Source organism: Arachis stenosperma, chromosome 1, assembly GCF_014773155.1.
Source record: "Arachis stenosperma cultivar V10309 chromosome 1, arast.V10309.gnm1.PFL2, whole genome shotgun sequence".
Classification (NCBI taxonomy): Eukaryota; Viridiplantae; Streptophyta; class Magnoliopsida; order Fabales; family Fabaceae; genus Arachis; species Arachis stenosperma.
This window is the reverse complement of record NC_080377.1, coordinates 4,142,258-4,214,169: the sequence shown is the minus strand read 5'-3', so window position 1 is coordinate 4,214,169 and position 71,912 is coordinate 4,142,258. Positions and strand designations below refer to the sequence as shown.

General features: G+C 35.6%; 3 protein-coding genes, 2 long non-coding RNA genes and 1 other non-coding gene across 12 annotated transcripts in view; 4 read left to right on the top strand and 2 right to left on the bottom strand.

The window, feature by feature from the left end:
- LOC130970554 (cellulose synthase-like protein E1) overlaps positions 1-3,170 on the top strand; it is a 10,981-nt gene extending 7,811 nt beyond the window's left edge. Inside the window, exons 7-8 of one of the 2 annotated variants that reach the window (XM_057896673.1) lie at positions 1,204-1,551; positions 2,526-3,170. In XM_057896673.1, coding sequence (XP_057752656.1) covers positions 1,204-1,551; positions 2,526-3,077 — 900 coding nt within the window. In that variant the 3' untranslated portion in view covers positions 3,078-3,170. The remainder of the gene's footprint in view (positions 1-1,203; positions 1,552-2,525) is intronic. The other variant, XM_057896681.1, reaches the window with a different exon arrangement.
- Positions 3,171-20,697: 17,527 nt separating this feature from the next.
- Positions 20,698-20,804, top strand: LOC130956504 (small nucleolar RNA R71). The gene has a single exon (XR_009077136.1). It is a non-coding gene; the product is annotated as a small nucleolar RNA R71 (small nucleolar RNA).
- An 18,476-nt stretch (positions 20,805-39,280) lies between these two features.
- Positions 39,281-45,597, top strand: LOC130939515 (poly(A)-specific ribonuclease PARN). 2 transcript variants are annotated; one of them, XM_057867622.1, is made up of 7 exons: positions 39,281-39,768; positions 41,300-41,430; positions 41,873-42,198; positions 42,397-42,510; positions 42,990-43,116; positions 43,224-43,464; positions 43,987-45,597. In XM_057867622.1, the coding sequence occupies exons 1-7, from the start codon at positions 39,401-39,403 to the stop codon at positions 44,816-44,818; spliced, it is 2,139 nt and encodes a 712-aa protein (XP_057723605.1). In that variant the 5' UTR covers positions 39,281-39,400; the 3' UTR covers positions 44,819-45,597. The 2 variants fall into 2 exon arrangements, with proteins under 2 accessions (XP_057723605.1, XP_057723600.1); XM_057867617.1 differs by having other exon boundaries at positions 43,194-43,464.
- On the bottom strand, positions 45,514-68,380 carry LOC130939489 ((-)-kolavenyl diphosphate synthase TPS28, chloroplastic-like). 2 transcript variants are annotated; one of them, XM_057867593.1, is made up of 13 exons: positions 68,230-68,380; positions 58,668-58,765; positions 54,526-54,829; positions 54,241-54,424; positions 53,375-53,592; positions 48,617-48,737; positions 48,436-48,548; positions 47,755-47,981; positions 47,570-47,685; positions 47,384-47,482; positions 47,066-47,302; positions 46,244-46,367; positions 45,514-46,010 (listed from the first exon to the last, which is right to left on the bottom strand). In XM_057867593.1, the coding sequence occupies exons 1-13, from the start codon at positions 68,360-68,362 to the stop codon at positions 45,603-45,605; spliced, it is 2,382 nt and encodes a 793-aa protein (XP_057723576.1). In that variant the 5' UTR covers positions 68,363-68,380; the 3' UTR covers positions 45,514-45,602. The 2 variants fall into 2 exon arrangements, with proteins under 2 accessions (XP_057723576.1, XP_057723581.1); XM_057867598.1 differs by lacking the exon at positions 45,514-46,010 and having other exon boundaries at positions 46,307-46,442.
- On the top strand, positions 61,484-66,937 carry LOC130939531 (uncharacterized). Of its 2 annotated transcripts, none has more exons than XR_009070214.1 (4): positions 61,484-61,841; positions 62,371-62,425; positions 62,503-62,676; positions 66,447-66,937. It is a non-coding gene; the product is annotated as an uncharacterized LOC130939531 (long non-coding RNA). The 2 variants fall into 2 exon arrangements; XR_009070213.1 differs by lacking the exon at positions 61,484-61,841 and adding an exon at positions 61,884-62,272.
- A 1,815-nt stretch (positions 68,381-70,195) lies between the features above and the next one.
- The window catches only part of LOC130939524 (uncharacterized), a 2,440-nt gene continuing 723 nt past the window's right edge, over positions 70,196-71,912 (bottom strand). Inside the window, exons 2-4 of one of the 3 annotated variants that reach the window (XR_009070211.1) lie at positions 71,752-71,819; positions 70,977-71,423; positions 70,196-70,641 (exon numbers count right to left, since the gene is read on the bottom strand). This is a non-coding gene — a long non-coding RNA (uncharacterized LOC130939524). Of the gene's footprint in view, positions 70,642-70,976; positions 71,424-71,522; positions 71,718-71,751; positions 71,820-71,912 lie in introns of those variants that run through there. The other 2 variants (XR_009070212.1, XR_009070210.1) reach the window with 2 other exon arrangements.

Genomic DNA, 71,912 nt, shown 5'->3' with positions numbered 1-71,912 from the left:
CAATTACTCTTAAACATTACTATAGAAGACAATAGTTTAACCTAAATTTGGTTATTTAAAACTAAACTTTTCTTCAAAGGGTACATGTGAATAAATGATTTTAGTACTAATAATAATAAAATAAGAGTAAATTACATTAACATCATCGGTAATTAAATGATATTACACATGTCATATTTTGATTTTTCATATCTATAAGAATAAATATTTTTTTTATTCCTAACTATTTGTTGAAAGGTCAAAGTATCTTTTCATAATTTAAAAATTTTTTAATCAATTTCCAACTATTTAAGTAATGGTCTAAACAGTTTCGATAAACAGTAACCTGTTGATGTGTTATGCTGCTTAGACCAATAATAAAAGTCATTTAGACCAATAATTTAAATAATTGTAGATCGATTAAAAGTTTTTTAATTTGAGAAAGTACTTTGTCTTTTGAAAAAATAGTAAGACACCAAAAAGACATTTACTTAATCTATAATAATCAAACTTATATTTATGAAAGAAGATAATGCCATATTTTATAAACTATAGATATACCAAGTTTCATATAATCAAAACGGCAAAACATATAAGTGTATTCTCTCTATAAATATAAGGGCAGATGTCATGTACAAGGTAAATGATTAAATTAGTTTTTAAAAAATTATTTATTTTTTAAATTAGTTTTTAAAATTTTTTTTAATTAAATTCGTTCTTCAAAAGATTTTAAATTAGTCATTTTAGTTTTTCTGTTACTTTTTTTGCCAACAGTATCAAAATTTGTTGACGTGACACGTTAAATGTCACTACAATACATACTAGTAATCCTAATTAGTAGTTAACATGATAAGTCTATGAAATTAGATAAGATCAATTCCAAATTGAGAAATTCTAATGCCTCAAATTCTTTTCTTAATTAGGTTTTGATTTGATCTAATTTTTAAGTTTATCATGCTAATAGTCAATTAAGACTTCTATGTGTATATTGAGTATCACTTAACATGCCACATTAATAAATTTTGGCACCGTCAACAAAGAAAATAACAGAAGGGCCAATTTAAAATCTTTGAAAGATGAATTTAATTAAAAAAAATTGAAAACTAATTTAAAAAACGAGTGATCTTTCAGGACAAATTTGACTATTTAGTCTGGATAATATTGCTTAATATAGTTGTATAGTACTAAAAATAATTTATGTTATGATGATATATGATTGGATAGATGGGACTACTATATGGTTGTGCAGTGGAGGATGTTATAACTGGTTTAGCTATACAATGTAGAGGGTGGAAATCAGTGTACTATAATCCAAAAAGGAAAGCTTTCTTAGGAGTATCTCCAACCACATTGCCAGAAGCATTAGTTCAACATAAGAGATGGTCTGAAGGAGGATTCCAAATTCTGCTCTCTAAGTATAGTGCTGCATGGTGTGCTTATGGATTAATCAGCCCAGGACTTCAAATCACATATTGTTTTTACAATCTTTGGGTCCTTAATTGCTTGCCAACTCTTTATTACTCAATTTTCCCTTCACTTTGTCTCCTCAAAGGGATTTCCTTGTTTCCACAGGTAGCAATCATCATCATCATCATGTTTTAATATATAAATATGATCACAGGTTAAAATTGAAGGGTAAAAATATATAAAGGTTAACATTTATGTTTCATTGACATTCAATTTAACTATGATCTCAATTTAAGAATTTGATCCATCCATCCATCCATATTCACTCTTTTACCTAGTGTTATATGCTTTACCAAACACATCCTTGGGACTATCTTCTTTATTTATTTTTAAATAATACCAAAAAATAGTCTCTAAGAATTTTTTAGTCAGACATTTTAGTTTTTAACAAATTTGAACCACTATATCAATTCTCAAAGTTTTATTTTGTTAGAAAATTTAGTCTCTATATTAGATTGTTTGTTTATATGAAAGAAATGATACGAGAATTTTAAAAAAGTTTAATTACTCTGTTGGTCCTTATAGTTTCACAAAATTTTCAATTAGGTTCTTATAGTTTTTTTATTTTTAATTGAGTCCCTGTACCAATGTTTTTTTTTTAATTAGGTCCCTCTTGACAGTAATTAGCTTAATTTTATAGGAACCCAACTAAAAAAAATTGTGGTGTAGAGACCCAAATAAAAAGAAAAAAAAAGTGTAGGGATCCAATTAAAAAAAAGTTAATGCAAGGACTCAATTAAAAGAAAAATACAAGGACTTAATTAAAAATTTTGCGAAACTATAGAGATTAACAGAATAATTAAACCTTTTAAAAATAGTTAGAGTCTCTTATGTCTTTAGTAAATAATGAAAGAGATTGATTTGTCCAATTTTTTGCCCAAATTTAATACAAGGATTGATCTGTCTAATAAAATCAAAGGTTAAAAATTGATTTGGTGATTAAATTTTGTTGAGAATTAATTTGTCGGACTAAAAATTCTTTGCAAATTGATCTAGGATATTACAATATATTTTTTGTTCAAATTTCAAGCAAAGATGTACTTTCTAACTAAATGTGTTTTGTTTTCATGGATCATCAGATGTCAAGTCCATGGTTGATACCATATGCATATGTCACACTTGGTGAAAATACTCAATGCTTGTTGGAATTTTTGTGGTCAGAAGGCACAATAAAAGGTTATTGGAATGACCTAAGGATGTGGCTTTACAAGAGAACAAGCTCATACTTATTTGCCTTGATTGATACCATCTTCAAGTCTCTAGGATTTTCAAGTTTAGCCTTTGTGATCTCAGCTAAGGTAGCTGAAGAAAATGTTTCTCAAAGGTATAAGAAGGAGATAATGGAGTTTGGAAACTCTTCCCCAATGCTCACTCTTCTTGCAACACTAGCATTGATCAATTTGTTTTGTCTTGTTGGTGCCTTATTCAAAGGTGGTCTTGGAATGTTGATGGTGTTGCCATTGCAAGTTCTACTAAGTGGGGTGTTGGTTCTCATCAATTTGCCTTTGTATGAAGGCCTCTTTCTAAGGAAGGACAAGGGAAGATTTCCAACCTCTGTTGTGTTTAAATCAATGGCAGTGGCTCTAAGTGCTTGTGTTCTATCAAATGTGAATGTCTTCACTACAATTTAGAAGACTGTTATGTTTTTTATTAAATAAATATTTTATTGTTCTGTTTTTGAGACATTGACTAGAGAGATAAGGAAACAGGAAAAAATTGAGTTATGATTTCTTTGTCATTTGAATATCATGAAAAAAGAATCAAAGATGATCTTGCCTGTGAAATAGCTTTGATTTAACTACCTAATATCCACCGAGCAATATACTCGGAGGCCGATGTCCAACTCTTGAATCCGAGCTTTTCTCCGTGTTATGTGAGAGTGCGAGCAATGAGAAAGGAGAGAGTGTACCTGCAAAGACACTCCGATGTTTAAGTCAGTATCGTATCAAGTTCAAAACTTAAATCTAAAGAGATGCTTTACCTTCCTTTATATGGAGAGTTCTTCGTCCGTTACATTCTTAGTAATAAGTTGTCGGTTTCTTGTCATGCCGTTTGAGATGTCGGTTATGATGAGAATATTGATGTTATCGAGTTATAGCTCATAAAATCCGAGCAGTAACGGATAATGACGAGTTATGGTGCTTGCCAATAACGGTTATGAGGCCGAGTTATAGCTCGTATTAATGACGACCATATCACAACCCCCAAGCTTAGCCTGAGGAAAGTTTTTTAATGAAGCAGGTTGAGCTTTTGTGTTGAGTTATAACTCGATTAAACGGATTCCTGAGTGAGCCCCCAATTCAACGTACTTCATTAAATGAACTTTGTATTGTGCCACGTTGGACATCGTGCCTGTTTGTTATTGAGGAGAGAGAATGAGTGGTGGCTTCATTAATGTTGTGTTAGTTTCCAATGTGCCGTTCGTCATTTGATGTGACTGAGGTAGGGGTGATATTTGGAACGTTTTTGTTTTTGATTAATTACTTCTACTGATTGGAATTTGGGCATTTTGGTTTTCTCCTTCTCTGTGAAGAATGAGCAAGAGAGGTATGGCTATGTGCTTGTGATTTCTTTCTTCCCTCATCTCTTTGTATTTCCTGGTTGCATGTTTGTTTTACTGTTTTTGATGGGTTTGAGAAGGAGAAGAAGGATAAAATAGATTGGTCTTATGACTGGGTTGGGGATGATGTGAGGTCTCGGGTGTCTTTATTTTGTGATGAGGCTGTTGTGAAGGAAGTGGATGTGAGTAAGGTAGTGAGGCAGAATTCTGGAGTTGGAATTGAGTACTGTCATGTAGTATTAATGATAGGGTTTATCATCGTGGTAGGGGCTTTGAATTTTTCTACATGCACAGCTGTGTTCTCGAAAAGCTGAGAGTTAGGTTACCGTTTACATATTTCGAGTGTCAGGTGTTGAAACAGTTAAACTGTGCTCCATCGCAGCTTCATCCAAATGGGTGGGCGTTCCTTCGTTCTTTTGAAATTCTAATGGAATTTCTGGAGGAGGTGCCGTCTGTTGACCTGTTCTTCTCACTATTTCAAGCCAATGGGGTGTGGAAAGGTGGTTGGATAAATTTCAACAGCACCCCTGGATTTGGCATTTTCAGGTTGTATAAATCTTCTTTCAAAGACTTTAAAGAGATGTATTTCAAAGTTAGGGGCCTGGAAAAAGATTTTTCTTTTTTCATAGATGAAAATCTGGCTGAGAAGTTTCCATTGTATTGGTGCTCGGAACCTCAGAATATACTCAGACCAGAAGTTATTTCTCCAAGAAACGTTTGTTTGATTGAGTTTCTCGTTGAAAACATCGGTCGGGGAGACCTAATTTCAATGTATGAGCTTCTGAAGTGGGAGGAGGATAAATATGCTGTTTTAAAATATTTAGGTGAGTTATAGGGTTGTTTCTGATGTATTAACTTTTCTCTTCGGATATCTGATGTTCCTTATGTGTTGCAGGGGGTAAATATCCTGGTGTTTCAGCTGCGTTCTTGAGGACACGTTTCAAAAATAAGAATTTGGAGAAGGAGGTTTCATCTTCTAATGCTGAGAAAATTGCTGGGACTGGCAAAGTTACTCAGCCTCGTCAGGGTCGGAGGAAAGTGATTGCAAAAAAGAAGAGGAAGTTCGATCTTATTGACTTGTCCGATGATTCTGATGAAAAGTCATTAGGGGTTCCTGTTGAGGAAATATAGGCTTTTATGGGCAATCAAAAAAGGCTTCATGAAATTTCTGAACAAAGTGAGGGATTTTCTGTGTGGGAAAAATAGTATCCCTATATGGTTGTGGTGGACGAGTATTGTCAATCGTCGGCTGATGTTTCGCTCACAAAGGAGGTTGGAGACATCGCGATTGGTCAGTATATGCAGGTAATGGGCGACCTTGTTTGTTTTATTTGTTTTTTTGGAAATTTTTACAAACTTCCTATATTGTTTTGTCTAGGTTGTTGGTTTGCGCCTTGCGAGTCTTGGGCGTAGCCAAGAGTTGAAGTATAAGAGAGTTGCTGCGGAAAGAGGAGAGGTTTCTGTTCTGAAGGAAGAGTTGGTTAAGAGTAAAAGTGCTGCTGCCGAGCTTCAGGCACGGTTAACCGAGGCCGAGAAGTTATTGAAGGAGACGAAAGATAGTTATGCTCGGGATGTGGAGGATTTGAAGAAAAAAGAAAATGATTTGGCGAGCGTACAATCTCGTCTAATTGAGGTAACTGCTGAATTAAAGAATGTGGAGAAGAAAAAAGCTGATGAAATTCTGGATTCTTTTGTTGAGGGGTTTGAAAGGGCGTTGTTACAGGCAAAGTTTTTGGCACCAGAAGCTGATCTGTCCGGGATAGACCCTGGAAAAGTCGTTTGTGATGGTAAGATGGTCAAAGATGATGGTGATGCTGAAGATCAGGCAGATAATGTGTAGTTTGTTATTATGTTGGATATTTTGTTGTTTTATTTTGTAATGGATAGCTATTTCAACTTTGATGTTTGTTTTTGAATTGTGGTAACGGTTTGAACGTTATTGGATGTGAGTACTTTCCTTTTAGGAAAAAGTTTTTTGTTGATTGATAGGAAATGATTCTGAGGATATTTCATTTCTGTTTTAGAATACTGCCGAGTAGTGGCAAGTTGTAAATTTAGACGAGGATTGCCATTTTCCGAGCTATATTGATAATTGATAGTGATGAAAAATATAAATCGCATAATTGAATACAACGAGATAGTTTTGATTATAAATTTTTATTTCTTTAAATACAAATTCTCAGGTAGGCTAGCCTCGTTAAAACCTCTCCAAGCAAAACCCTTTGGGACAAAAACTTGGTAGTAGGAAAAAGAGTACTAGCCTATCCCTGATTCTTAACTATAGAACTTCTTTAGGGATGAAACATTCCAGGTATTGGGTAATACTTTACCATCTATTGATTCGAGTTTGTATGCTCCATTGCCGAGTACTTCTGATATTCGGTATGGACCGTCCCAGTTTGCTGCGAGCTTTTCATGTGAGGGTGGTTTTCGAGCACTTTCTGTTCTATGAAGTACTAAGTCTCCTCTCACAAATGATCTGCTTTTAACCGATTTGTTGTACTGGCGGGCAATTGCTTGCTGTGCTGCGCGTTGCTTCAATGTGGCGATGTCTCTTACTTCTTCGATGATGTCCAGCTCGGATCTCCGAGCTTCCTCCTGATTGCCGAGGTAAGTTCGGATGGAGCTCTGGGAGATTTCCAAGGGTATCATGGCTTCAGAACCGTATACCAGCCTGAAGGGTGTTTCTCTTGTTGATGATTGTGGCGTTGTGTTATATCCCCAGAGGACTTCGGGTATGAGCTCGGCCCAGAGACCTTTGGCGTCATCTAGCTTTTTCTTAAGTGCATGTAGGATGACCTTATTTGCCGCCTCAGCTAGTCCATTTGTTTGAGGATGTTCTACTGAAGTGAAATGTTGTTTTATTTTGAGATTCTGCAAAAAAGATTGAAATTTTTGATCGGCGAACTGGCGGCCGTTGTCAGTGATGATATGGTGAAGTATTCCAAAACGATAAATAATGTTTTTCCAAACGAAAGAAATCATTTGTTGGGATGTTATTCTCGCCAAAGGTTGGGCTTCCACCCACTTTGAGAAATAATCGATACCAACGACGAGGAATTTTACCTGGCCCGGTGCTGTCGAAAACGAACCGAGTATGTCTAAACCCCATTGGTTGAAAGGCCAGCTGATATCAGAGTGATGTAGTTGCTCGGCCGGAATGTGTATTAGTGGTGCATGTTTTTGGCAGTTGTTACATGTTCGGACCTTGTGTTTGCTATCCTGGTTTAAAGTCGGCCAGAAGAAGCCAGCTTGAAGGATTTTTTATGTTAAACTTTGTGCGCCTGTGTGTGTTCCACAAATTCCCTCATGTGCCTCTGCTAGTGCAATGTCTGCTTCGGGCTTGTTGAGACACTTTAGTAATGGGCGATTGTATCCTCGTCTGTACAATGTTCCGTTGAGTATTGTGAAGGAAGATGCTTGTCTTCGGAATTTTTTGACATTGTCCACCCCTTCTGATACATTACCTGTTTGCAAATATTGTATGAAGTTGTTCCTCCAATCCCTTTCCTGTGTAACACTTAGCACATTTGTTAGAGTAACACTTGGAGATGTAAGGGTGAATTGGTGCAGTGTAGATAACTCGGATTGTGTACTACCGAGCTTAGATAAAATGTCGGCCCTATGGTTTTGTTCGCGTGGGATGTGTTGTATTTCAATTTTGGAAAATTTTGAAGTTAAATTTTTAACTAAAAGTAGATATTTAGATAGAAGAGGATCTTTGACCTGAAAAAGGTCGTTTACCTGTTGTACTATCAATAAAGAGTCACAGTATACCTTTATCGTCGATATTTGGAGATCTAGACAAAGTCGGAGTCCGGCGACTAGTGCTTCATATTCTGATTGATTGTTGCTGGCTTTGAAAGCTAGATGTAAAGAATGTTCCAATATGAAGCCATCTTCGGACTCCAGGCGTATTCCTGCTCCGCAGCCCCCATTATTTGAGGAGCCGTCAACGTACAAAGTTCATTGCTTTGTATGGTCCTCTTCTGAAGGTACTGTAAGCTCGGCAATAAAATCAGCCAAGAATTGGGACTTAATCGGTCCCCTGGGTTCATACCTGATGTCGAATTCAGATAACTCGACTGCCCATTTTATGAGTCTTTCTGCAATTTCTGGTTTGTGTAACACTTGCCTTAATGGATGATCTATTCTGACATGAATTACGTGGCTTTGGAAATAAGGTCGGAGTCTTCGTGTCGAGAATATCAGAGCTAATGCGAGCTTTTCTATCCTCGGATAGTTGAGCTCGGCATGTTGGAGTGTTTTACTCACGAAATATATTGGATGCTGAGTTTTGTTTCTCTCTGTAACAAGAACCGAGCTTATTGCCCAATCAGGAACTGATAAGTATAGAAATAAATCTTTCCCTTGTAGGGGCTTTTGCAAAATCGGCGGTTGTGAGAGAGTTGTTTTTAATTTTGAAAAAGCTCTTTCACAATCGTCGCTCCACTGAAATTTGTTTTTCTTTTTTATTGTTTGGAAAAAGGGAATAGACGTTGAAGCTAGGCAGGGAACAAATATGGATAGTGCGGCGAGTCTTCCTGTGAGGCGCTGAACTTCTTTGACCGTTTTTGGGCTGGCCATGTCCAGTACCGCTCGACATTTGTCTGGATTCGCCTCTATTCCCCTGCGTGTTAGTAGAAAACCTAAAAACTTACCCTCCTGAACGGCGAATGCACATTTCTCGGGATTGAGGCGCATGTTGTACTGCCGAATTTGGCCGAATATTTCTGTAAGGTTGCTGACGTGACTGTTTCCGATTTTTGTTTTGGCGACCATATCATCGACATAGACTTCGATATTTCTGCCGATCTGTTTGGCGAAGACCTTGTCCATAAGACGTTGGTAAGTTGCACCTGCGTTCTTTAATCCAAATGGCATAACTTTATAACAATAGTTACCGAAATCAGTAATAAATGCCGTTTTATTTTGATCGGAGGGGTGCATTAGGATCTGATTATACCCTAAGTATGCATCCATGAAACTTAAAGTAGCGTAACCTGATGCGTTATCTACTAAAGAGTCTATGGATGGTAACGGGTAGGAATCCTTAGGGCATGCTTTGTTTAAGTCAGTGAAGTCGACGCACATGCGCCACTTACCGTTTTGTTTTCTTACCATTACCACATTGGCTAACCAGGTAGTAAATCTAATTTCTTTGATAAATTCTACGTTGATGAGCTTTTGGGTTTCCTCTAGTGATGCTCTTTTCTTTTCCTCGCCGAATTTTCTTTTCTTCTGTTGTACTGGTCGGACTGCCGAGTTTATTGCTAGCTTATGACTGATGATTTGTGGATCGATGCCAGGCATGTCTGAAGGTGTCCATGCAAAAAGGTCGGCTTGATCTTGCAAAAAGGTTCTGATGGCCTCTAGGTCTGTTGCATTGATTGAGGTACCTACATAAGTATATTTGTTAGGGTCATTATTAAAATATACTTTTTGTAGATCGTCGGAAGGCTGTGGGAGCTCGAGAAAATCGGCTCTTGGATCGAGGTCGGCAAAGGGGTGGCCAGTTTGCTTGAGGTCAACATTGTTGACTTGCTGCTTTGCACGATTTTGAAATTTCATGCTGATATTGTAACATTGCCGTGCTTCTTTATGAGTTCCGTGGATTGTTACGACTTTATCGTCCTGCAGGGGAAACTTAACACACAGATGAACTGTGGAAACAATTGCGCCGAACTTGTTCAAAAAAGGTCGGCCAAGGATAAGGTTATAGGGACTGAAGTAATCAACTACTAAGTATTGAATATCATTAGTTTTTGAAAAAGGATGCTCACCCAGTGTGGTTTGTAACCACACTGAACCGATTATTGGAACCCGTTCTCCTAAGAATCCAACCAAGTCTCCTCCTGTTGACTGTAGGATGTTGTTGCTGAGCTTCATTTTTTGAAATGTGGAATAGAACAGAACTTCTGCACTGCTTCTGGGGTCCAAGAGTACTTTCCTTACCAATAGATCCCCTATCTGAAGAGTGATTACCACAGGGTCGTCCAAGTTTTGTATGTTGGAGTTGAAGTCGGCGTATGTGAAAGTGACTTCTGGTTGCTGATAAGTCATTTCAGCATCTTGTTGTGGTCCATGTACCGAGCATATTGCTTGGAACGTTCTTTTCCTTGCCGAATTCGAGGATCCTCCACTAGCGTATCCACCTGAAATGCAATTAATTATGCCACGCGGTCTTTCGTAGTGGCTTGAAGATGGCTTATCTTTTCCTCGGTTTGGTTGTTCGGAGGAATCGTTTGTTGCGGAAGGGGGGTGCGCTTTTGGATGTGACCTCCTATGTATTTGTCGAGGTGTCCCTGCCTTGCCAACCATTCTAAAAGGTCCTTGGCGACTACACAGTCATCAGTGTTGTGGCCGTGTTTCTGGTGGAAAGCGCAGTACTTGGACTTGTCTACATTCTTTGCATCTTGATAGGTGCCGGCTTTCCTCGGTGGTTTGATCAGCTTTGAATTCAAGATTTCTTTGATTATGTCCTCTCTCTTGGTATTGAACTGCGTATAAGAATCAAATCGGGGTGTTAGTTTAAAATTTTTCTTAATACCCGAACTCTTATCGTCTTCTCGGAAGTATGACTTGTCGGTTCTCCGAGCTTGTCTGAGCTCTTCAATGTCAATTTGTCCTTTTGCTTTCTCACGGAATTCTGCAAGAGTCTTCGGCTTGGCCACTGCGATTATCTCCTGGAACTTTCCGAGTCGAAGTCCGCTTTTGATCGCATGTAGGTGGACCTCGGGATGGAGGTCAGGTATGCTAATTGCGACCTTGGTGAAGCGGGTCATGTAGTCCTTCAAGCTTTCGTTCGGTCCTTACTTGATACTATTCAAATAATCGGAGTCGTGCAAGTAAATTGCGGACCAGGCAAAATGCTCTTCGAATAACTTCGCCAGCTGCTGAAACCGCGAAATGGAACCTGCAGGCAAAGCACATAACCAATCAAGTGTAGGGCCGTCTAAATAATTCGGAAAACAACGACATAAAACTGTATTTGATGCACCATTGACGATCATTATTGATTGAAACTTCTTAAGAAACTTCCTTGGGTCCCCGAGTCCATCGTAAGGTGTGAGGGTCAGTGGCAGAGTGAACCTCTTTGGTAACTCGAAGTTCATTACTTCCTCTGTGAAGGGTCCTACAAGGTCTTTGGACTCTCCCTTTTCATCTTCAAGTTGGGGTTCTTCAGCTCGGGCAGTCTCCGAGACGTGAGAGGGGGGGATTGATGTTCCTCATCTTCTGGCTGCTGGCGGTGAGTATCGTTGTGCTCAATCCGAGCGTGATTTATTTCAGCGATTTGGGCAGCCATTATTTGGTTCTCGTCGGCCATTATTTGATTGGCTTGTTGCAGATCAGCCACCATTCGCATGAGTTCGGACAGTGAAGGAGGTGGTATGTCAGCCATGGGTGTAAATGGAGGTGATGAGACCGAAAGAAAGAATATTACTTCCTCGGCCCCACGGTGGGCGCCAATTGATCTTATATGTGAAATAGCTTTGATTTAACTACCCAGTATCCACCGAGCAATATACTCGGAGGCCGAGGTCCAACTCTTGAATCCGAGCTTTTCTCCGTGTTATGTGAGAGTGCGAGCAATGAGAAAGAGGAGAGTGTACTTGCAAAGGCACTCCGATACTTAAGTCAGTATCGTATCAAGTTCAAAACTTAAATATAAAGAGATGCTTTACCTTCCTTTATATGTTGAGTTCTTCGTCCGTTACATTCTTAGTAATAAAGTTGTCGGTTTCTTGTCATGCCGTTTGAGATGTCGGTTATGATGAGAATATTGATGTTACCGAGTTATAGCTCATAAAATCCAAACAATAACGGATAATGACGAGTTATGGTACCTGCCAATAACGGTTATGAGGTCGAGTTATAACTCGTATTAATGACGACCATATCAAAAGATATACAAGACTTTCGTTCTAGTGCTATTTATTCAAGTGTTGAACAAATTACTCCCATTTAAATCCCTTTTGCAAGTTTAGTTTCATGAGTTTCATCAGTGTATGTATGTCACTTTTGTTTTTATGTTTTTTTTTCTTTGGAACATATATATTATTAGGCTATTAGCAAACTCGGAGAATAGATAATTTAAAAGGAGAAACGGTACATAAACAATATTTTTTTATCAATATTAGTTAATATTTTATTTTTATATTATTAAAATTTATAATCTATAATTTAATATTTAAAATTTAATTAAATAATAATTAAAAATAATAAATTTTATTAATCATTACGTTAGAAGATTTTTTTTAATTTCCATTGAATTATTTAATATCTCAATCAACTCAACTTTATAGAGATATAATACAATTCAAAAGAAAAATTTATTTTTACTGTTATACTACAATCCACAAACACTAATATAGATACTAAAAATGATATGATACGGATACATAAACATTCGTATATATAAAATATAAAATATGTTTTTAAAAAAATATAATAATATTTTAATATTTTATTAATATTAAAATTAAATTAATTTTTAATTATTTTTAAGCATTTAAAGTATTTTTTATTTTAATAAATTATAATATATATTATCTTTAAATTCATTTCAAGAATACGTATTAAGAATAAAGTTAAACACACTGACACGTAATGGTATTTAGATATATTTAAATATGTTCGAAAAAAATTTTTTTATCTTTTATTAAGATACAATTGGACACAACAGACACACATATCAAATAAATATCAATAAATATCAGGTTTAACATGTATCCAACACATAAACACAATAACTCAATAAAATATCTATACTTCATAAGTAATATACCAATATCAATATCAATAAGCCATTAAATTGATATAACAATAATTATAGCAACATAAGCATTGTGTTGATCATATAAAACTCAGAATTCTAAACCAAGTATCAAATGAAAACTAAAAGATCAATTAATTCTAAATTTGAAATCTATTTCACTTTACTTTTGATTCGATTATAACATAAAATGCTAACTAAACTCGTATCAGAATCTTAATTCAGAGAATAAATTTGATTCTTCTCGAAGAGTTCAATTCAATAATTTATCTACCTTATATATAGAATAAAGTGAAGCTAAATGACTTTCTTGATTTAGGCACATTCTTAAACATTAATCTCAAGTGGTTGAAATAATATAAAATCAAACATATAACTTTGAAATAAAAATTGATGATTATAATAAAATCTTTTCTATTTGATCTCCGATTTGAACATGTTTTTATCTTTTTTTTTTTAAGTTGTGTACGCAGCTCTTTTCGTATTCGGATCCCACCAAATTCAATAGTGTTGACTTGCTTGATTTTTTTACTGCTCTTTAAGTTGAGACTTTCATTGTAACACTTTTTTACTAGCTTCTGGTCTCATTTTATAGTAGTAATTTTCTCTGAATTTGAAAATTTCATGCATGGATGAAGTGTAAAAATGACTATAGCTAGTGGATGGGTTCAAGATTGTCCGACATATCAAAACGTTGTAGACTGATGTCACGTCGACCACATTGTAGTTAATGCTTAAGGTTCTTAATTTCATGCCTTTACCAAAAATTTTATATAATGAGATGAAACGAATAGATCGGATCGATGTATCTTCTAACTCAAAAAGATTGTTTGGATAAGCCTTTAGGTCATTCTATTCTAACCCGAGTTTGTCGAAAGCGGGTTTGAATAGTATGTCGGCCGAACTCTCTTGATCCACCAAAGTTCTATGGAAGTTTGCATTAGCAAGGATCGTTGTAATTACCACGGGGTCGTCGTGATCAGGTGTTACCCCTTGTGCATCTTCTTTGGTGAATGAGATTGTGGGTAGATCGGGAACTCCGCTGTCTTTCCCGACTTGATATACCTCCTTAAGGCGATGTCTTTTGCGTGAGGACTTAGTAATTCTCCTTTCTTCAAACTCTCCATTTATCATATGTATGTGCCTATCAGGGGTTTGTGGTGACTGATCTCACCAACTTTCATCTTCATCACCTCTCTTCCTTTTTCCTAGGTCGTCTGACCTTTGCACGAGGTATGTTTCTAGCCAACCTTCTCTAACCAACTTTTCTATAACATTTTTCAGATCATAACAATCATCAGTAGAACGTCCATATAGTTTGTGATACCCACAGTATTTCGTCCAACTTTCAGCTTTTTTGTGTTTAATGGAGCGAGGAGATAGAAGTTTTTTAATGTGACAGATCTTCCTATAGATATCAATAAGAGAAACTCGGAGTGGGGTGTAGTGGTAGTATCTTCGAGATTTTTTCGACCTGTATTCTTCTTTTTTTTCTTTGTCTCCTTATCTTTATCCAAGTTTATCCAAAGCGGGCTTGAATAGTATATCAGCCGAACTTCCTTGATCCACCAAAGTTCTATGGAGGTTTTGGTGCGCGAAATTGTGAACAATACTTTTCACAACTCTCATAATCCCTGGTCATGAACTCCAAAAACTTGGTAGTTCAATTCCATGGCATTACACAACTTCGCACAACTAACCAGCAAGTGCACTGGGTCGTCCAAGTAATACCTTACGTGAGTAAGGGTCGATCCCACGGAGATTGTTAGCATTGAAGCAAGCTATGGTCATCTTGTAAATCTTAGTCAGGCAAACTCAAATGTATATGATGATGAACGAAAATAACATAAAAGATAAAGATAGTGATACTTATGTATATCATTGGTGTAAGAGCTTCAGACAAGCGTATGAAGATGCCTTCCCTTCCGTCTCTCTGCTTTCCTACTGTCTTCATCCAATCCTTCTTACTCCTTTCCATGGCAAGCTCGTGTAGGGTTTCACTGTTGTCAGCAGCTACCTCCCATCCTCTCAGTGAAAGCGATTGCATATGCTCCGTCACAGCATAGCGGAATTCATCTGTCGGTTCTCAATCAGACCGGAATAGAATCCATTGATTCTTTTGGCGTCTGTCACTAACGCCCCGCCCTCAGGAGTTTGAAGCACGTCACAGTCATTCAGTCATTGAATCCTACTCAGAATACCACAGACAAGGTTAGACCTTCCGGATTCTCTTGAATGCCGCCATCAGGTCCTGCCTATACCACGAAGACTCTGATCTCACGGAATGGTTGGCTCGTTTGTCAGGCGAGCACTTGGTTGTCAGGCGATCAACCATGCATCGTGCAATCAGGAATCCAAGAGATATTCACTAAGCCTCAGATGCTTGTAGAACAAGAGTGGTTGTCAGTCACCTTGTTCATGGGTGAGAATGGTGATGGGCGTCAATCATCACCTTCATCATGTTGAAGAACAAGTGATATCTTGGACAAAGAACAAGCGGAATTGAATGGAAGAACAATAGTAATTGCATTAATACTCGAGGTACAGCAGAGCTCCACACCTTAATCTATGGTGTGTAGAAACTCCACCGTTGAAAATACATAAGCATAAGGTCTAGGCATGGCCGAATGGCCAGCCTCCCAATGGTCTAAGATAGCATAAAACAAAGATAGCTACCCAAGGTCTCGATCAAAAGCCCTCTTATACAATAGTAAAAGGTCCTACTTATAGAAAACTAGTAGCCTAAGGTATACAGAAATGAGTAAATGACATAAAAATCCACTTCCGGGCCCACTTGGTGTGTGCTTGGGCTGAGCAATGAAGCATTTTCGTGTAGAGACTCTCCTTGGAGTTAAACGCCAGCTTTAGTGCCAGTTTGGGCGTTTAACTCCCAATTAGGTGCCAGTTCCGGCGTTTAACGCTGGAATTTCTTGAGGTGACTTTGAACGCCGGTTTGGGCCATCAAATCTTGGGCAAAGTATGGACTATTATATATTGCTGGAAAGCCCAGGATGTCTACTTTCCAACGCCGTTGAGAGCGCGCCAATTGGGCTTCTGTAGCTCCAGAAAATCCACTTCGAGTGCAGGGAGGTCAGAATCCAACAGCATCTGCAGTCCTTTTGAGTCTCTGGATCAGATTTTTGCTCAGATCCCTCAATTTCAGCCAGAAAATACCTGAAATCACAGAAAAACACACAAATTCATAGTAAAGTCCAGAAAAGTGAATTTTAACTAAAAACTAATAAAAAATATACTAAAAACTAACTAAATCATACTAAAAACATACTAAAAACAATGCCAAAAAGCATACAAATTATCCGCTCATCACAACACCAAACTTAAATTGTTGCTTGTCCCCAAGCAACTGAAGATCAAATAAGATAAAAAGAAGAGAATATGCAATGAACTCCAAAAACATCTATGAAGATCAGTATTAATTAGATGAGCGGGGCTTTTAGCTTTTTGTCTCTGAACAGTTTTGGCATCTCACTCTATCCCTTGTAATTTAGAATGATTGGCTTCTTTAGGAACTTAGAATCCAGATAGTGTTAATGATTCTCCTAGTAAAGTATGATGATTCTTGAACATAGCTATTTATTGAGTCTTGGCTGTGGCCCAAAGCACTCTGTCTTCCAGTATTACCACCGGATACATACATGCCACAGACACATAATTGGGTGAACCTTTTCAGATTGTGACTCAGCTTTGCTAAAGTCCCCAATTAGAGGTGTCCAGGGTTCTTAAGCACACTCTTATTTGCCTTGGATCACAACTCTTATTCTTTCTCTTTTTTTTTCTTTTTTTTTTCGATTTTTTTTTTCGGTTTTTTTTTTTTGCTTGCTTTCTTTCTTGCTTCAAGAATCATTTTTTTATGATTTTTCAGATCCTCAGTAACATGTCTCCTTTTCCATCATTCTTTCAAGAGCCAACATTCATGAACCACAAATTCAAAAGACATATGCACTGTTCAAGCATACATTCAGGGAACAAAAGTGTTGCCACCACATCAAAATAATTAAACTATTATAAAATTCAGAATTCATGCAATTCTTTCCTTTTCAATTAAGCACGTTTTTCTTCAAGAAAGGTGATGGATTCATAGGACATTCATAACTTTAAGGCATAGACACTAAGACACTAATGATCACAAGACACAATCATGGATAAACATAAGCATAAAATTCGAAAAACAGAAGAATAAAGAACAAGGAAATCAAGGAACGGGTCCACCTTAGTGATGGCGGCTCTTTCTTGCTCTTGAAGATCCTATGGAGTGCTTGAGCTCCTCAATGTCTCTTCCTTGTCTTTGTTGTTCCTCCCTCATGATTCTTTGGTCTTCTTTAATTTCATGGAGGAGAATGGAGTGTTCTTGATGCTCCACCCTTAGTTGTCCCATGTTGGAACTCAATTCTCCTAGGGAGGTGTTTAGTTGCTCCCAATAATTTTGTGGAGGAAAGTGCATCCCTTGAGGAATCTCAGGGATCTCATGGTGAGAGGGGTCTCTTGTGTACTCCATCCTTTTCTTGGTGATGGGCTTGTCCTCATCAATGGGGGTATCTCCCTCTATGTCAACTCCAACTGAATAACAGAGGTGACAGATGAGATGAGGAAAGGCTAACCTTGCCAAAGTGGAGGTCTTGTCCGCCACCTTGTAGAGTTCTTGAGCTATAACCTCATGAACTTCCACTTCTTCTCCAATCATGATGCTATGAATCATGATGGCCCGGTCTATGGTAACTTCGGACCGGTTGCTAGTGGGAATGATTGAGCGTTGTATGAACTCTAACCATCCTCTAGCCACGGGCTTGAGGTCATGCCTCCTCAATTGAACCGGCTTTCCTCTTGAATCTTGCCTCCATTGTGCGCCCTCTTCACATATGGTTGTGAGGACTTGGTCCAACTTTTGATCAAAGTTGACCCTTCTAGTGTAAGGATGCTCATCTCCTTGCATCATAGGCAAGTTGAACGCCACCCTCACACTCTCCGGACTAAAATCCAAGTATTTCCCCCGAACCATAGTGAGATAATTCTTTGGATTCGGGTTCACACTTTGGTCATGGTTCTTGGTGATCCATGCATTGGCATAGAACTCTTGAACCATCAAGATTCCGACTTGTTGAATGGGGTTGGTGAGTACTTCCCAACCTCTTCTTCGGATCTCATGGCGGATCTCCGGATATTCACCCTTTTTGAGTGAAAAGGGGACCTCGGGGATCACCTTCTTCAAGGCCACAACTTCATAGAAGTGGACTTGATGCACCCTTGAGAGGAATCTATCCATCTCCCATGACTCGGAGGTGGAAGCTTTTGCCTTCCCTTTCCTCTTTTTAGAGGTTTCTCCGGCCTTGGATGCCATAAATGGTTATGGAAAAACAAAAAAGCAATGCTTTTACCACACCAAACTTAAAAGGTTTGCTCGTCCTCGAGCAAAAGAAGAAAGAAGAGAGTAGAAGAAGAAGAAATGAGGAAGAGGGAGGAGGTGGTGTGTTTGGCCAAGAAGGGAAAGAGGGGGTGTTTAGGTTGTGTGAAAATGAAGAGTGGAAGAAGGGTATTTATAGGAGAGAGGGGGGTAATGGTTCGGCCATTATGGGTGGGTTTGGGAGGGAAAGTGGTTTGAATTTGAAGGGTGAGGTTGGTGGGGATTTATGAAGGATGGATGTGAGTGGTGAAGAGAAAGATGGGATTTGATAGGTGAAGGGTTTTTGGAGAAGAGGTATTGAGGTGATTGGTGAATGGGGGAAGAAGAGAGAGAGTGATGGTGGGGTCCTGTGGGGTCCACAGATCCTGTGGTGTCAAGAAAAAGTCATCCCTGCACCAAATGTTGCTCAAAATCACGTTTTGAGCTATTTCTGGCGTTAAACGCCGGGCTGGTGCCCATTCCTGGCGTTTAACGCCAGGTTGTTGCCCTTTACTGGCGTTTAACGCCAGTCTGGTGCCCCTTTCTGGCGTTAAACGCCCAGAATGGTGCCAGACTGGGCGTTAAACGCCCAACAGCTAGCATTACTGGCGTTTGAACGCCAGCTTCTTCTCCTCCAGGGTGTGCTATTTTTCTTCCTGTTTTTCATTCTGTTTTTGCTTTTTTCATTGTTTTTGTGACTTCTTATGATCATCAACCTACAAAAAAGATAAAATAACAAAAGAAAACAGTTAACTATAAAACATTGGGTTGCCTCCCAACAAGCGCTTCTTTAATGTCATTAGCTTGACAGAGGACTCTCATGGAGCCTCAGAAATACTCAGAACCGTGTTGTAACCTCCCAACACCAAACTTAGAGTTTGAATGTGGGGGTTCAACACCAAACTTAGAGTTTGGTTGTGGCCTCCCAACACCAAACTTAGAGTTTGACAGTGGGGGCTCTGCTTGGCTCTGTTTTGAGAGAAGCTCTTCATGCTTCCTCTCCATGATGATAGAGGGATGTCCTTGGGCCTTAAACACCAAGGATTCTTCATTCACTTGAATGATCAACTCTCCCCTATCAACATCAATCACAGCCTTTGCTGTGGCTAGGAAGGGTCTGCCAAGGATGATAGATTCATCCATGCATTTCCCAGTCTCTAGGACTATGAAATCAGTAGGGATGTAATGGTCTTCAATCTTCACCAAAACATTCTCTACAAGTCCATGAGCTTGTTTTCTTGAATTGTCTGCCATCTCTAATGAGATTCTTGCAGCTTGCACCTCAAAGATCCCTAATTTCTCCATTACAGATAGGGGCATGAGGTTTACACTTGACCCTAAGTCACACAAGGCCTTCTTGAAGGTCGTGGTGCCTATGGTACAAGGTATAGAAAACTTCCCAGGATCCTGCCTCTTTTGAGGCAGTTTCTGCCTAGACAAGTCATCCAGTTCTTTGGTGAGCAAGGGAGGTTCATCCTCCCAAGTCTCATTTCCAAATAACTTGTCATTTAGTTTCATGATTGCTCCAAGGTATTTAGCAACTTGCTCTTCAGTGACATACTCATCCTCTTCAGAGGAAGAATACTCATCAGAGCTCATGAAAGGCAGAAGTAAGTCCAATGGAATCTCTATGGTCTCAATTTGAGCCTCAGATTCCCATGGTTCCTCATTGGGGAACTCAGAGGAGGTTGGTGCACGCCCATTGAGGTCTTCTTCAGTGGCGTCCACCTCCTCTCTTTCCTCTCCATATTCGGCCATGTTTATGGCTTTGCACTCTCCTTTTGGATTTTCTTCTGTATTACTTGGGAGAGTGCTAGAAGGGAGTTCAGTAATTTTCTTGCTCAGCTGTCCCACTTGTCCTTCCAAATTTCTGATGGAGGACCTTGTTTCATTCATGAAATTTTGAGTGGTTTTGATTAGATCAGAGACCATTGTTGCTAAGTCAGAAGTACTTTGCTTAGAAATCTCTGTCTGTTGCTGAGAAGATGATGGAAAAGGCTTGCCATTGCTAAACCTATTTCTTCCACCATTATTGTTATTGAAACCTTGTTGAGGTCTTTCTTGATTCTTCCATGAGAGATTTGGGTGATTTCTCCATGAAGAATTATAGGTGTTTCCATAGGGTTCTCCTAGGTAATTCACCTCTTCCATGGAAGGGTTCTCAGGATCATAAGCTTCTTCCTCAGATGAAGCATCCTTAGTACTATTTGGTGCATTTTGCATTCCAGACAGACTTTGAGAAATCAAATTGACTTGTTGAGTCAATATCTTGTTCTGAGCCAATATGGCATTCAGAGTGTCAATCTCAAGAACTCCTTTCTTCTGACTAGTCCCATTGTTCACAGGATTTCTTTCAGAAGTGTACATGAATTGGTTATTTGCAACCATTTCAATTAGCTCTTGAGCCTCTGTGGGCGTCTTCTTCAGATGAAGAGATCCTCCTGCAGAGCTATCCAAAGACATCTTGGATAGTTCAGAGAGACCATCATAGAAAATACCTATGATGCTCCATTCAGAAAGCATGTCAGAAGGACATTTTCTGATTAATTGTTTGTATCTTTCCCAAGCTTCATAGAGGGATTCTCCATCCTTCTGTCTGAAGGTTGGACTTCCACTCTAAGCTTACTCCATCTTGTGGTGGAAAGAACTTGTCAAGAAGGCATTGACTAGCTTTTCCCAAGAGTCCAGGCTTTCTTTAGGTTGAGAATCCAACCATATTCTAGCTCTGTCTCTTACAGCAAAAGGGAATAGCATCAGTCTATAGACCTCAGGGTTAACCCCATTAGTCTTGACTGTGTCACAGATTTGCAAGAATTCAGCTAAGAACTGATGAGGATCTTCCATTGGAAGTCCATGGAACTTGCAATTCTGTTGCATTAGAGAAACTAATTGAGGCTTAAGCTCAAAGTTGTTTGCTCCAATGGCAGGGATAGAGATGCTTCTCCCATAGAAATCAGGAGTAGGTGCAGTGAAGTCACCCAGCACCTTCCTTGCATTGTTGGCATTGTTGTTGTTTTCGGCTGCCATGGGTTCTTCTTCCTTGAAGAATTCGGTCAGGTCCTCAACAGAGAGTTGTGCTCTAGCTTCTCTTAGCTTTCGCTTCAAGGTTCTCTCAGGTTCAGGGTCAGCTTCAACAAGAATGCCTTTGTCTCTGCTCCTGCTCATATGAAAGAGAAGAGAAAAAGAGAATGTGGAATCCTCTATGTCACAGTATAGAGATTCCTTGAGATGTCAGAGGAAAAGAGAATTAGAAAGAAGAAGGAGAAGAGGAATTCGAACTTTAATTAGATAAGGTTCGAATTGTGCATTTAGAAGGAGTGGTACTCCATAAATAGAAGGATGTGGGAAGGAGGGAAGTGGATTTTCGAAAATTCAATTAAAAGATTTTGAAAACATTTTGAAAATTTGATTAATAATTTTCAAAAATTGAAAGTGGAAGAGAAGTCAAGTGATTTTTGAAAAAGATTTTGAAATTAGAAGTTAAAAAGATTTGATTGAAAACTATTTTGAAAAAGATGTGATTGAAAAGTTATGGTTTTAAAAAGATGTGATTGAGAAGATATGATTTGAAAACAATTTTAAAAGATATGATTTGAAAACAATTTGAAAAGATATGATTTTGAAAATTAGTGACTTGCCTAACAAGAAAAGATATGATTCAAACATAAAACCTTCCTTAACAGAAAAGGCAAAAAATGTTCAATCAAATCATTAATTGTTAGTAAGTATCTTTGAAAAAGGAAAGAAATTGATTTTGAAAACATTTGATTGACAAGATTTGATTTGAAAAAGATTTGGTTTTGAAAAACTTTGAAAACTTGAAAAAAAAATTGATTTGAAAACAAAATTCTCCCCCTAGCACCATCCTGGCGTTAAACGCCCAGAATGGTATACATTCTGGCGTTTAACGCCCAAAATGCACCCTTTTTGGGCGTTAAACGCCCAACCAGGTGCCCTGGCTGGCGTTTAAACGCCAGTCTGCCTTCTTCACTGGGCATTTGAATGCTCAGCTTTTTCTGTATAATTCCTCTGCAGTATGTTCTGAATCTTCAATTCTTTGTATCATTGACTTGAAAAGACACAAATTAAAAATATTTTTGGATTTTTAATAATCAAAATGCAACAAGAATCAAATAACAATGCATGCAAGACACCAAACTTAGCAGTTTGTGTGCTACTGACACTATATGAGACACATAAACACTCAAGCCAAAAGAATTCAAAGATCAAAACAAGAAATATATGCATGGATTCGAAAAATGTAACAAAAACATGCATTTGACACCAAACTTAAGATGAGACACTAGACTCAAGCAAGAAACATAAAATATTTTTGGTTTTTATGATTTTGCAAATTTTTTGTGTTTTTTGAAAATTAAGTGGAAAAAAATATCAAAATTCTTAATGAGAATTCCAGGAATCAGTGCAATGCTAGTCTAAGACTCCGGTCCAGGAATTAGACATGGCTTCACAGCCAGCCAAGCTTTCAAGGAAAGCTTCGGTCCAAAAACTAGACATGACCAAAGGTCAGCCAAGCCTTAGCAGACCTGCTCCAAAGCAAATTGATGAAAATCAACAAGCTCTTGTGGTGATAAGTTGAAACCTCGGTCCAATCAGATTAGACATGGCTTCAGCCAGCCAGATTTCAACAAATCATCATGAAACTCTAGAATTCATCTTCAAGAATTTCGAAAAAAATAAATACCTAATCTAAGCAACAGATGAACCGTCAGTTGTCCAACTAGAACAATCCCAGGCATTGTTACCAAAAGCTTGCTCAAAACTTGAACAATCCCCGGCAACGGCGCCAAAAACTTGGTGCGCGAAATTGTGAACAATACTTTTCACAACTCTCATAATCCCTGTCATGACTCCAAAACTTGGTAGTTCAATTCCATGGCATTACACAACTTCGCACACTAACCAGCAAGTGCACTGGGTCGTCCAAGTAACCTTACGTGAGTAAGGGTCGATCCCACGGAGATTGTTAGCATTGAAGCAAGCTATGGTCATCTTGTAAATCTTAGTCAGGCAAACTCAAATGTATATGATGATGAACGAAATAACATAAAAGATAAAGATAGTGATACTTATGTATATCATTGGTGTAAGAGCTTCAGACAAGCGTATGAAGATGCCTTCCCTTCCGTCTCTCTGCTTTCCTACTGTCTTCATCCAATTCTTACTCCTTCCATGGCAAGCTCGTGTAGGGTTTCACTGTTGTCAGCAGCTACCTCCCATCCTCTCATGAAAGCGATTGCATATGCCCGTCACAGCATAGCGGAATTCATCTGTCGGTTCTCAATCAGACCGGAATAGAATCCATTGATTCTTTGGCGTCTGTCACTAACGCCCGCCCTCAGGAGTTTGAAGCACGTCACAGTCATTCAGTCATTGAATCCTACTCAGAATACCACAGACAAGGTTAGACCTTCCGATTCTCTTGAATGCCGCCATCAGGTCCTGCCTATACCACGAAACTCTGATCTCACGGAATGGTTTGGCTCGTTTGTCAGGCGAGCACTCGGTTGTCAGGCGATCAACCATGCATCGTGCAATCAGGAATCCAAGAGATATTCACTAAGCCTCAGATGCTTGTAGAACAAGAGTGGTTGTCAGTCACCTTGTTCATGGGTGAGAATGGTGATGGGCGTCAATCATCACCTTCATCATGTTGAAGAACAAGTGATATCTTGGACAAAGAACAAGCGGAATTGAATGGAAGAACAATAGTAATTGCATAATACTCGAGGTACAGCAGAGCTCCACACCTTAATCTATGGTGTGTAGAAACTCCACCGTTGAAAATACATAAGCATAAGGTCTAGGCATGGCCGAATGGCCAGCCTCCCAATGGTCTAAGATAGCATAAAAAAGATAGCTACCCAAGGTCTCGATCAAAAGCCCTTATACAATAGTAAAAGGTCCTACTTATAGAAAACTAGTAGCCTAAGGTATACAGAAATGAGTAAATGACATAAAAATCCACTTCCGAGCCCACTGGTGTGTGCTTGGGCTGAGCAATGAAGCATTTTCGTGTAGAGGACTCTCCTTGGAGTTAAACGCCAGCTTAGTGCCAGTTTGGGCGTTTTAACTCCCAATTAGTGCAGTTCGCGTTTAACGCTGGAATTTCTGAGGGAATTTGAACGCCGGTTTGGGCCATCAAATCTTGGGCAAAGTATGGACTATTATATATTGCTGGAAAGCCCAAGATGTCTACTTTCCAACGCCGTTGAGAGCGCGCCAATTGGGCTTCTGTAGCTCCAGAAAATCCACTTCGAATGCAGGGAGGTCAGAATCCAACAGCATCTGCAGTCCTTTTTGAGTCTCTGGATCAGATTTTTGCTCAGATCCCTCAATTTCAGCCAGAAAATACCTGAAATCACAGAAAAACACACAAACTCATAGTAAAGTCCAGAAAAGTTAATTTTAACTAAAAACTAATAAAAAATATACTAAAAACTAACTAAATCATACTAAAAACATACTAAAAACAATGCCAAAAAGCATACAAATTATCCGCTCATCAGGTTTGCATTAGTAAGGATCATTGTACTTACCACGGGATCGTCGTGATCAGGTATTACCCCTTGTGCATCTTATTTGGTGAATAAGATTGTGGGTAGATTGAAAACTCCGACGTCTTTTCCGACTTGATATACCTTTTTAAGATATCTTTTGCGTGAGACTTAGTAATTCTCCCTCCTACAAATCCTCCATTTATCATATGTATGTGCCTATCAGGAGTTTGTGGTGGCCGATCTCGCTGACTTTCATCTTCATCACCTCTCTTCCTTTTCCTGGGTCGTCTGACCTTTTCACAAGGTATCTTTCTAGCTGATATTCTCTGACCAACTATTAGATGAGCGGGACTAGTAGCTTTTTGCTTCCGAACAGTTTTGACATCTCGCTTTATCCTTTGAGGTTCAGAATGATTGGCATCTATAGGAACTCAGAATTCAGATAGTGTTATTGATTCTCCTAGTTAGGTATGATGATTCTTGAACACAGCTACTTTATGAGTCTTGGCCGTGGCCCAAAGCACTCTGTCTTCCAGTATTACCACCGGATACATACATGCCACAGACACATGATTGGGTGAACCTTTTCAGATTGTGGCTCAGCTTTGCTAGAGTCCCCAATTAGAGGTGTCCAGGGTTCTTAAGCACACTCTTTTGCCTTGGATCACAACTTTATTTCTACCCTTGCCTTTTGGTTTAAAGGGCTATTGGCTTTTTCTGGTTGCTTTTTCTTTTTCTCTTTTATTTTTTTCGTTTTTTTTTGAATCACTGCTTTTTCTTGCTTCAAGAATCAATTGATGATTTTTCAGATCCTCAATAACAGTTCTCCTTTTCCATAATTCTTTCAAGAGCCAACAATTTTAACATTCTTAAAACAATAAATTCAAAAGACATATGCACTGTTCAAGCATTCATTCAGAAAACAAAAAGTATTGTCACCACATCAAACTAATTCAACTAGTTTCAGAGATAAATTCGAAATCCTGTACTTCTTGTTCTTTTGTGATTAAAGCATTTTTCATTTAAGAGAGGTGATGGATTCATAGGACATTCATAGCTTTAAGACATGAATTTTAAATTTTATTAATCATGAATTAAGAACAAAACTCAGAAATAGATATAAGATAAGACTAATAGTAATATAAAACAAAAAATTTAAATAGGCTCCTAATGATAGAGGTTATCACAGAGTTAGGACTCAACAACCTTGATTTTGAGAAGTGGATGCTCCCTCAACTTGAGGGGAGAGCTTTTGGCGTTTCATCTCTTAAAGTTCACGCCCCTGCTTCTCTTGTTCCTTCAGCAATTTGCAGAGCATGCAGTTCTGATTCTGCTGTTCTTCCTTAAGTTGCTCCATAGTTTCTTGCAACTTAGTGATAGATGCTTCTAGGCTAGTCCAGTAGTCAATTTCAGGAAATTCAGGGAGGAACTCCTGCGCCCTCTTTTTGATAGAGTTGTCTTGCATTTGTCCTTCCATTGACTTCTTGGTGATTGGATGTTCAATGGGTATGAATTCATCTACTCCCATCTTGACCCCAGCCTCTTTACAGAGCAAAGAGATCAAGCTTGGGTATGCCAGTTTGGCTTCAGTGGAATTCTTGTTTGCAATTGTGTAGATCTCACAAGCAATCAGATGATGAACCTCCACTTCTTTTCCAAGCATAATGCAATGAATCATCACTGCTCTCTTGATGGTAACCTCAGAACGGTTGCTAGTGGGTAATATGGAACGCCCAATAAAGTCTAGCCAACCTCTTGCAATTGGTTTGAGGTCTCCCCTCTTGAGTTGGTTTGGGACACCTTTTGAATTGGTTATCCATTTAGTTCCAGGGAGGCATATGTCCTCTAGAACTTGATCCAACCCTTTATCTACTCTCACCATTCTCCTATTAAAGGATTCAGGATCATCATGCAGTTGAGGTAATTTGAAGACCTCTCTTATATTGTCCAGATGGAAGTAAATAATTCTCCCTCTGACCATGGTTCTGTAGGTATGAAAAGCAGTTCCAGTCATTCTCTGCTTATCTGTCAGCCACAGATTTGAGTAGAATTCCTGAACCATGTTCCTTCCAACCTTTGTCTCAGGGTTGGTTAGAACTTCCCATCCTCTATTTCGAATTTGCTCTTGGATCTCCGGATATTCATCTTCTTTCAGATTGAATTTGACTTCCGGGATCACTGACCTCAGACCCATTATTTTGTGGTAATGGTCTGCATGTTCTTTGGTTAAGAACTTCTCTTGACTCCAAACATCCTTTGGATTATTCTCTTTCTTGCCTCTTGAATTGGTTTGTTTTCCTCTAGGAGCCACGATCTTGATAAATCTTGGCCTAGTGATCACGGAAAGCACACCAAACTTAGAGGTTTGCTTGTCCTCAAGCAAAAGAAGGCAAAGAGGGGAGAGAGAGAAGGAGAGCAAATTCGAATGGTGTGGGGAAAGAGGGTGGCCGAATGTGTTTAAATAGGAGAGGGGGAGAAATATTCGATAATTTGAAGGAGATTTGAGAAGATATGGAAAAAATTTGAGGAGATAATTGAGTTTTTTGAAAGAGTCTAGGAAAGAGTTTGAAATAGATTTGAAGAAGATTCTAATTTTTGAGATTGGGGGTGAATAATGAAAATTTGTAATGTATTTATGGAGAAAGATATGGATCAAAACAAGAAATTTTGAAAAAAATTAAAGTGGGAAACAAAATCTCCTCCCCCTGCCTTTCTGGCGTTAAACGCCCAGAATGGTATCCATTCTGGCGTTTAACGCCCACTTGGTGGCCTATTTGGGCGTTTAACGCCCAGCCAGGTATCCTGGCTGGCGTTAAACGCCAGAAATCCCTTTATCACTGGGCGTTTTGCTAAACGCCCAGGATGCTACACACCTGGCGTTAAACACCCAGAATGGTGCCCATTCTGGCGTTTAACGCCCAAAATGGCACAATTACTGGCGTTAAACGCCCAGAATGCCCCTTACTGGCGTTTTTTCGCCAGTATGCTATTTTTCTCTGCATTTTGCACTGAATCCTTCTGTAACTCTGTAAATTCCTTCAATTTTAATAATTGCCTTTTAGGAATATGTATCAAACCTTGATTAGACAGAACTGATGCCCCTCTAATCACTGGGTTGCCTCCCAGTAAGCGCTTCTTTACCGTCTTTAGCTGGACCTTCACTGAAAAATCACTCAAGTCTCAGTTTTGAGCATTCTTGCTCAAAATTGCTTTCAAGATAATGCTTGATCCTCTGTCCATTGACAATGAACTTCTTGTCAGAATCATTATCCTGAAGCTCAACATATCCATATGGTGATACTCCTGTAATCACATATGGACCCCTCCAGCGGGACTTAAGCTTTCTTGGAAACAATCTGAGCCTAGAGTTGAAGAGCAGGACCTTTTGTCCTGGCTCAAAGACTCTGGATGACAATTTCTTGTCATGCCATTTCTTTGCCTTTTCCTTATAGATTTTTGCCTTTTCAAAGGCATTGAGTCTGAATTCCTCTAGCTCATTTAGCTGGAGCAATCTTTTTTCACCAGCTAACTTAGCATCCATGTTTAGGAATCTGGTTGCCCAATAGGCTTTATGTTCCAGTTCTACGGGCAGATGACAGGCCTTCCCATACACCAGTTGGTATGGAGAGGTTCCTATAGGAGTCTTGTATGTTGTTCTGTATGCCCACAGAGCATCATCCAAGCTCTTTGCCCAATCCTTTCTACGGGCAATAACAGTCCGTTCCAGGATTCTTTTGAGCTCTCTGTTAGAGACCTCAGCTTGCCCATTTGTCTGTGGGTGATACGGAGTTGCTATTTTGTGGCTAATTCCATATCTAACCATAGCAGAGTACAGTTGTTTATTGCAGAAATGGGTACCTCCATCACTGATCAGTACTCTGGAAACACCAAACCTGCTAAAGATGTATTTCTGTAGGAATTTCAGCACGGTCTTGGTATCATTATTCGGTGTGGCAATTGCTTCCACCCATTTAGATACATAGTCTACTGCCACTAGAATATAAGTGTTTGAGTATGATGGTGGGAAGGGGCCCATGAAGTCAATTCCCCATACATCAAACAATTCAATCTTCAAGATCCCTTGCTGAGGCATGGCGTAACCATGAGGCAAGTTACCAGCTCCTTGGTAACTGTCACAGTTACGCACAAACTCCCGGGTATCTCTATAGAGAGTAGGCCAGTAGAATCCGCATTGGAGGACCTTGGTTGCTGTTCGCTCACCTCTAAAGTGTCCTCCATATTGTGATCCATGGCAATGCCACAGGATTCTTTGTGCTTCCTCTCTGGGTACACATCTGCGGATTATTCCGTCTGCACATCTCTTAAAGAGATATGGCTCATCCCATATGTAGTACTTGGCATCATAAATTAATTTCTTTCTTTGCACTCTGCTGTACTCCTGGGGTATGAACCTCACAGCTTTATAATTTGCAATATCTGCAAACCATGGAGCTTCCTGAATGGCAAAGAGTTGCTCATCTGGGAAGGTCTCAGAGATCTCAATAGAAGGGAGGGACGCCCCAGCTACTGGTTCTAGTCGGGACAAATGATCAGCTACTTGGTTCTCTGTCCCTTTTCTGTCTCTTATTTCTATATCAAACTCTTGCAGAAGCAATACCCATCTTATGAGCCTGGGTTTTGAATCCTGCTTTGTGAGTAAGTACTTAAGAGTAGCATGGTCAGTGTACACAATCACCTTTGATCCTACTAAATAGGATCTAAATTTGTCAATGGCATAGACCACTGCAAGTAACTCTTTTTCTGTGGTTGTGTAGTTCTTCTGTGCGTCATTTAGAACACGGCTAGCATAATAAATGACGTGCAGAAGCTTGTTATGCCTCTGTCCCAACACTGCACCAATGGCATGGTCACTGGCATCACACATTAATTCGAATGGTAATGCCCAGTCTGGTGCAGAGATGACTGGTGCTGTGACCAGCTTAGCTTTCAGGGTCTCAAATGCCTGCAGACACTGTGTGTCAAACACAAATGGTGTGTCAGCAGCTAACAGATTGCTCAGAGGTTTTGCAATTTTCAAAAAATCCTTTATAAACCTTCTGTAGAATCCTGCATGCCCCAGAAAGCTTCTGATTGCCTTAACATTGGCAGGTGGTGGTAATTTTTCAATTACTTCTACCTTTGCCTTATCCACCTCTATTCCCCTGCTTGAAATTTTGTGCCCAAGGACAATTCCTTCAGTCACCATAAAGTGACATTTCTCCCAGTTTAAAACCAGGTTAGTCTCTTGGCACCTTTTAAGGACAAGTGCTAGGTGGTTAAGACAGGAGCTGAATGAATCTCCATATACTGAGAAGTCATCCATGAAGACTTCCAGGAATTTCTCTACCATATCAGAGAAGATGGATAGCATGCATCTCTGAAAGGTGGCAGGAGCATTACACAGACCAAAAGGCATTCTTCTGTAGGCAAACACGCCAGAAGGGCAAGTGAATGCTGTTTTCTCTTGGTCCTGAGGATCTACTGCAATTTGGTTGTAGCCTGAATAGCCATCCAAAAAGTAATAATAATCATGCCCAGCTAGTCTTTCTAGCATTTGGTCTATGAATGGCAAAGGAAAATGATCCTTTCTGGTGGCTGTATTGAGCCTTCTGTAGTCAATACACATGCGCCACCCTATGACTGTTCTTGTAGGAACCAGTTCATTTTTTTCATTATGAACTACTGTCATGCCTCCCTTCTTGGGGACAACTTGGACAGGGCTCACCCAGGGGCTATCAGAAAAAGGATAAATAATCCCAGCCTCTAGTAATTTGGTGACCTCCTTCTGCACCACCTCCTTCATGGCTGGATTTAGCCGCCTTTGTGGTTGGACCACTGGTTTGGCATTATCCTCCAATAGGATCTTGTGCATGCATCTTGCTGGGCTAATGCCCTTAAGGTCACTTATGGACCACCCAAGAGCTGTCTTGTGTGTCCTTAGCACTTGAATCAGTGCTTCCTCTTCCTGTGGATTTAAAGCAGAGCTTATAATCACTGGAAAAGTGCCACCCTCTCCCAGGAATGCATACTTCAGGGATGGTGGTAGTGGTTTGAATTCAGGTTTGGCAGGCTTATCCTCCTCCTGAGGAATTTTCAAAAATTCTTTTGTTTCCTCTGGTTCTTCCTGATCAGGCTGAGCATCCTTGAAGATGTCCTCAAGCTCTGATTCTAGACTTTCAGTCATATTGATCTCTTCCACCAAAGAATCAATAATGTCAGCGCCCATGCAGTCATTTGGTGTGTCTGGATGCTGCATAGCTTTTACAGCATTCAACTTGAACTCATCCTCATTGACTCTTAGGGTTACTTCCCCTTTTTGTACATCAATGAGAGTTCGTCCAGTTGCTAGGAAAGGTCTTCCTAGAATGAGAGTTGCACTCTTGTGCTCCTCCATTTCCAGCACTACAAAGTCAGTTGGAAAGGCAAATGGCCCAACCTTGACAATCATGTCCTCAATTATGCCTGATGGATATTTAATGGAGCCATCAGCAAGTTGGAGGCATATCCGGGTTGGTTTGACTTCTTCAGTCAACCCAAGCTTTCTGATAGTGGATGCAGGTATTAGATTGATACTTGCTCCAAGGTCACACAGGGCTATCTTGGTGCAAGCACCTTCTAATGTGCATGGTATCATAAAGCTTCCTGGATCTTGAAGCTTTTCTGGTAAGCTTTTCAGAATGACTGCACTGCATTCTTCAGTGAGAAACACTTTTTCAGTTTCTCTCCAATCCTTCTTATGGCTTAAGATCTCTTTCATGAACTTAGCATAAGATGGTATTTGCTCAAGTGCCTCTGCAAACGGAATCTTTATTTCAAGAGTCCTCAGATAGTCTGCAAAGCGGGCAAATTGCTTATCCTATTCCGCTTGGCGGAGTTTCTGTGGATAAGGCATCTTGGCTTTATACTCTTCAACCTTAGTTGCTGCAGGTTTATTCCTTACAGAGGTGGTTGGAGAAGTCTTTTTAGAGGGGTTACTATCAGTACTCTCAGGTGTCTGGTTCCCCTTTTGCGTTTGAACGCCAGAATTGGGTGGAAAATGGGCGTTTAACGCCAACTTTTCCCCCTTTTCTGGCGTTTGAACGCCAGAACTGGGCAGGGAATGGGCGTTTAATGCCAGCTTTCCCTCCTTTTCTGGCGTTTGAACGCCAATAGTATTCCTCTCTGGGCTCTTACTGTCCTATGAGGGATTTTGGATAGTGGTTTGGCTATCCTCTGTCAATTGTTCCTTTACTGACTTTTTGCTACTTTGAGCAGTGTTATTCAGTGTCTTCCCACTCCTTAGTTGAACTGCTTGGCATTCTTCTGTTATCTGTTTAGATAGCTGCTGTTTTTCCTGATTCAACTGTGATTCCATGTTCTTGTTAGCAATTTTAGTCTCTTGGAGCATCTCTTTAAATTCTGCTAACTGTTTTGTCATCAGGTGTAATTGTTGAGTAAGCTCAACCATCTGTTCTTGAGGATTAGGATCAGTGGCTAATGCCATAACTTCTTCTTTTGTAGAGGACTCATGGCTAGAGTACAAATGTTGATTTCTAGCAACAGTATCTATAAGCTCTTGAGCCTCTTCAATAGTCTTTCTCATATGTATAGATCCACTAGCTGAGTGGTCTAGAGACATCTGAGCTTTTTCTGTAAGCCCATAGTAAAAGATGTCCAACTGCACCCACTCTGAAAACATTTCAGAGGGGCATTTTCTCAGCATACCTCTATACCTCTCCCAGGCATTGTAAAGGGATTCATTATCCTCTTGTTTAAAGCCTTAGATGTCCAGCCTTAGCTGTGTCATCCTTTTTGGAGGGTAAAAGTGATTCAGGAATTTGTCTGATAATTGTTTCCATGTCTTTATGCTTGCTGTAGGTTGATTATTCAACCACTTCTTAGCTTGATCTCTTACAGCAAATGGAAACAGTAATAATCTGTAGACATCCTGATCCACCTCTTTATCACGTACTGTGTCAGCAATTTGTAAGAACTGTGCCAGAAACTCAGTAGGTTCTTCCTGTGGAAGACCGGAATACTGGCAATTTTGCTGCACCATGATAATGAGTTGAGGGTTTAGCTCAAAGCTGCTTGCTTTGATGGGAGGTATACAGATGCTACTCCCATATGCAGCTGTAATGGGGTTGACATATGACCCCAGAGTCCTTTTGGACTGTTCATTCCCATTTATGTCCATATTGGAGAAAAGGGAATTGATGTGAATAGTAGTCAAGATATATATGTATATATATTTTTTTGAAAAGAGGAAAGATAAAGACAACAAAGAGACACCAAACTTAAAATTTTTCAGAAAATCAAACATGAATTTTCGAAATTTTAAAGAAAAACACAAAAAAGACACCAAACTTAGAATTTTTAAAGATCAAAAGGGGACTAAGGACATGCAAATACGAAAATTAAAAGAAAAACAAAAGCATGCAATTGACGTCAAACTTAAAATATGAAATTATACTTAAATAAAAGACTCTAGACCAACAAAAACAAAACGGTCCTAATCTAAGCAACAAGATAAGCCATCAGTTGTCCAAACTCGAACAATCCCCGGCAACGGCGCCAAAAACTTGGTGCACGAAATTGCAATCACACTTTGCAATCCCGCACAACTAACCAGCAAGTGCACTGAGTCGTCCAAGTAATACCTTACGTGAGTAAGGGTCGATCCCACGGAGATTGTGGCTTGAAACAAGCTATGGTTACCTTGTAACTCTTAGTCAGGATATCAAAGATTATCAGGATTAATTGTAAAAAGCAAAAGAACATAAAACAGGTACTTGAATTGCAGTGATGGAGAATAGGTTGAGGTTTTGGAGATGCTCTGTCTTCTGAATCTCTGCTTTTCTACTGTCTTCTTCTTCAAACACGCAAGGCTCCTTCCATGGCAAGCTGTATGTAGGGTTTCACCGTTGTCAATGGCTACCTCCCATCCTCTCAGTGGAAATGTTCAACGCACCCTGTCACGGCACGGCTATCCAGCTGTCGATTCTCGATCATATCGGAATAGAATCCAGTGATTCTTTTGCGTCTGTCACTAACACCCCACAATCACGAGTTTGAAGCTCGTCACAGTCATTCAATCATTGAATCCTACTCAGAATACCACAGACAAGATTTAGACCTTCCGGATTCTCTTGAATGCCGCCATCAATTCTAGCTTATACCACGAAGACTCTGATTAAGGAATCCCAGAGATATCTACTCAATCTAAGGTAGAACGGAGATGGTTGTCAGGCACGCGTTCATAGTTGAGAATGATGATGAGTGTCACGGATCATCACATTCATCCGGGTTAAGAACAAGTGATATCTTAGAACGGAAGCAAGCATGATTGAATGAGAAACAGTAGTAATTGCATTAATCCATCAAGACACAGCAGAGCTCCTCACCTCCAACCATGGGGTTTAGAGACTCATGCTGTAGAAGATACAATGAGAAACGTGTAAAGTGTTATGAGGTACAGATACAATGTCAAAAGATCCTATTAATAGTGAACTAGTAACCTAGGGTTTACAGAAATGAGTAAATGACAGAAAAATCCACTTCCGGGCCCACTTGGTGTCATTTTTGTGTCATTTTGGTTGCAAAAGCCGGCGTCAACCGAGAGGCTAAAGATAGGAGAACCCCAATTCCGGTCGATAGTGATATAATTCCGACCAAGAGATGCCTCAAGCCTCCGGAAGCCACCAAGGACTTTGGACCACCCCCACCGACTCGCAACACTACCCCTTCATCTACATCACAGAAATCGACCGCCCAACGCCTTGAGGACCTTCACAAGAAATTGGACCGTTATGAGCGGCGTAACCAACGCCGCTATGCTCATGTGAAGAAACTTCTAAGCGTAGTCACCCCACCTATGGAGGAACCCGATATCTCCACATCCACCGCAACTTCAAGCGGCGAGAGCTTTGACATCGGAGATGTGGGACACTCGGAGCTCGACCAACCACTGCGTCTAACCTTTAGCACGGAGGACCGTGCTACGTTTTAAGTGTGGGGAGGTCGGCCGACCGATCTCCGTAGGTAACATCTGAATAAATCTGAATACATTAGGATAGGTTGCATGATTAGGTTTTAGTTGACACCATTTGCATGATAAATTTACTTGGTTGGAACAATGAAATTCTTTCTTAGGAAACCAATACTTTGGGGCAACCATGGGACATTGCAAAAATTTTAAATGCTTTGATGCCAAAATTGCATGAAGAATTATATCTTGGAACATGGGTTTGAGTTAAGAACACAAGCTTGCGAGACTTGAGCCTAATGGTGTGGTTACATTTTATAACCATTTATTTCCTTTCTTGTGTGCACTATTCTCCTCCATGATTGCAATCTTTGATTTGTTTGATCCTTTATGTCCATTATTTTGTGCCATTTTGACGATTGGATTTTTGACGGTTTAGAATTTTACAAATGAAATCTCGTCGAAGTATAGTTTCTAAACCAAGCAATAATCCTTTCATACAAAAATTTGTTTGTCACAAGTACAAACCCCTAAAACCTATAAACCGAAGTATTTAAACTTCTGGTCGTTCTCCCTAGGAATTACAATAAAGTGTCTTGTTATTGGTTTGAGTTGTTTTAGGGTTTTGGATAAGAGACATGAAAGTAAATGGCAATGAAAATAAACTAACAACTATAAAAGGCTCTTGGCAAGGGTTGGTAGTCAAGGATCTCTATCCTAATCACTAACCACAATATGAGAATTGGCAAGGATTAATCCCATTAAATCATCCTCTAACTAGTAGTAAAGGAAAGTCAAATGAGCTATATCAATCCTAGTCCATAAGTCCTAACTCTCCACTAATTCAATTAGTGAGAACTAGAGTCAATGGCTCCCAATCATCAATCACTTGGACATTAGTAACTCAAGAGTTCCTAAGTTACCTTTCCAAGCCAAGAGTATAAAATCCTACTCTAAAATCCAACCAAGCATTTCATCAAACACTTGGAAGGCATAAAAGGAAAGCATAGTAAATTGCAAGAAAAGTAAATCTACACTACTCAATTACAAGGAATTAACAACAACAAATCAAAAGAAACACATTTATTAAGAATTACGTTTTATTGAATTGAAAGAATGTAGAAGGAGCAATTCTAGATCTACAACAAAATCTAAGAACAACATAAAGGAAATTATAACAAAAGAATAGAAGAAGATTGAATGTAGCAACATAGAATTGAAATGTAGAAGTAGGAGAAAGTAAAGATTAAAACCTAGATCTAAGAACTAAACCTAATCCTAATCCTAATTCTAGAGAGAAGAGAGAGCTTCTCTCTCTAGAAACTACCTCTAAACTAATCCTAATGAGTGTGTAATGAACTAATGAGTTGGAATCCCCTTTGCTCTTCAATCCTTGGCTTTAAATAGCATCTTTGGCGCCAAAGTTGGTTGGGATTGGGCCCCACAACCCTTCAGAATTCGTTGGCCACGTTTTCATTAAAAAATCATAAACCAACACCGATGCGTACGCGCACAGCACGCGTACGCGTCCATGGGGTAATTCGCAGGTGCGCGCAAGCGCCAGGTGCGCGCGCGCGTCCATGGGCGAGTTCAACTTCTTTGACTTTTCATGATTTCTCCACTTTGCATGCTTTCCCTCTTCACTCCTTTGATCCATCCCTAGCCTTTTCAATCTGAAATCACTAACAAACATATCAAGGCATCTAATGGAATCAAGGAGAATTAGATTTAGCTATTTTAAGTCCTAAAAAGCATGTTTTCACATCTAAGCACAAATAAGGAGACAATCACAAAACCATGCTATTTCATTGAATAAATGAGGGTAAAAGGTTATAAAATCCCCTAAAATGAATACAAGATAAACCGTCAAAATGGGGTTTGTCAGTGCTTGGGCTGAGCATTGAAGTAATTTCGTGTAGAGACTCTTCCTGGGGTTAAACGCCAGCTTTTATGCCAGTTTGGGCGTTTAACTCCAATTTTTATGCCAGTTCCAGCGTTAAACGCTGGAAATTCTGAAGCTGATTTGCAACGCCGGTTTGGGCCATCAAATTTCGGGCAAAGTATGGACTATTATACGTTGCTGGAAAGCCCAGGATGTCTACTTTCCAACACCGTTGAGAGCGCGCCAATTGGGCTTCTGTAGCTCCAGAAAATTCACTTCGAGTGCAGGGAGGTCAGAATCCAATAGCATCTGCAGTCCTTTTCCGTCTCTGAATCAGATTTTTGTTTAGGTCCCTCAATTTCAGCCAGAAAATACCTGAAATCACAGAAAAACACACAAACTCATAGTAAAGTCCAGAAAAGTAAATTTTAATTAAAAACTAATAAAAATATACTAAAAACTAACTAAATCATACTAAAAACATACTAAAAACAATGCCAAAAAGCGTATAAATTATCCGCTCATCACTTCTCGCTCTATGTTATTGGTTCGATTCCGTAGGTTAGCTTCTAATTTCAAAAGCTTTTTCTCAAGTTTCCTTCGACGCCGTACCTCTCTTTGAAAATCTCTTTTGGCTTCCTTTTGTTGTTTAATCTCTTGTTCGAGTTGCTCCAATCGGCCTTGATGTTCGTGTACGAATCCCATGATCTCAGTTGGGTGTGGGGCTCTTCGTTCTCGGGTGGATGTAAATCTGACTGTAGTCGTCGGTGCGAGAATTTCTTGATGTTCCTTCCCTATTGGGATTACTTGTTCCTTCATGTCGTGAGGGTATCATAAGGGCTCGGCCGTCGTTACGAGGTTATGTCTCGGACTCAAATACATTGCGTCCGTCTTCAAATTGTTTGTCCGCCATAGTGGGGTGTAGACTTCCAAGTCCCTAGCAACGGCACTAATGTTTCGAGGGTTACCTAAAACATTGACTTGGGTCTGAACATGAGGTATAGACTTCTTCTAAGACAGCGTCCGACTTGTGCTGGTCCCAAGATGCCGCCGTCCGAGTTTCTCGTGAGGAAGTGGGGGTGGTACTTGCAAGAGATTCTGATGCTTAAATTAGCAAAAGTTTTAGGCAGATTTTTAGTAGATTAAGTCCTGAATATACCTGAGGGTCTCAATGTATTTATAGTAGAAAAGATAACTACCTTTTAGAGTAGTTCCACCTTAGATGGTGGATGGCCGTTTCCCCTTTTTTAGGAAAGTTGTTTAGATCTTCTTTTTAAATGGATAGGAGATATCTTAGCCATTAGTTACTTATTCAAATAAGTAAGGTTGAATTTCCGTCATCGCGCCCGACCTCTATGAGGTCGGATAGAAGTAAATGAGGCCACCTTCGTTGGATGAGCTTTATTCCTTTTGGGTCTGCCTTCATTTTGGGCTTGGGTATGAACATTACTTTCAGTAAAATAATTTTCTTAAAACAAAATTCTCAACAAATATAATAAATTATAAATAACTCATTTAATTTTCAAAAACTCGGGATGTTACTGCGAGTATTTTTGGCTCAAGAGTTTAATCCAATATATTCTATCATCATGTGGATTGACTAATAGAAAAATAACTCCAACTGTTCTGTTTAAAGATAATACAATATGCATTGCTCAACTTAAAGGTAGATACATTAAAAAAGATAGAACAAAGTATATTTCTCCCAAATTCTTCTCCACTCATTACCTTCAAAATCAAAGAACAAATGATGTCTAACAGATCCGCTCAAGCGATAATTTGACAGATTTATTTACAAAGTTACTTCCAAAATCATCCTTTAAAAGATTAGTCCATCAGATTAGGATGCGCCGATTTTGAGATATTAAATAATGTCGACAAGAGGGAGAGGCTATACTTTTTTTCCTTGATCAGGTTTTTATCCCTATTGAATTTTTCTTGACAAGATTTTTAATGAGACAACCCTCATTATAAAGGATATTGTACTCTTTTTTCTTTACAATTTTTTTTCATTAAGTTTTTTTTAATAAAATTTTAATGAAGCATACTACTAAATAGACATTCAAAGAAAGTGTTATGATAGGGGCACTCTACTATACAGATTGTGGTGGTATAGAGAGAGAATATAAATTTTCTTTATAGTTATTTTTTATTATTTTATTGTTATTTAAAATATGGGTCCTATCTTTATTAATTTCTCTTTCATCCTATTAAAAGAAACATCTGTAAACTTACATCTGTACCTTATAATTCACTGTTATGATGATGCCTATTAATGATTTGACTTTTTTTATAATGAGCCACTTAGTTTTTTAATAAGAAAAAAACTCAAGTTGTCAAAATGGATTAAATTAATTAAGTTTAAAAATATAAATCATACATATATAAATAAAAAGGTAAAATTTCAGACAATACACACACAAAATTAATAAAAAATATTAATACTACATATTAGTAAATATATATGAATTATCTCAATTATATTAAAATAATAATATTAGTGAATATTAATATTTAAAATCTCTATTTATATTTTTTTATTTTATATTTATTTTATTTATTTATTTATTTTATAATACTATATAAATTTATTATATTAATACAGGCAAAAATATTCATAAAAAAAGTAATTAATCTCATACAAATAAAAATCAAGGCCAAAAAGTGTATTTTTTTTTTTTTTTGTAGGGCCTCGTTATCTTTTTAGCCAAAACGCTGTGTTTCAATATCGGCGACGCCTCAGCGGCTCAGCCTGCCCCCTTTCTACGGCAAGAAGAAGCACACTAATACACACATAGGCAGATAGTTAACCCTCCTCTAAACCCTGTCGACGGAAATGCGTCATCTCACACAATGAACCCAACACCAAGGAAACTCTCACTCTCACTCTCACTCTCACGTGCGCTCTCACGTGCCCTAACTACCGCCACCGCCGCAGCCTCGCAATCTGGATCGGCTTTCCCTCTCAAGACGGTTACCACCAAAAACTTCGAAGCTTCTCTTTCGGAGCTCCGGGACCATGTCCGAACCTCCGATTTTGTGGCCATCGACCTTGAGATGACCGGCGTAACCAGTGCACCCTGGCGGGAGTCCTTCGAGTTCGACCGCTCCGACGTCCGGTACCTGAAGGTCAGGGACTCCGCCCACAAGTTCGCCGTCATTCAGTTCGGCGTCTGCCCCTTCCGTTGGGACTCTTCCAACCACTACTTCATCGCTTATCCGTATGTTATTCCTTCGCATTTTTTTTCGCCCGTTGATTTTTCTTTCCTGCAGTTAGTGATTTAGTTATTGACGTATTGCAGTTATTTGTGTTTATAGTTTACTCGTTATGTTCAATTTTTGTGTGAGTTGGTATTTTTATTGTTCTTTTGGTACATAAACTGCATTGAGGTTTGAGCCTGATGGATAAGTTCATCCGAGGTCCTTGGAGTTGGCAAAATTCTGGCAAGTGAGTCCCTTAGCGTCAGTGAACTTGAGCTACTTTTGGGATGAATTTGAAGTCAATGTCTTTGATGTACTCCAAATTCTTAGCTCAATTTAGAGTTTAACTCGTACAAAGTAATACGATGGTAATTGAGTTTTATGAGTGAGTTTCATGTACTGAATAATTCCTTGCTGGTTTACAGTAATTGATGGAAAATTGGTTGATTGATGCGAATTATTGTAGTTGTTGTATAATGAGATTGATTCTTGTAATCTTGTGTGTTAAAAGGAACTAGTGGTAAATGGGTGTAATTCGTTTAGTTTGCTACTCAATTTCTTTTTTCAATTTCTTGTATGCTAATCGAATGTATTTAGTCAACTTTAAAGAGTTCTGATTATATTATTACTTTTTGTTACTAATTGATTTTTTTTCTTTGGAGGAAATTTGTAGAAAGTGAATTTAGATTGCTTGAGAAATTGATAGTCAGATACATGTACCTAAGTTTCAAATAGTATATACTTTCATTTGGAGTGAATATTATCAGCATAAAAAATAAAATTATGTCAATTTTGATGGTAGATAATAACCTGAAGGGAATTTCGATGACAATGTGAGAATTGTGGTCATGGACTTGTGGGAGTGAAAAGTAAAAATTGAAAACATTGCAATATTATACCTGTTAAATGAAAACATGGCCCTGTATTTATGCTAGACCCTGATATGTACTTATGTATCTATGACATTTTTGTAACAACTGAAACTTAACCTGATTTATTTCAAAGAGTAGTTTGAATAAATATTCTAAAAATATTTGTATAATATTTCAAGTTACGTAATAGAAGAGGCAAGTTTTTTTTGTCTTTTCTTTTTGTTTTTTCATTTCTTACTGGTTTTTGTTATTTCTGCTTGTGACTTCCCTAAAGCTTTGTTTGGGAGTTAATAGGGAAAAGAAAGGGAAGGCATTGAAGAGAAAAGAAAGTTAGGGAAAGGAGAGTGTTTAAGAGAATAAGATGTTTGCCTTCCCTTTGTTTGGGGATCTAAAATGTAGGGGTAAAGGAGGGTTGTAGTTGTAGATGGCTAATGAAACCCTTTAAATCCTTTCCCTCATTCAAATCCAAACTCCCAAGCACAAAGAAACCTCTTAATTAATGCTTTGCCTTTCTTATCCTTTCCCTCCTACTTTGAATGCACAAACAAAGGCTAAAGTTTGGTAACAAATTAACAAATATTCCCTCCTCCCCTCCCCCCTCCTCCTTTTCTCTTTTATTTCTTGGTTCATGTGATGAATTATCTATTACTGTTTGATTTAGACAAATGTTCTTTGACAGGTACAATTTCTATGTTTTTCCACGTCAGGAGGTTGAGGATCTGGCTCCATGTTATGAATTTCTCTGCCAGACTACTTCAATGGATTTCTTGGCTAAATACCAGTTTGATTTCAATGCATGCATACGTGAAGGTTTCTTTCTCTTCCTTTTTTCCCCTTTCATTGCCTGGTATTAAGCAAATAAACAGTTACCTAATTAATAGAATAAAGGGTTCCGTGCACTAAAAGCTGCCAGAAATGTATTCAGCGACAGTAGATTAGATTGGTTGCATGCTTTTTTCTGCTTTAAATGGACTCACGTGCACCTGCTTCACTTCTTGATAGATTAGACTGGTTGCATGCTCTTTTCTAGCTACATGCATATTAGGTTTATATATAAAAATTCTGGGACATCGAACGTTCTGAAGAATTATGATCTTTATCCACTAACCAAACCTGGAGGAATTTTGGGATTTGTCGATCCTCCAAAAATCTGTCATTTTTTTGGAAATAGGCATTTTTTCTACGTGCTTAATTTTTCACTGCTTTAATAGTTTCTGTGGTTTGAGATTTTTGCGCACTTGGATAATGTCAGGAATATCTTATTTATCTAGAGCGCAAGAAAGGGAAGCAGTAAGGAGATTGAATTCTAGATACGAAAGTGAGCATTCAAACATTTATAAATTAAAAGACGTTAAAGACATACAATTGATCAGCATGGCAGACATATTGTTCTCTGAACGAATGAAAAACAAATTCAGTAAATGGCGTGATGGGTTATTACAGGAGCAAAGTCGAGAAGAACAAATTATAGGAACTTCAAAAGACTCAAAACAGCTATTTGAAGTGATTTTCTTTAAGATGCATCCTGCTATTAGACTTAGTGGATTTACATCTCGGCAGCTAAAATTGATTCAGTTGGTAATGTTATTACATCTTGGACCCTTAGTTGATATGTTCACATTTTGTCTCCTAGTATTTAATTGTATTTATTTTTTGTTCTTTGTCTATTTATCTATTTGTTAATTGTGTCATCTACCCCCTGTAGATAAGGATATATGTAGGAAGTTTGTGAGAAAAAATAGCTGAATTTGTCTGATTATACATTGAAAATTTCAGGTCATCAGAAAACACTTTCAAGATTTGTCATATGTATGTGTGAATAGCGAAGATTCTGGTTCACAACATATGGTTGTATATACAGACTCAAAGGATGAACTAAACTTACTTCTGGTAAATATATTATTGAATTTGAGGACCTTACAATTAACTGAGAAGCTATTTAAATCTTGATATTATCTTTTTATGTTTTCCTCTGTTTACCTTCTTAAAATTGTAATGTGTATTCTAAATTGCCAATGAATTTTTGGAAGTGAATTACATTTTCCACACTTTCAAGACAACAGTCTTGTTAACTGACTGAATTTTGGTTACTACTAAATGAAAACTTGAAATGACCTTGTATTAGTTTAGAATCTTCAGATAGCTAAACATGTTCTTGAAGCAAAGCGTAATCCTCAATTAAACATTTGAAGGATAACACATCTATGAACTATTAGTATAGAATATGCCGTCTTTGGATGGCTAAACATGTTCTTGAAACAAAGCTAGTCTCAATTAAACGCTTGAAGGATAACACATCTCTATAAAGCTAACTGACACCACACCACCACATTAAATCCTCATAAAAGATATTCCTTAATCTCTTGCAGAAGGAGGTAAAAGATGGAAATCGCAAGGCAGAAGAGAAGAAGATTCAAAATGCTGTGGGATTTCGCCATGTTATTGATCTCCTTTCTGCAGAAAAGAAGTTGATTGTTGGTCATAATTGTTTTCTGGGTATCAATTCTATTCTTAGCTCCTGTATTGCTTTTTAATTTTATAAGATACCAAGATGATGATATTCCTTAATACAGATATTGCTCATGTCTACAACAAATTTATAGGTCCCCTTCCAGGGACTCCTGAAGAGTTTGTCACCTCTATTAACAAGTATTTTCCGCACATTGTTGACACTAAAATACTCTTCAACAATAATCATGTGCTCCAAGAAAAGATGAAAAGGTCAAGAAAATCACTGGCCTCTGCATTTTCCTTGTTTTGTCCACAAATTGCAGTAGGTTCCAACAGCAGTGATCTTGATTCACCCTTACATGTGAAAGTGAATGTTGAAGTTAATGATTTGAGGTTAGTTTCTGCATTCTCTCTATAAATCATGAATGGTAATCTCTCAGTGGTTTACCAGTCTAGTGGTTTAGAAGATGGTGTTATCTGCATAATATAACGTTATTCTTCTCATGTATTCAATGGAGCAGCAGATCACTGACTCACACTATGAAATGGATTTTATGCCCAACTCCTGGTTCGCATTTGATTGGCAATTTCCATGAATGACTCAAATATTTTCCCTTTTTGTCCTCCTTTTGATTTCTTCCTTTTCTGATATCTGTCTCCAGCAATCTCAGCTTATGTATATCTGAATATACAAATTCCCTTCTCTTTTGTTGTTGGACAATATTGTACTGTTCTCGTTTCTGTTCTCTACATATCCGTGTATAGCCTGAGGCAATTTTCAGAATTTTGATAGTTAAGTGTTTTACACGGAAGAACACTTAAAAACATTGTTGCTTTTTATATCACTTGTTGTCCAAGCTGTCTACGTCTTTAGATGTATCTTTTTGTACCAGCATAACATATATTTGTATGCAGATCATCGAGCTGGAACCCTGGAGCCAAGCATGAGGCCGGATATGATGCTTTTATGACTGGTTGCATCTTTGCTCAAATATGCAGTGATTTAGGAGTTGATTATAAACACCATGAATCTTCTCCACAACAACTAGCCCTCAATGAGAAACTACAAAAGTATGTTAACCATCTATATCTTAGTTGGATACATGGGGACATTATTGATCTGAATACCGGTGATAAGGTTGCAGAATCTACACCAAGCAATAACCTCAAGAGGCAATATCCAAAGATTTTGTTTGAAAATATTGTTATTATTTGGGGTTTTCCTTCTCAGCTGAAGGCAAATGATCTAAGAGTGTGCATATCTAAAGTTTTTGGTCCAGCTTCTGTGGTTTCTGTCTACCACTTGGATGCGACTGCAGTATTTGTGCAGTTTAGTAAGACAGAACTAGTTTACGACTTCCTTTTGTTGAAGGACACCTTAGAAAGAAGTGATGGCGCAATCTTGGTTTTGCACCCTCTTGCAAAGATTTTGGAAGGGGGCAATACATGCGCCGCTGATTATGATACTTACAAAGAAATCTGTGGTTCACCCATTTCCGAAGCTTTGTTTGCCAAGCAGGCAAAGGCGGTTGGCATAAAGTGGAAGACCAAATTGGTAGAAAGCCAGGTCACATTGCAAACCGAAGATCACGAAAGTCCAGGCGCAGAAGGTTCTGTAAATTCGGTTATGAAATTTGTAAAGACTAAACCAAACATAATTGAGCAGTTAAGAAATGCTCCATCTCATAGGAAAGTCTCATCTTTTGAGACCGAAGATTCTTGCTGTGCAGTAGAAATGAATGCTTGACCCCCGACTCGTGATTTTTTACCCTATTAGCCTAGACATGCCATATTGTATCAAGTTTGTAACTAATACACCTTCTAGTTTATATTTATCAACTTGCATTGTCATCTTTTCAATGTGTAGACAAATCAAAATTGATTTTGATTTCTTCACATCCCAGACAAACAAATGTTATGTTTGCAGTGGGAGACTCTTTTAATTTCAAATAATAAATTGTTGTTGTTATGTGAGTTTGAGAATGCAGGTAATAGCACGGATGCAGAAGTAGAGGGAGTGGAAATAGTGGCTTGGTTTATGCTAGAGGAAGCAGTACGTTCGTTGGAGGAATTGGTGATCAAAACAAAAAACCCAAATCTGATGAAAGGACAAATGAAACGGGCAACTCAATTTGGATACAGAATTTCGAAAGAAATAGAATGCAGAATCTGCTCCAACAGGTCTGTTTTCAGATTCCAATTTACAAAGGATAAAGAATTCTGTTTCAAAAATAGGTGGAGAAAAATTGCAACTGCATAAACCAGTGAACAAGTAACTCTTGTGCAATAAATAGGGCACCTTTGAACCCCCCAAAATCCAACTAAGCACTAAGCAGAGAAGCAATTCACAGTTTTTGTGAATGAGTGGAATATTATAGAATGTATAGTAAAAGTTAGATTATTGTGAATGAGTGGGAGAAAATATAAAATGTCCATCCCTGTGATGGTTTATTTTATTGCATATTAGGGTTCCCATCTTAAAAGGTTCAAGGTCTATATATTCCAATGAAAAAGTAAAATATGTTAATTTATTACATCACTTTCTGAAATAGAACTTTGTCAGCGTGAGACATAATGGTCTGAGAGTCAAAATATGCAACATAGTAAAAACTCTTGGCCACCAAGAAGAATGAGCTCTTAATGCCATCTTGGGAATTTTGGAGCACTATTTGCACAAACTCTTGCATTTCTGATTCTATTTGTGGTGTAGTGGTGGTTTTGGTTGCAATACTCAGTTCATTTTTTCCCTTCTCACTTTGGTAATCTTTGAGCTTATGGCAGACTTTGTTAGTGGCATTGAGTAATCGTTGGTACTGAGGGTTTAGCTGTAGCTCTTGTAACCAATCACCAGCCATTAAATTTATAGTTTGCACAATCAACTCTGCTTCTCTTTTGGAGCTGCTTCCTTCATTTTGCCAACTAAACAACCAACTCTGCCACTGACCAATTCAGGAATAACAAATTTTCAAAAGAGACTAACCTCTCTTATTTGTTACATTGTGTTTTTATTTTCATTTTTAATATTTTTTATTTAAGATTCTGTAAAAAATAATAAAAATTTTCTTCTTTTACTTTTCACAATATAGAAGCAAAAAAATATTTTGTTAAACTAAACAAACTCTAAATTGTTGTGTTCTAATCACAAGAAATAAATAAATAAATAAAAACTCACAATTTGATTCAAATAATGGGAAATTTCCTGTCCATGATTTTGAAAGAACTCCAATCCAAGATAGTCAAGAGTCATCAGCAAAATCCCAAGAAGTTGCTCGTTTTTGTTGTTCTTATCAAGCCTCCTGCAGCATGGGTTGCATATTCACCACACATTCAAGTTTCTAAAAGATTTATAATAGAATAAAGAGCAATGTTACCTGACGAATAAAATTACGAAGAGTGTTAGAGCCAACAAATTTTATAATTTGTAACTATCAATTAGTTATTATTAGTATTTTTAATGATATAAGATTACATCTAATGATGTAAAATTAGTTATTTTTCTTTTGCTAGTTACATGTTGGCCAAATTTTAATAAAATTACTTGTCTCTTAAACTTTCTCTAAAAATATTATTTTTTACTAACTTTTGACCAAACATTTTATGCTTTGAATACTCCATTTTAAACCCTAAATACTAAAGTTTAACTCCTAAGTGCATAAAAATAAAATATTTGCTAAAAATGTTGGGTAATACCGATAAAAGGTATGTCTCTAGTAGTTTTCGACCTGCTCAAAACTTGAACATATCGATTTCTAAGTTTAATTTGTCTCATTTTAAAATTCTTCCACGTGTGTATCCGTATATCAGTCAAGTCAGTACAATGGAAGTTACATTTAATTTTTCCATTGGATCTGACAGATCCAAGTAAACAGAGGGATCGATGCGTGTAGATTTTGAGAAAGTCAAGAATTTAAATATATTTTTAAATTTTCGAAAACTTAAATATCGGACTAAAAGGCTAAGGATTTATTCGTTTTTTTCTCTAATATTTATTTACCTGTTTGACAAGTCTTGTCTGTTAAAGTTGTTATTGAGTTGTTCTAGAATGACCTTTCTTGCTTCATCATGGTTGATATGGAACTTGAATGCCTGAATCAAAGTTACGGTTTTAGCCCATGCGAGTCGCTCTAACCACCTTTCAGATTCAAAAATGCAAGCTGCTGCCACAAAATAAGCTTGGAGAAGACTCTCTTTGCTCACTCCAAATTCCTCTAATCCTGTTTCCGAGTGCCATCTAACAATTTCCATTGCAAAATTTAGAAGCACGTCATTTTTCAATACACATATCTTATAAAATAATAATTGAGTGCCTGACCGTTGGATATTCTCCCATTCTGCAGAGTGCACTGCTTGACTCTTGTTGTAATCCAATTTGGCCAGTTCAAGATAAATCTCGTTGTTCACACTAGGCAACCTGCCCACAATAAACAAATACATAAATGAATAAAGGCAACTCACTCCTTTTAACTTTTTATTGGTTCACCGATTAAAGAATCTCTACCTGAAAAGTGTCTTTGCAATCCAAACAACGTTTTCACCACCATATTGTTCTATGTAAAATCTTGTCTCCAATCTCGGTAAACTTGCATACCAAGGCACATCCAACGCGTAACTCACCTATAAATATTATTTATTACCATCAGAAAAAGAGTGATATTAACTAAAGGGAATGATATTAGAACATACCTCGCCAATTAAATCTTTTGTGATGATCCATTTATCAAATATCTCATTAGACGCACGCTTCTCTGATAAGAATTTGAACGAAAAATATTTGGCATCCTGAAGAATCATTTCCCCAGGAAAAAGCACCTGAGAAGCTCTATAAAGATTGTATGTTGCTGACATTGACGGATTTGTTTCTCCAGGAAAGCAAAAGAACTCGCCATTTTTCTCAAAATGCTTCAGTGCATCTACCAAATTTAATAACTTTAATCATTTCTGGAACCATATATTATATATAATCATATTTGTATTTAATTAAAGATTTAATTATTCTGTTTGTTCTTATAATTTCACGAAATTTTCAATTAGATCCTTATACTTTTTTTTCTTTTTAATTGGGTCATTGCACCAATTTTTTTTTCAATTAGGTTTTTCTTAATAGTAATTGGCTTAATTATATAAGAATCCAACTAAAAAAAATTAGTGCAGGATTCAAATAAAAGAAAAAAAGTATAGGAACTCAATTGAAAAAAAAATGGTGTAAGAACCCAGTTAAAAGAAAAAAAAGTATAAGAACCTAATTGAAAATTTCGAAAACTATAAGAACTAATAGAATAATTAAACCTTAATTAAAATACAATTTAGTAAAATGTAGAAAATACTTTTTTGTTTTATTTTCTATATATGAATAATAAAAGTTACCGGGTAAAACTTGGTGACCATGTAACCTAAGTAACCTAAATGCCATTACTGTATCGTCAATATCTGGAACCCCCGAATCTCTTGTCCAACCAAGACCCTTGTCGGTCCAATATCTGAAATTATATAATTTTCCATATTTGAAGTCACTGAAAATCTAAATCAAATAATCCCATGAACTTACCTTGAGATATACGTCATAAAATCTTTAATCTTCGGCTCAAAATATCTTGAAATGCCGAGACGTTCCAAACGATCAACGGTCCAACTCCGCTCAAACAAGTCTATGGGATACGAGTTTGGAACTGGCCAAAAAAAAAAAAAAAAAAAACCAAACATATCAAGTATCAACTTTAACCTACATCATACATTTGCAAAAAGAGAAACTTTAAGAACCAACACTTTTATTAAAATTTAGCTCGTATTTAATCAAAAAAAATAATTTCACAAAATTAAAAATACTAATAATAATTAATTAATAACTATAAATCACAAAATCTATTAATTTCTAATACTCTTCATCAAATATTACTATAATAATAATAATATTTTTAAAAATGTTTATGCTATGGTGATAGTATTTTAAAAATATTACTAAAATTAAAATAATATTTTTTATTATTTAGTAATGTTTTTTAAATATTACTAATCAAATATTATCAAAGTAATAATTTTAATTTTAAAAACACTTTATAGTTATTATAATCATTATAAATATAGTCATATTAAAATATATATATATATATATATATATAAATATTATTTACATACTAAATTACTAAAATTAATATTTAATTTAATTATTAGATATTTATGTACGTATAAATATATATATATATAATTTAATTTATTTTTAATATATATTTTATATTAATAACTAATTTTAATATATATATATGAGTATAGTGTGTCTGGTGGCTTTATTTTATTTTATTTTTTTTTTTGGCTTTGATGACTATGTGTTGATCACAAAAGACAATCAAAACCCTTGGTATATATATCAGTCAAACAATTAATTTTAAGTGATTATTATAGTGATTAAAAGATAAAAAATATTTAATTTTAAAAATATAAAAATAAATAATATTTAAAATTTTAAAATTTATTATAAAAATAAGTTAAACAAAAATTAAATGTGAACTCATAAATAACATAAAATTGGCCTTAATTTTATTAGAAGTTAGTTGAAATTTATTTTAATAATTTAATGACAATAAAAGTTAAAATCTTTACCACATGGATAGATACTGTAATTTCACAAGTTTCTTTAATGAAATATATGACATCAACCAAGTGAGAACCACTGCGGAGTGTGTTCTGGGAGTGGAAACGGATCATCTTTTTGGAAGCTTCTCAAAATCATCCATTATAAGAAAAATACTCAATATTATTAAATTTATCAGCATCGAATATTAGTAGTAAATTTACTGACAGATTTATTAGTAGATATGATAAAAATTATCGAAAAAAAGTTATTATTGAATTAGATTTTTTTATAATAAATTCGCTAGTAATATTTGAATGAAAAAGAAATTAGCGCGAACATTATCATCAGAATTATCAGTGGATTTAAATCCATTGATAAAGCTCAATTGATGGAATACTGCGTTTTGGTCATACGCAATACATTGCAAAATCTGACGATAAACTTGAGTAGCCCTCCCTCTCTCTCTCTCTCTCTCTCTCTCTCTCTCTCTCTCTCTCTCTCTCTCTCTCTCTCTCTCTCTCTCTCTCTCTCTCTCTCCTGCAACTACATCTGGCCACCCTCTGTCAGTGCTTTCTACCTCCATTCTTCTCCAAACTCTGCGTCAAGTCACCTATATCGTGTTTCATTGCCTCAAAAGGAGTTGTTCCCTCTGTCTCCGCCACTGTTAATTGAAGAGCTATCGCTGTCGCTCCCTCTATCACCGAAGTTGTGTCTCTCCTCCGTTGTCCAAGTAGGTTGTCCTCATCCTGCTCCCTATTCCATCTTGTTTTCATTTTTTTAAATAAAAAACTCTAATCCCTTTTTGCCCTCTCCGAGGTGCATCTCCTTTCTCTCCCAGAGCTTGAAGTTGTAAGTTCCTCTGTCTGCCAATCTGCCAGCTCAGTCGTCGCCTTGTCGTCGTTTTCTGTTTCTCGTCGCTGTCGCTTTCAGACTTGCTCGCCTCCAGCTCCATTCCTTCTGGCGTTTAGGTATAGTGCGCAATTCTGTTACTCGATTAATTTCTTCAGCATCTCGTCGCTGATTGTTCTTCTTCAGCCTTTATTAGTTGTTCTTCTTGTTGTTGATTTTTTTTTGTTGATTGTTATGTTGTCGTTGCATAGATGTTCAGTTCTTGTAGTTATTGAATTTATTCGCTATTATTGTGCTTGATTACTTTATTTTTTTTGCTAATAATTGTACAGTTCTTGTAGTTATTACTGTTATGGTTCTTGTTGATTTGTTAGTGATTGTTACTGTTGCTGTTATTGTTCTTGTTGATTTGTTAATTTTTTTGCTAATAATTATTCAGTTCTTGCTAATAATTTTTTTGCTAATTTTTGTTAGGTGTTATTAAATTTTTTTATATATAGTTATTAAATTTATTTGCCTAACTGTTATTGTTCTTGCTGCCTACTTATTGTTCTAGCTGTTATTTATTTGCATACTAATTGCTACTAAGTTATTAATCTTGTTTGGATATTTCTTTTGTTATTTGACTTGTGCGGACTTAGATGAGATTATATAACACTTTGGTTGATGTAGAATTTTTAATTTGGATGATATTTTAAGGTTTATATTAGAATATAATTATGTTTTGTGTATTTATTTATATATTATTTTATTATAATTTGATTATTCCGGTTGAATTATGGTTGAACATTTGATCCAGTAAACCAATAGTTATATGAATAATCATCCATTTTTCTAATATAGTGCTAATAAATTGTGTCAGCTGAAGTAATAAGATGTCGTTGTGGCATTTTTTGAAATATTCGATAACGAGCTAATGAGGTCTGATGCAAAATCTTGCTCCAAGTTGATGAGACACACTGCTGGAATATACAATATTGGTGGAGCCTTAGGATTTTGATTGGGTCCTTTGCCGATTACATTATTGTGGTTTGTTTTAATCTTTCGTTCCCTTGTTTATGTCTATACATCTTATTATTTTTCACATGCCTTTCAAGTGTTTGGTGAAATGCTACACTTATCATAATAGTAAAATTTTAATTTATGCTTCCTTGTATATATGAATGTCTTTCACAAGCAAATTTTAAAGGTTCACCAATTTATTAACATATAATACATATTTTTTTTTATCATTTTTTAATGTGTTATTTGGTTCTTTATGTATGTGTTTGCTTGATCCCTTGGTTACAGAGAGATATACGTAATACTACTTATCTCGGTCCAAAATTATTACTATAGAAATAGAAAATGAACAAACAATGTAATGCTAATAGTATCACTAGTTTTTTAGAACATTATAGTAATGTTACAAGTTCAATACACTCTTGTAGCAATAACAATGTAAAGTGTAAGATTATGGTAACATAACATGTTCACTACACTAATCCCTTGATTCTTCAATCACACTTGTAATTAGTCAAAGAATTGGAATCAAGATAGAAGAATAGGGAGAGACAATAAATTAGTTAATTGTTAGTATCATAAATTGTTTGGTATGGTTGATTCTTTATATAATATAGTAGTATTAGTATAGCCTAATCTCTAATACTCATTAGTATTGCTCTTTCGATTTCTGATTTAATTTTGTTTAATTTTTGTAATTGAAGGTTTGGTACATTTCAAATTTGATTTTCCTGCTTAATTGAATTTTCTTTTTTTTTTTAATAATAAACTTTGATATTTAAACTTGTTTGTGAACTTTCAACTAAAAATTATTATAAGTTGTAAAATTTTGAATTTTGTTAGTTTAAAAATCATTAAATTTAAAAGTTTATATTTGCTACTAAATTCGTCGATAATTAGTGACGAAAAAAATCAATGAGTAAATAATTACCAACAAAATTTATACCGTCGGATTTATTCTGTCGCTAAAATCAACAATAAACAAATTACCAACAGATTTTTTAATAAATTAGCCAGTAAATTCAAAAGTATCCAATAACTTTTTGTAGTGATATTTTGTTTAAGATTCATGGAAGGCAATTTAGGTGTTGGGGAAGACCACTTGAAGTAGAACACGGAAGAAAATAAAGAAGATTTCGGCTTCACTATTTGCAATAAATGAAAATCTTATAGATTTAATGATTGTTAGAAAATCTAGCACTAATATGATTTGAAGTTTTTAACTAATATGATTTAAATTTGATCAATGATGATTTTCTGAATTCAAATGAAGTTTAATAGAGAAGACATCTGAGGTAGAAGATGAGTAATGAAGAAGATGATCCAACTTTTTCTTTTTCTTTTTTAGTATTGAGATGATCCTTTTTTGTAACATATATTTTGCTTAGTTTGTGGGTATAGGATTTGATATCACCCCAAAATTGTTAAAAGAAAAGAAATACTATAGTAACCTTTTTCTCATTAGTGTTTTAAGTGTTGTTTTATTGCTTTAAAAATTCCTCAACGAAAAAGATGAAAAAGTAAAATTGTTTTTACGAATTAACTTTGTAGTATTGACACAGTCATTAGAGAGTACATTTTATGGGAAAAATTTTAAGTATACTAAAAACATCAGTGTTTCAATCATTTTAACCGTTGATTTTAATTAATATATATTATATATATTTTTTATAATTCAGATCAACAGTTAAAATAACTGAAACACTGATATTTTCGGTACATTTAAAACTCTTCCCATTTTATATATATGCAAAATTTCAAACACAAATAACTTCACTTTAAAATCAATTCTTCTAACTTTTTTTTTCCGAAATCAATTCTACAAACATACACTTTAGAGTTAATTAAAAGATAAAGTGTTATATGGGTAGTGTTGTTAATTACCTGCACCATTACAAACGTGAACAGTGTTGTGGAGATACTTGAGAGCATTTTCGTCTTTGGTCTGCATGTAAGCGTAGGCTGTGGACGCCGGAGAGAATAAGAATGAACCATCTTTTGACTGCAACTTCAAAAGTTGTTTCCACTCCAAATTTACCATTATTCCCTCCAAACTATAGAGTACTGATGTAGGCACCTTATGCATAATTTCTATTGGTATTCTAAACATTCAAGTAGTATATATATATATATATATATATATATCATATCAGTTTAGTTTTCAATTTCTCAATTAATAATGATATTCTCTCCGGTAAAGTTTTGAAAATTAAATTGATCATTGAAGTAACAAAGTTAAAGATTTAAAAATTTAAAGATTTAATTGAGAATGAACTGATTAGAATAGAATAGTATATTTATATATAATATAAATATTTAAAAAAATTGATATTTTTATTTTTATTATTTTAAATTGATTAACTACTAAAAAATTGAATTGATTAATCAAAATTTTTTATCAATTATTTTAATTTTTGATCGTTCATTATCAACCAATTTTTATTTGAATCGAACTAATTTAATAATCAGTTTTTGATTAACCTAATTGAACCGATAAATTCAGACCAATTCTCAAAATATTACTCTCGAATAATAATAAAAAATGAAAAAAAAACTAGTAAAAAAAATAATGCTAGATAACCAATTTTTGTTGTCAACGTTACTTAATTATTTATTTTAAATTTAAATCTTAAATTAAACTCTTAGATCTAAATTAAATTCTGAACTATAAACTTAAACTCTAACCATGAATAATGTTAACTAACTAAAAATTAATTTCCTCTGTTTCTTCTTAACCAAATATATGATACCTTTTGAGCTTGAGATCTCTCCTAGCTGATAATTCTTTCAAGACAGGAAAATCATCCGACACTTCAATATTCATACTTCGAGCCAAGTCAAGAAGAGAAGGTAAAGTAAATTCAAAACCAACTAGAGCTTCTGCGGCACTCTCATCTTGAATCTTGCTTAGATTTTCCTTAAAGAATGTGAGCCCTGTACGTGATAATATTATGACATAATAATGTTATAATGAAATTCATTGAGTATAAAAAACATTATTCAATCACATAAATTATATGTAAGAATAAAGTTACCCTTGTGACACATTTGAGGGTGCAAATTCCATTGAGTGAAAGCAATAACACAGGCGAGGGTATTAAGAAGACGATCACGGGGTGAAAAGTAATTAGCATCACCCCAAGAACCATCTGGAAGCTGATTATTGGCTATCCACTCAAGACACGAAGGGAACTGAGGGGCATTTCCGCCATTAACATCTTTCACCAGACCAACCCATGCAGTGTCATATGCTGACACGCTTATTTCTCCATCTTCCATTGACCCCAACATACATTTCACCACTTTTATCTTCTCTCTTATCTCCTTTGTTTCCACCTCCTTTCACAAATCAAGCATTAATTACGAATTAATTGAACGTTAGTAGTAAATATATACTTGAGGGAAACGTAAAGAAAACTAATAACAACAATTAAATTTTTGTTACACAAGTTATTAAAACAAAAGATTTATCCTATATATCCAAGTATTTTTTTATTAAAGTAGGTTCAACATCAACAAAAATTACTTTTATTAAAAGAGTGTTACATGCGCTTTTTTCTTCTTCTTTCAAATTCACGTATCCTTCTCCTCTTCCTCTTTCGTTATCGTCATCACCAACAACACCAATATTTTATTAATGGATTATTTTTTCAATCAAATTGAATGGAATACAATAGCTAAATTGAATTGAATGGAACTAGGTGTTCTAAATCTGAATTGAATTGAATTGAATTGATAATCTCTAAAATGTAGATAGAGGTATTTCGAATTTGATTTTATATAATGGATTATATTTCGTCGGTCAGTATTATACATTTGTTTCAGTACAAGTTCGGTTCATTATGCAAAAAGTTGTTCGAATTTGATTTTATATAATGGATTATGTTTCGTTCACTCACCATTATAAATTTGTTTCACCATGAGTACGTGTTCGGTTCATTATGCAGAAAGGTGTTTGAATTTAATTTTATATAATGGATTATATTCCGTTCACTCAACACTATACAGTTTTTTCACCATGAGTACGTGTTCGGTTCATTATGCAAAAAGTTGTTCGAATTTTATTTTATATAATGGATTATGTTTCGTTCAGTCAGTACTATATAATTGTTTCACCATGAGTACGTGTTCAGTTCATTATGCAGAAAGTTGTTTGAATTTGATTTTATATAATGGATTATGTTTCGTTCACTCAATACTATACAATTGTTTCACCATGAGTGCGTGTTCGGTTCATTATGCAGAAAGCTTTTCAAATTTGAATTTATATAATAGATAATATTTCATTCATTTAGTACTATACAATTGTTTCACCATAATAACATGTTCGGTTCATTTCTGTTCTGCACAATTCAAAACTCTTTCTCCTCACTTTCTACTGCTTTTTCACCAGGAAGAGAAGGAGGAAAAGACAAAAAAATATAACAGTAACAACAATAAAAAGAATAACGATAAGGAGAAAATACGTAAAAAGAAGGAACGCGAAAAAGAAGGAGGAGGAGGAACGCGAAGAAGAAGACAAAGAAGAAGACGCTCTATGCGTAAACAAACGTGAAAAGAAGAAGAAGAAAAAAGCGCGTGACCTAAAATTATTTGAATAAGCTTTGATGTCAAAATTGTTTGAACGTGGAGAATATTTTAAAACAAAAATATTATTTGTGTATTTAAGTGAATCACTATATATTTCTGTGTTATTTTAGTTTATTTTTTATATATTCTATATTAGTAACTAATTTTAATAACTATTTTTAATATAACACGTAATATGGTTGTTATAAACAATATAATTCTTTGTATCTTTCTTATTAAATCTGCAAGTTTAGAAATTTAAAATATACACATTTGAGATTTTGGTTGTTTTTAATTATTATTTGCTAAAATTATGTATTTATCAATTATTTTGCACATTCACTAAGAATATTTACACATTAATTTTTACGATTATGAATTTATGATATATAATAGTTTTAATTGATTCAAATGTTTTACCATTTTACTAAATTTGTAAATAAAATTTTATATTTTAATTAATAATTTATTCATCACAATATCCAAAAAACACAGTAGTCTTTTATATATATATATATTAGTCATATTTTTTAATATTTTAATAACTTATTTTAATAACTCTTTTTAAAAAAATATTATTAAATAATATAAATATTATTTTAATTTTAATAATATTTTTTAAAATACTATCGATGTTTTAATTATTGTAATATAGACACATACTAAAATAATATTTTAAATTCTTTTTTCTATCTAAATCTAGGATTGAATTCTCATCACTTAATTCAAGAATATGAGAATGGACTATTTTCACTCACATGTGCATTTCCTGTTGTGTAATATAACTATCACATTCACATTCACAATAATATATAAGAAGGACACTGTTGTTTTTCTATGAATTCTTTGGTAATTAGTTCGGTATTAAACTCTTCATAGATTCATTTCGAATTTATATTTTTATTTAAAAATTACAGTCTGCTAAAGAACAATAAAATAGGCAATAGTTAACTAAAATATAATAGTTACAACATAAAAAAACTAAAACGATACATATCTAAAATTTAAAAATTGTAAATCCAAAATTGATCATGTTGTTGTCTGGTTATTGGCTAACTTTTTAATGTGTAGTTAATCTAAAGGTCTTATAATTTTACTAACAATCCTATTAGATAACTAATTAGGATATCAGTCAATTTCTATCAACTCCTCTTGGCTTACACTCCAAAACCTATTACCAAAAAAAAAAAAAAAACATCCTTTCATTTACCTATCTTTACCCTAATTCACATTTCACTTTTCATCATTTCAGCTTCCTTCCCTTTCACCACGCCGTTCATCTTCACCACAGAAAACTACATCCGCGCTCACCCTCCCTCACATGCCATCTCCGTTGCAGTCGATCGACAATGCGTCACAACGCCACCATCGCCGCTTACGAGCACGTCGTCGCCGTCAACAATGCATCTCAACGCAGCTGCCGTCGCAGCTTCAGACGCATGTCAATGTCACTGTGTAAACTCCTCGTCTTCAGAAACCCGCAACGTCGCGCCGCCACCTCCATCCTTCCATATCGGGCCGCATCTGATCTCTTCCACCTTTTCCTTCATGTCGCGCCTCCTCCTCTTACGTCACGCGTCGCTACTCTTCATTCACCCCAGTGGTCTCTAAAAAAATTAGTAGATCTTTAGAGTTTACGGTTAAGTGGGCGTTTCTTCTTTGTTCCAGGTCCAGATACTATGTAAACTGGTTCATTTGAGATTTTTTTTTCTCGTTATATTGGATGTTTTTTTATTATATTAGATGTTTCTTTTTCTGAATTACTGATGTTTCTTTTCTGGTTATGTTGGATGTTTCTTTTTTGCGCGGTGCAATGTGGTGGCGGCGAGGCGGTGTTTTGTGCGTCGGAAGGCGGCACAGGCGATGGGTGATCTAGGCAACTGAAGGTCCACGCGAGGAAAATGATGATTACCGTAAGAGAATGTGTCTAGCGAAGTTACTTGACCTAATACTAAAAAAGAAAAATATAGATTGACAATGAAAATATTATGAATAATAAATATATTGAATATTTAATTCACTAGGTGTACATATAGTTATTCTAATATTAAGATTTAAGTGGATAATTTAAAAATGTGTGTTTTTATTTTATTAGATTAATTTAGAGCCTATTATTCATATTGTTCACAAAAGTGATTATCTACCTAACAAAATCTTACTAAAAAAACTTAATTAATTCTAATTATTTAAATTATGTTTTTTTAAATATTTTAAAATTAATTATTAAATAGAATTATTTAACTCGGCTGGTTTATGAGTTGACCCATATACTTCTTCTTTTACCAAATAATTAAATATTGTTTGAAGTTACACTTGATTCTGAGAACAAAATATTTTATTGATCCCCAATTAATATATTTTCTAGTGACCATATATAATTACATGCTAATATAAATTTAGTTCTTACAATTTTTTTTTAAAGTTAAAGAAAGTACTTAATATTACATTTAAAAACTGACAATTACGTATATAACAATTATTTATCTTACACAACTTTTTACGAATGTTCTCTTCTAAAACTACAGACAAACAAACAAAAAATTTAACAAGGACATTTAAAAATTCCCTTAATAATAATTTTCTGATAAACTAACAGAAATTTGCTCACCTTGAAATCAAGAATTGGAGATGATTTTGCACATATTGGACGAAATCCATCACATTTCTTGCCATGTTTGCCTTCATTAATTCCGTGAGAACGTGTACCTATTGGAAAATATATGTTTGAAGCAATTGGTTCATTAATATTGTGTGTGGTTACCCAGTAACAAGTTATTTACAGCAAATTAAAATATATAACATTAACATTTTGTTTTAACTGATGGATAATACTAAGTAAATTTTTAGATATAATTGAAACATGAATATCTAGATCAAAGACAATTAAGCGCTTATGGACAAAAGATATATCTTTAATCAAACCATCTTCTCCCTCTTAATCATGCCAATAAACTTTATCATAATCACTTATGGCTGTGAGAATTAAACCGGTCATTATATTGACCCGATTGAATAATGGATTTAATAATTCAACTAGAGTCCAATCGTAGTTAAATCGAATTAATTAAATATATAATAAATAAAAATATTATTTGTATAATAAAATTAATCATTAATATATTTGTGTATAAATATATGTATGGTTTAATTTACTTTCAATGTGTATTTATATTTCAAAATATATTTTATACTAGTGACTGACTTTAATAACTGATTTTGGTGTACACGTAATATAAAACTATTAAAAAGATTATCTCCCCATGTATGAATTTCTGCAAGTCAATCAAGTCATTAATCCAAAACATCCCAAACATGCACCCAACATAAGAATTATAAACATAATTTAACGAAATTATATGAAGCCATATAGTAAATTCAATGTAGAATTGTGGCAATGTTTTTATTTTAAATCAATAACAACAAACAACAATTCACCAAAACAACAAGTACAACAGATTGGATTTAAAAATCAATCTCAACAGAATTAAAAAAATTAAACAATTAAAGTTATAACTCAATCTCAACAGAATTAATTCAATATCAATGGATTGAATTCAAATAAAAATTAAAAAAATTAATATCTTAAAACTCAACAGAATCATCAATAAACATCATATGCATATTCAGAATAAATTTCGAATTTCATAGGAAAAGAGTCTGAGATAGTTAGAGACTAAGACTTGAGACCTGAGAGGGTTGAAAATTTGAAAATTTCGGACATAGAGATAAATTGTAAAAGTGAGGGAGGTTGAGACACGGCGAAGGGTAGAACATCAGCGACTGAGAGACACCACGCGAAGAAGAGAAGCAACGATGGAGAAGCAACGACGGTGAGACATGGTGTGGAGCAGAAAAGCAGAAATGACGCCGGCGAGAAGGAGAGTAGCAGAAAACGACGAGGAGGGAAGAAGTAGTGACGACCCACGGCGAAGAGAGGAGAAGCAGCGACCCACGCGTGAGGAGCAGCGAGGCAGCAATAGAGAGAGCTCGGACAGAGAGGACGACAAAGAGAGAAGGGAGAGAAGGGTTCGGCGATGAGTTTGAGCTCTGAAGTGGGATGGTAGGTGGTGGTTGTTCTTCGAAGAGAAGAGAGGATTATGGGTAGTTGTTGGTGGTTGTTCTTCGAAGAAAAGAGAGGATTAGGGTTTTCTACTGGGTGAGAGAGAGAGAAAGGGATGGGGTGGGGTCAGGAAGTGTTCTACTAGTTTTTTTTTCTTTTATTTTTCTTTAAACAGTATCGTTTTGACTTTGAAAGAGTGAACCGAATCTTTAAAAACCTTTTAAAAAATCGAACCAATTTAGTCAATTCATCAATTAACCACTAGTTCGACCGATTTTTTATCAATTTTTTGTAGGACGATTTTAAAGACCAATCGAACTGACTAAAAGATCAATTCTCGATTAATTCAGTTAAATCAACTGGTTTGATCTGATTTCAAAACATTGCCAATAATAACAACAAATATATAATCAACCATGCATATTATCGAAAATCATTCATTACAGAATGGTCACATAGTTATATTTATAATTAGATTTCATAAACAATATATTCAACCTAGATTCTTATTTATTATCAAATTTTGTAAACAATGTAATTAAAATAGATTTACATTTTATAATCAAAATACCGAAAAAAATTGAGATTCAAACTTCATAAACACCCTATATTTAATTTTTTTCGATTCCTCCTCGTTCACTCTTTAATTTCATTTTTAGCTCAAATATTAGAGGTATCAAACAGACAAATTTGAGCCGGCTCATCTATAACGGCAAGCCAAAATTGTAAAAGAATAATTAGTTGAACCGTTTTTTTAATGAGTTAAGAAAATGCAGACTTGACTTGTTAGAGTTAAGAAGTAAAACGGGTTGACTCATTAAAAAATTAAATAAAGAATAATAGATCATTTTCACATTTTTTAGCTCATATCCATACAAATCAAGAAATTTTATTATTATATATTTTCGTACCCTCTCGACTCAAATATGCTTAACTCGTGAGGTATTAGAGTTGAGGCAAAATGATGACCCACTTATATGAAATATTTATTGTGGTTGAAAGGAAAAATTAATATGGTTTCTATCCTTCTGTCCAATAATAACTTGTACGGATATATAGTTTGAATCACATCTTTAATCCCAAATATTAATAAACTTGCGCTTAACAGTAGCGGTAGCTAAATGGGCCGATTTCGCGGGACCAAATTGTCAAAAAAGATAGACCGAAAGGAGGAGAGGGGACAAATTTAAGACCTACCAAATTTTAAAAACCTGCATTGTCAAACCCGCAAAATTTGGCGGGACGGGACAGAATGGCCTGGCGGGCCAACAATTTTTTTTTAAGGACATTTTGGACTTTTGGTCATTCACATAAATATAAAATTATAGGATTAGGATTTTATTTTCAACTTTCAAACATGGACACGGGTCACAGCAGCACAACCTCCCTTCTCTTGCCCACTTCGTGCCGGTGACCTTCCCTTTATCTCTCGCAGGTCGCACCGTCGCAACACAAGCAGCGCTGCTGCGCGGTAGCGGCTCAGAACATTGGCGGTGACCACACTCTGCGTACCTCTCTCCCACTTGACCACACTATGCGTCCCTCTCTCCCACTTCACCATACTCTGCGTCCTTGCCTCTCCCTCAAGTGAAGCTTGAGAGCGGAGAATCTGAGAAGTCTCCCAGAGCTTAGAAAGCACCAGAATCAATAGCGGTGACGATGAATCGACTTTCCATTGCACTGGCATCCCTAGGTCTCTCCCTGGCATCTCTCTCTCCTCTGGTAATCTATTTGTTTATTTTTCTTTTTTTTTCTATTTGTGGGAGGGATGTTTGATGATTTTGCTCTCTTTGTGCAAAATCCGGGTAAATGACGAATAATTAACTAATAAATGAATTATGAACAAAAGGGTTAAGAAATTAAAATTTTATAGTTGAAGAAAATAAAAATAATTAGAATACGAATTTAAAAGTTAATCTTAAAAGTTTTGGCAAAAAATTAAGCCAACTGATTAAAACGAGTGAATTGGGCCCATGTTGGGCCCAAAGTCCAATCATTAACACCCTTAATCAGCCTCACTGCAGCACACTCCCCCTCACTATTCATCCTCCACTTTGATTGTTCATAATTTTTGCTTTGGAACTCTTATTGATGAGTCATTTATGACCACGTGTTCATCTCAGAATCCTCTTTAATTCTATTTAAACACTACGGTAAAGAACCTTGAACTCTTTGCCCAGTTCTTCTTTTCCTTCAGTTTTGTATTTTTGGTTATATGGCTATTGAGAAAATTGTGATTTTGATTCTTTAGGGCTACTCTAACATGGATTCCAAGTGGCTTCCATCCCAAAATTGAGTGGCTTAAGGTAAGAAAGCTCAATCACCTAATTTTTCCACTATATGCGAAAACCTAGGTTGAATTATGTGAAAATTTTGTGATTAGATGGAATAGAGCTTGTTCGGATTGATTTTAGGGTGAAGCAGAGCTATCCTAGTGAAATTTGGTGTGGAGTTAATTTAAGAATTATTTTGGTGTGAAATTGGTGGAGTTTGGACCGGTGGACATTGGGAATTCGCCGGAGAAAAGCTTCCGAAGTTAAGACTGCTGTCAACGAAGGTACGAGTCTTAAGTTTGGAAAGACATGGTGTAAAACTATGTGAATACCTAAAGTTAATTGTCCCTAAAATATGATTAATAGAATTGGTCGATGTTGTGTTGATTAGTTGTGATTTTGTGAATTGAGTGGTTAACGAATGATATAAATGTGTATATAAATGAGTTGAATTAAATATGAGTTGTGGTATGTTTGATTATGATAGATATTGATATGAAAATTGGGCAGAGACCGAGATAGTTTGAGAAATTCTCTGAGATAAGTGTGTGAATTATTGTATGAGAAAGTGATGATTGATGTTTTGCTTGGTTGTGAAATTGGATTTAGTTGGTGAAATTTGATAAATGAGTGAGAATTGGATTGATTTGCTTTGGAATAACTAGAAATTAATGATTGAGTGTTTAGAAGGCCTAGTAGTGGTATTGGAATGGTTTGAGCTAATTTGGATTTGGAAATTTGATGAAAAGAGTATTTTGTGAAAATTGGGAAAACCAAAATTTTGACCAACTTCGACGTGTCATAACTTGGTGTCTGAAACTTGGATTGGGGTAAAATTTATCTTAAATCGAAGTTAGTTAAAAGATTTTTAAAATGGTTCAAGAACGGAAAAAATTAGAATTTTATAGAGAAAGATATGAATGAATGAAAACTGGTATATAAAAAATTGAATTCTGAGATTATGCAGAAAACCAGAATCTTTGGTATGCATGCCCACGCACACTATGGTGCGTGTGCACTACATATAATGGGTAACAAGGCTCATGCGTACGCACAAGATCAGAATGACATTCTGAACTGTGAGTACGCATAGTATGATGGTATGCACAAATCTTGTTTTCACACTTAAACTCTGTTGTTGACTGTTCGGCCTTTCTGGCACTCTTGTAAACCCCTGTAATCCCTAAATAAATCCCGATAACTCATTTTTAAGTCCTGAATAGGGTGTGATTAAGTCCAACAAATTAAATTGATATTTTAGAGGAGATTGAGGGTTTAAGTTGATGAATATTGATGAAAGCTTGAGAGTAATGAACTTAATGAATACTAAATTGATATAAGACATGGATGATGAGATTAACGATGATTGAGTATGGCCTGCTTGGCTGAATTGGCAATGTTTGGATGATATCCTGCTTGTGTATTAATTGAATATCTATTTACAATGGTATTCTCCCACTCATGAGTTAATGAATTTGGCAATTGATAATTTAATTGGGGTTAAAGAACGTACTAACTTATGAAACTTATTTTAGTAAATGAAAATGATGAATTGTGGTCTGAGTGACCAGATTGGCAAGGATGGTGGTATCATCTCGCTTACTTAGTGTGTTATTGCTTTGTGGGGATGGTAGCTTTGTCCCCCCCCCCACAATGAGAACGGTGGCATTATCCCGCTCACGAGATAAATAAATTAGTAAACTGAATGAGAAGGTGGTTAATGAACTTAATGGTTTCAAATTAAAGACTTTACTGCGAATTGATGTTTTTTTGTGGCAAGGATAGTGGTCAATCCTGCTTGCGCACTAAGCTGAGTTATGCCAGAACAAGGATGGTGGTTACTCCTGCTTGTTCGTGATTTTCTTGTAATGGTGACAGGGCACTTAGTCCCTCTAATGGTGATAAGGCACATATTCTCTCTAATGGCTAGCCGATGTGCTGAGATATTAGTGCACAACAGAGAGACAATGTCCAGGTTAGCAACCGGACATGTCAGATTTAGCTGTATAACTATAGATGAGCTCATGGCCAGTAGGACAGACATGCATCATTTGTATTTGTGTATATTGATTGGGTATACATCTTGTATTTGTTTTGCCTTGTTGATTAATTGTATCTCTATGTTACTTGACCTAATTGCGTTATCTGTTCTCTCTATTTGTGTATTCTTTGTATTGCTTTATATGTGTTTGAACAACTGAGAGATCTCTCATGCTGGCGGTGATGATGCTGAGGGTTGCTACTGATGTGATGTATTGATATGATTGTATGATGGAAAAATGAATTTGATTGAGATTGAGGCTCCCTGGGTAGATGCAGTGGTTTGCCCCACTTGCTTCGGGTTGAAATTTGAGACTCCCTAGGTAGATTTGGTGGTTCATCCCACTTGCTCCGAATTGAGGTTGAAACTAAATGTAGAGAATAATCGATATGAGCTGGATAATGATATGAGATTTATAACTTTGAAACGTATATCAAGGGAATTCCCTTTCTAAGTTGGATGAGCACTTAGTGATTGCAAGTCTAGAGAATGAACCTAGCCAAATCTAACTTGGGTAGAAGTTGGATTTCTCCCAAATAGTATTGGGTTGAATCGTAGAAAAATTGGTGTTTTTAATCACTATGAATGATAATGAAATTCTATTACTATTATGGGAGAGATTGGATATAGGTCACGTTGCACATGGTGGTTGAATCAGGATACATGATTGTGTGATTTTCTCTTCTCTACTCTTCTTCTGATTTCTTTCGTTATGAGACAAAATAAAAGTGTCTCCTATATTATTCATTTCTTAGAAGTTGCATCTATCAAAATGTAAAAAGTTGCTTTGTTCCTGATTGCATCGTGAAAAGACAAAATAAAATTATCTCATGATTTTCAACTTGACAGATTTAATAGCAACTGAGTTCCTAATCCAATCAGAAGCAAAAGTTAAAAAAGTTCTAAAAAAGGAGCCTATAATTTCAAACCCCTTTCTCTATAGGCCATTTACAAACCTTCATAATCTTTATTATTTTATTATTCTTATTTAGTTATTGTTATTGATTTAGTTACTATTATTGTTATTTTGTAATTGATTTAGTTATTGATGTAGTTACTAATTTAAATATTGTTATGTTATTTAGGGTTTGAGTTATAAATTCTGTAATGGATAACTCTATCTTCATAGAAGTTGATGTTGAAAATTTAACACAAAATGCTTAAAATGAAGAGGGATCTGAAGCTGCAAAAGATATTAAAAAGAAAAAGTTAAAGGCAACAACATCTAATGTGTAGAGATATTTTACAAAAATTAGACCTAATGATGATGGTATAGAACGTGCTCAATGTGATAGATGCAAACAAAAGTTTAAGACCAGTGGTAAACAATATGGAACAATATCACTTAAGCATCATTTGAACAGGTGCATGAAAATAAACTTTGAGAATATTGGTCAGACATTGATAGAAATGCAAAATAAAATGAGGTCCTTCGAGATAGATAATCATGTATCGCGTAAGATGTTTGCTGTCTTTGTGATAATTGTAATGTTCCATTTTCTATTATTGATAATAAGAAATTTAGGAATTGAGTAAAATACATTAGTCTAACTCTAGGTCTCATTACTAGAAATACTATTAAGGAAAATGTGCTGAAAATTTACTTAAGGAATTTACTTAAGAAAAAAAGAGAAGCTTAAAAGTACTTTAGTAGCCTTTTCTAATAAAGTTTGTTTGACTTCTAATTTGTGAATATCTAACACTACGAAGAGTTATTTATGTTTAACCGCTCATTTTGTTGATTTAAATTAAAAATTGCAAAGCAAAATTTTGAATTTTTGTCATTTGTCTCCTTCCCGTACAGATTTGAATTATCTTCCAAGATTTTTGAACTTTTAAATGAGTGAAAAATTGAGAAGAAGATTATGACTCTTACTGTAAATAACGCATTTGCTAATGATACATGTTAAGATCATTTGAAAAGTATTTTAAACATGTATGATTGGTTGTTGTATGACTAAGAGTTTTTTTATATTCGTTGTTCTAATCATATCTTGAATTTCATTATGCAAGATGGATTAAAGATTGCCCATGATGCATCGGATAAGATTGGAAAAAGTGTGAAATATGTAAGGCGTTCGAAAAGTAGAATGATAAAGTTCAAAAAATGTGTTTCAGCGATTCAGAACTTGAAATTTACAAGTGGGTTACATCTAGATGTTACTACTAGATGAAATTTTACTTACATTATACTCGAGAGTGCTATCAAGTATCGGAAGGCCTTTGAGTATTTAAAGGAAGCTGATCATGCTTATAAGCGTTGTCCTTCGATTGATAAATGGAGGAGAACCGAAAAGATGTGTGAATTTGTATATCCTTTCTAAGAAATTTCTAATTTAATGTATGACATATCTTATTCTACCTCGAACTTGTATTTCTTACAAGTTTATCATATTCAATGTGTTTTGATAAAAAATTTGAAAAGTGAAGATGGAGTTCTAAGAAATATAGGAGAAAAGATGATGAACGAATTTAAGAAGTATTAAGAGAAGTATATTGTCATTCTTGCATTTGGCACTATTCTTGACCTTAAACCTAAGATTTTTATTTTAGAGCTTATATATGAATAGATTGATGCTAAAACTGTAAAAAAGAAGGTGGAACATGTGGAAATAAAAAGTTATACAAGTTTTTTAAAAAATATGGCAATAAATCTCTTTCAATTGTTGACGTACAAGAAATTAGTATTCAATCTTCATCTATAGTACTTACCTCTAAAAGTGTAGGCAAGAAACAACTTGTGATTGTTAGTGTAAGTAATATTTAACATATTTTAATTCTCTTATATTATTTTATTATCATTATTCTATCCTAACAAAATAATTATTTTAATTTTGTTAGAAATTAATGAAACGTAATCATCAAGTTAAGATCTGTATTAAAAAAAATCAACTTAATACATATTTGGATGAGCCAGTTTTGTTAAAGGATTATTTTAAGAATTTAGATATTTTAAAATGATGAAAACTATATGAACAACGCTATCCAAAGTTATCAATAATGGGGTATGACTTATTAAGTATTTCAATTACTATGTGACTATAGAATATAAATTATGTATTTATGCTGTTGTGTTTGAAACTGTTAATATTGTGATTTAAATGTATTTAATATGATAATTATTATGGATTGGATATTACTTAAAACTTTAAAAAAATATAGTCATTATCATGAATTTATTGAATTGTAGTTTGTATAATATTATTTTCATATTTTGGGAGGTAAAAAAACAAGGCGGTTGGCGGTTTACCTTTTAAAGAATGGGGTAACAAGTTTTTTTTTTTTTGTGTCAGAAAATAATAAATTTAACCCATATTAATTTAGTGGGACGAGACAAATTGAACCAAGCCACTTTATTATTCCTACTTAATTGTTTGTTTTTTTTTTTCAAGTTTTCAAATATCTTAAGAATACTAAACTTTTTTCTTATCTTTTAATTTGCAAGATTTTTGTTATTTTTTTCAAATATCTTTTATTATAAATATTTTAATATTATATCATAAACTACTAATTTAAAAAAAATTAAATTTTAATTTTTTTATTATAAAAATTTTAATATTATATTATAAATTAATTATTCAAAAAATTTAAGATGATTAAAATAAAAATATATAAATAATTATATTTTTGATATAGAAAAGTCTCTTTCTTTTAACATATGGGTAAGGATTTAGAATTTTATACCAAAAATTTGACCCTTAAATTACATATTCATTACTATATAAATTAAACCAGATCAAATATATTAATTAAATAAACAATAGAACAAAAATCATATACAAAATTTGAAACATACCCCACAAAGAAACCTGAGGAGATTGAAGGTGGAACTTGAAAGCGGCAAAGCTATATTTGGGTGGTGGAGGTGTGGTAGCATCAGAACAAAGAGTAGGCATGGGATTTAGAAGGAAAGAAAGCTGAGAAGTCATTATGCGCTAGTAGCTGCTTCGAAATCTCCTATTAGTAGTTTGGTACCAATCATATTTATAGAAAAATATGGCCGACGGTCAGGAAAAATATCAATTACAGTTAACCTTAAAGTTTTATCTTGGACCGTCATATATAAAAAAAAAAAACACGAAAAGTTAGAGAGAAAGTTTAATTTGTTGGTGAATTGTTGCATGAATTTTCAAATTATGGCTGATTTTTTTTTAAATAAATAACATAAATATTTTATTTATTGAAATAGATAATTTGTAATATTTTTATTAAAATTCATTTTTTTACTTATCTCATTTATACGGGTTGCACGTATCATGTTTATAAACGTGATACGTGAAATATAGTGGGATCTATGTATCTCTTTTACATTGTAAACGAAAAACAGTAATACGACAAAAATCAATTAGCTATAAAAGGATTTACAAACTGTTGGTATTTTTCATAAACATCTCAATCATTCTTCTCATCCATTTCTTTAGTAAATTTAGTAAGAATGTCTAATGTGAGTAGTTATTTTGTTATGATGGTGTATTCCAACTGTCACATGAGAAACAACGATACTGAGATTGTATTTGAGTGTGAAAATCCTATTCTATTGCGTATTAAGAGAGCGTGTTTCACATTCTCTCACTTTATTATACAATAAAAGTATGAATTACATTTACATAAATAGAAAGTACAAAAATCGTAATTGAAAATAGTTACCTCATGGTAAGAGAAAACGTCCGGATTTGTCTATTGGGTAGACACCATTGAGAAAACCTATGGCATATCCACGAAACGAGGAGCAGAGTGCAACCGGCAATGTCTGTGGTATCTCGATGTGTTGCATGGCATAAAGAGTGGTACGTCCATACAAGCACAACAAATCCCAAGACATATCGTGACACCTCTCAAAGTCCGCCAACAGTGGTAACCATCTGATATAGACCTGATTGTTTGATTTGTCGAACATCAAGTAACCACCGATCAACAATATGATATAACACTTTGTGTACTGTCGAAAGGTGGCTGCATCGACAGTAGCTGGCATATGCCGGACCCGGTCTCGCAGTCATATCACCTTGATGGAAAATGATTCCTTTCTTTGCGCACCCTGCTGTTGAGCATAAGGAGGCCTAGCACTTAGGAGCTCATCTACCCACTCCCAGGTCAGGTGCTGGTACCACGTTGAATGTCATGCAAGCACCCACCCACAGGCTTTTCGTGCGTGCGTAACCCTAGGTGGTATGTAATATCTTATAGGGTAATTGTGCACTCACCCCAAGGCAGGTGGAAAGCGTAGGTCACCGGATGCTATCGCTCCACGAATGCAGTAATCAGGGAGTTGTCAAAAATAAAGTCCTTGAATTACACCGTGTCCCTGAAGCCAGCCTCCCTCAAGTAAGGGACAATGGCATTGGGTAGCGCAAGAGTGTGGCTCACTTGCCTAGGAAGTAGTAGACGTAGCCTCTGTTAAAAGATAAATATATTTCAATAACAAATCTATTTCAATTGTAAAGAATTTTATTTTAATATAAAAAGATAAAAATTAATAATAAACAATTATTTCACATTTCAAAATAATTAACTATAAAAATCCAACTATTGATTAATTTATCAAATATTAATGCAACATATCCAAAATAAAAATTGACAATATAAAATTTGATTTAAATACGTGCAAAAATAGAATAAACATTTAATAAATTAATTATAACTAATAATGACAATTAAATTAATTAAGAATCTTAATTAAATTAATTAATTAACATTTACTAATTTCTATATTTCAGACAACCTAACAAATTTTATTAACATGACAACTTAATTTACATGTATAATAACCAAGGTTCTGAAAACCGAACCGGTCATCGAACCGCTCTAGTTACTGGATCACTGGTTTATAGATTCAACCGGTTTAACCGTGGTTGAACCGAAAAAACCGTTTTATAATAAAATATAAATACATTCTGGGGAAAAATACCATCCAAGGTTTCTGTTCATGCATCTAAATCGGACATCACCAAACAGAGCCATATAAATCAATGGCACCAAACATCCAAAGAAGTTGTCTCTTGTCAAAATTTCATTTCATATTACAAGTTTACAACATATGCAGACAACAAATAAGCAAGTGATATGGAAACTCTATAATGGTTATTGAACATGCATGCTCTCATGAACACTAATCAACTAATCAACTATCAATGCCATCAATGCCGCAGGTGCTACTCCACACTGCACCATGGCTCCGATCTAGCAGCTTGCACTCAAAATTCTCAGTCTGCATAATAGTTATATGTATGATCAATAATACTAGCTGCCAGTAACATCCACAATGAAAAAAGTCTAGGAGTCAACAATTTTAATTCATATTAGCTAACACTTTTAGTCAACAGTTTAACGCCTTTAGTTTAATAGTCTATTTAGTGATTCCAGTGCAATATATATGATGAAAAATAGTTTTTTTGAGTCACAACAATAACCACTATTTCATTACATAGGATAGTAGCATTAGTGTAAGATGTTGAAGACTCAAATTTCAACTACTCTTGATGATAATTGCTTGATTTAGCAGAATAATTTAGAAGTAGGAGAATGTGTATATATATAGTATACCTCACAAAGCTGGACAGCAGTTATGTCTCTAATTCCCTGTTGGTACCAAATCACAAATGCCAAGTAATTAGGGTTGCTGCTACTCTCATCTATCTTGAATGTTATGTTCTCATGTGGATAATTGCATGCATAAAGCAACAAACAACAAAATCCAGTTCAGTACACAAAGCAGGAACTATGGAATCAGTTCAATAATCAGTAATCAGTAATCAGTAAGCAGGAACTATGGAATCAGTCCAGTTCAGTAATCAGTAAACAGCAATTATTCAGAGTTCATCATGTCACACTGCAGCGACTTCAGTTCACACTTCACAGAGCTTCACAACATTGGTAAGACCAGTTATGAAGAGGACCATAAGGTCGTACCGCAGAGTGAAACCAGAGTTCTTCGCAGTTCCATTTCGCTGAAGATCAAGGAACCATTCGTACTTCTCTTGCGGCGAGATTCTGACATACAAATGCAGAAAAACAGAAAGAAAAAAAAGTTATTTCTTATTCAACAAGAAAACAAGCAAATTCTTCAATAGAACTAATACAAACTGGCACCTGCAAAGAAACAACTAATTTATCATGAGTTTGGTTTTGTGTACAATAGTACAAAAACTCCGAACCAGAAGACTTTGAGATACTGAAATTGAAACCAAAATTTCAGTATACTTCTTACAATTGCGCCAACAAACACATTCAAAATGATCCGAAATTTATATAAATTTGTTACAAATAAACCTATAAGGAACCTAAAGAAAGATACAAATTTGTATAAGAAGATTCTTACCAAACTGAAAGTCGGATAATTAACAAGTAAATGATCCCAAAACTACATCCAAGATGAACTATCAGCACCTAATGCAGCATAAAATCACAATCCAGTTCAAAACAGATCCAATCACAAGAAATACACACTTCAAACAGGTAACCAAGAATTCTACACCAAAA

Bases quoted from the DNA above. Each gene is read 5' to 3' on its own strand.
- LOC130939515 (XM_057867617.1), top strand. From the start codon at position 39,401: ATGAACCCAACACCAAGGAAACTCTCACTCTCACTCTCACTCTCACGT. The intron at 41,431-41,872 runs GTTTCTTTCTCT...GGATAATGTCAG, and splicing joins CAATGCATGCATACGTGAAG to GAATATCTTATTTATCTAGA. The intron at 42,199-42,396 runs GTAATGTTATTA...TGAAAATTTCAG, and splicing joins AGCTAAAATTGATTCAGTTG to GTCATCAGAAAACACTTTCA.
- LOC130939489 (XM_057867593.1), bottom strand. From the start codon at position 68,362: ATGACTTCTCAGCTTTCTTTCCTTCTAAATCCCATGCCTACTCTTTGT. The intron at 48,549-48,616 runs GTAAGTTCATGG...ATATAATTTCAG, and splicing joins TTTATGACGTATATCTCAAG to ATATTGGACCGACAAGGGTC. The intron at 47,303-47,383 runs GTCAGGCACTCA...GGAAATTGTTAG, and splicing joins GAATGGGAGAATATCCAACG to ATGGCACTCGGAAACAGGAT.